Genomic DNA, 72,089 nt, shown 5'->3' on the forward strand with positions numbered 1-72,089 from the left:
TGACATTGTGTAGCATGAATGAATCATGTAAAGGGATGATACTGATAGAATTGTCCTCTGATAGTAGACAGAATGGAGAGAGGATAGTTGCTTAAGAGGCAGAAATAGCTGGTTATGATGAATGATTGTGGAGGAGAAAGTAAAGGTCTTATATGTTGTCCAGGTGAAGATTTTGTACGTGTGAATCTGGACCTGTTAGCCGCATTTACTTTACATGACATGGTACCAGCATCATTGTTCTGTTTGGAAGATGATGGGTTCTGTGGGGAAAAACATAGAAGCTATCATGAAATTACATTGACCTTTTTGCACAAATGAATAGGCTCAAAATTAGATTCTTATGCCAACTGACTAAAAGGAAAGCTATTAAACTGTCAAGCCGGAACTCTGCATGGCTTTTATGAATTACCATGATTCATCTGTCCAGGGTAAAGATCTGAGCAAGAATCATTTCCGCTGCTTCGCAGGAGCTCCTGAAGGCTCACACAGGAGAGCATTAGAGCAAGGAGAATAACTCGCAACAATGACAGCAAAGATCAGACTGAGCATCAAAGTACAAAGTGTACTTTCCTTATTACCAAGGATAGTATATGGTTGTGCTAAATCAACTGGAGTATTCTGGTACGATAAATGTCCATCAGTGAGATTTTTGACACAAGAAACAAAAGCTAATTAGACGTGGGCAATTGATGCCAATTACTACAGCCTTACCCATAAACATTCTTTGTGTTATTAAGAAAGAGGACTTTGGATATGGTATACAACACTAGAGAACTACCAAGGAAAAGAGTATCTTACATAGAGCTTTGATAAAGCATTTTCTAGTCCACAGACATAGATATTCTTCATTCTCTCTGGCTTCTGTGCTGGAAATTCTGGGGGATGGGGAGAGACACGTATCCTAGAGAGTAGTGAGTGCAGATCCCTGAGCCAATTTGAAGGTGGGCAGATTAAGCCTATGGCTGAAGAGTACTACTCATCAGGCAATTGTCCTCAGCTGGCTGGCCCAAAGTTATGCCTACCTCCTCTCAAGGCAGAGGACTTGTCTCTGTGTTCAGGGATACAGAGAGGCCTCAGCTGGAGGTGGTTTATAAAGGGTCCCGCAGCTCCAGTCTCCCTCATCAGCTCACAGGTGCCATTCTTGAAGCAACATCAATAAACATGTGGCAAAACCAGATAAAGGTCTGGATCTGTTTGGAGGGAAACCACCTAACAAGGTCAAAACCTCTTCACAGCCTCCCTAAAGCCTTTGTCTCTGCTCTTGCCTCTGTTGATAACATTCTTCAGCAATCTTCTCCTTCTTCCCATAAATGTCACTCTTAACACTTTATTTCCTCAAGAATGTCAGGTGCCACTGTTCCATTCTTTCATGGAAGTGACTTCCCATCATCCAGAGGTCTTCCACTTGCAACCACACAGGCATTTATTTGTGAGTCTGACTCACGTCCAGATCACTTGCTCCATAGCAAATTGTGAGAGCAAGGGCTCAGTGCTCGGCTCACATCAGCATTTCAGCATCTCATACCAAATCTGGCTCCCATTTGGAGTTGATTGATTAGTTGTTTAGTGAATGAATGGCCTCTCCCCTCAGCGTCCTCTCTTTCCCATAACAGGAGGTACCCAGTGTTTGCTGATCCCCTTCACTGTGAGATCAATGTGAGCCGTGTAATAAGCTGTGATCACTGTTTTGATTAAGGTCACCTTGGGGGTTGTAACTTTAATCCCTCAAATGCTAATCTTATATGAACGCTGAGGCTGAAACAAGAACAAGGGAGAAATGTATACCTCCACAGTGGTGCACATCCGCAAAGGGTTAATGGACAACAATACAAAAACAGTTTAGGATTTAAGTCAACACCTGTATTTCATTACGCTCTCTTCAAGATGTTGTAGTGAAATGGTGGGAGATTGGTTTCTAAAATGAGTAGAAAAAGTTCTCTGTTTGCTTCTATTTTCAGATGCTTTTGTTCTAAAGTTTATTTTTAGTGTTGATAAAATATGCTAATTGAGAAAACTAAACTGAAAAGTAATATATTTGGAACTGAGGAAACATATTTGGATAATGTATAATGGCTCTCCAAGTAGATTTAAAATTAGATTTATGGTTTTTAAGCTTCCCCTTTTTACAATTAAAAAATGACAATTTTAAAAAATACCCTAAAGATCAAAGATGGTCAGAGAGGAAAAAAAAAATCCACAACAGCCAATTTGTGCTTGCTGAGTACAGGAGTAAAGGGTCAAGGCCCTGGCTGGAGCTGTCACTCATGCTCTGACCTGAATGATTCTTAAATCCAGTTATTGGTTCTGACAAAAAAAGAAAAGAGAAATCAATTCTGAGAGTGTTGAGGAAGAACACAAGTTAGCCACTTAAGGGACAAACAGTTGTTGAAAAACCAGTTTTTGGAAAAGTTCTCAGAAAACTCACAATCAAAACTGCAATTATACCCCTAGCAACTGCCAGTTAGACAAAGGGTTGATAAACACAACTCTAGTTACTGGGAAATGGACAGGTTGGTCAAGTTCGTGGAAAAAGCAGCTATAGGGTTATAAACAGTTAAAAAATATATTGTTGCCTACAATCCTGTGGTTAGTATTATGTATGCCGAACAACGATCTGCTTGCTGTGTATGATTTAACCAATCCTGTAATCACTAAGTTGGAAAGTCCCTACCCTTACTGGAAATGATTATGCCCCTAAACAATGAGCCTACCCTGAAACTTGCCCGTGAAATGCTGACCAATTATGTAGCAGCCTGCGAACCTTAAGCCAATCATGTAACTGCTAGGATAGAAACCCCCTCCTCTTGCTGGAAACCCTATAAAAACCCTGCTGAACACGTGGCGGGGGCTCACAACTCTGACCCGCTGCATCCGTGACCATTGAGTCCAGGCTCGAGCTAGCAATAAATGGCTCTCGTGTTCTTGCAACGGATTCGGCTCCTTGGTGGTCTTTGGGGGGTCTGCGGCCTGGCACAAGAGCCAGGAATGGGCCTGGCACTATCATGAGCACCTCAGCGTTGCTGCTCACTGGCCCGACACTCAGAGCTTGGAGCTTCACTGTGGGACCACAGCAGTCCAAAGTCCTATCTGTCACTTTGAAGGATCTAGATGAAATCAAGACTCCCAAATAATAGCTGAACACAGACAAAAAACAAGAACAGTGTCCAAACCACTAAAATAACTAACCCTCCCTTATTCTGGCTCATCTAAGAGCTGTTTCCTTACCACTTACAAATTTAGTCTTTCTTCTTTCCTCTGCTAGCCACATGAGATTATTAAACATATCGAATCACAGAACTGTCGCTGAGTCCTGATAGCATCCAGTCCAAAACTCCACTTTCATGAACCTTGCCCCCAAATCATCGAACTCAGGCCCACACCCCATGCTAATGGCCTTTCACGGAATCACCCACAGTTCTCCATGGTGTGAGTTCTGCCTTATTGCAATGAGTCATTATACCCCATTTTGTTAAACGATAACTGTATTCCCGGTAGTCTTTTACTGAAGTCCATTAACAACTCTCTGTAGATTTTTTTAAAGTAAGAGCTATATAGGAATAGCAGCCTTTTTCAAATATTTGGCCTTGAATTCAAAAACATAGTCTCTAGTTGCAATTGATATTAGCCCCATTTCCTATCATAAAGTTTGATTTATTAACTCATCTGTGAAAATGTGTGTGATGTTAAACCCGAAGCAGAATGTCACTGTTATGGTTAACTATGTGAGTTTATTTTAACCTATCTAAAAGTCTCTTAGGCAAATAGCAAAGCAAGATATGCAGTTTCCATAGAAACAGAAGCTAATATTTAGAAAATTTTAAAAAAGGAATATACCAGGAGAGAACACCTCCCCTTGGGGACCCTCATCTGTAGCCACTTCCTTGAACAAGCGGAATTATATGGGTTCTACCACCTAATGCTAGTTAATATTAGATATGTCTGATAAAGACTTTTCTAGGTGCCTGATGAACATGATGGAAATTACATGGCCTAAGTAATTCTGTGTTTTATTTTAAATTGAAATTTAAAAGTAAATCTATGTCATCTTGCCCTCCTAGGGAGCAATATCCGTGCTAAAATGAAACAAGAATGATAATATCAGTGTGCAGTTGCCTTTTCAACTTTGAAATTTGGGATTATAAAGAAAACTTTTTCTATAGAATCGTGCATGTGAACACAGCTTAATGTACCCCCAGAAAACACTGAAAAGGGAGGGAGGAAGGAGAGCAATGACCATATAATGGAAGGGTTGAGTTCATGTGTGGAAATGTCACAATGAAAGCCCATCATTTAACCAATTAATGCCACTAAAAAAAAGGAAAGAAAAAAAGAAAACAATACTTCCTGAAACTGGCTGTTGAAAGGACAGTAACATTATGAGTATCACAATGGAATGCTGGGAATGCTGGTTGCCCACACTGAAGTCCTTTGCGCCTAGTTTACACAGAAAGTAACTTTATGAAGGTATCTATGGGCTTCCAGCCGGGGGCCACCTCTCCATCTGCCTCTATGGATATCGTCTGATTTTAGTACAGCCAAAAGCGTGTCCCAAGCTGTTGGAAAATTTAAGATTAGAATTATTTGCAACTTAAAAAAAAAAAAAAAAACCTTTTAGTAGGTAAGGCAAATTCCCCAGAGATAAACGCTGGAGCATTTAACATAGCCAATGTCCATTGCTGGGGGAGTTAAGAACCCAGCAGTGTGTGTCTACCACTCCTCAGGGAAGAGGTGTGCTGAGTGTCAAGAATTACTTCTACTTGGCCGGTTCCATATGTTGTTATAGAAAGAGAAGGGTGACTCACCAAATTTAATACAATTGTCTACGAAGACTACGTAGCTCCCTGGGCCTAATTCATATCTCTCCCAGAAGGTGTTTTTGTTTTTGTTGTTGTTGTTGTTTTTCTTTTTCTTTTTGGTAGTCTTTACATTTCCCAAACAAATTTGTTTTCTGGAAAAAGCATGAGCTTACCAACTACCAAGAAGAATATTCTGTTCTGTCTTATAATAACTTAGTAAGTACATTTGTTGACCATGTATCAGGCATTATCTCTAAATACTAGACAATCCAGTCCTGTCTTTGCCCCTGAGGGTCTCAAAGCATGATGAAATAAAGTCACAGGTATGTGATAAATGCACATCTGAAATAAATGCACATCTGAAATGAACAATTGAAGATGGCCCTAGAGCCCTGTCCCCACCAGGGAGTGTAAATGATGCTAAGTAAAAGTCTCATGATTAAGAGTCAACCAATGGAGAGGAAAAGAAGAGAGACATGTTAGGATGAGGAAAGGAACAAAGATAAACAATATTAATTAATTCCCTTCACTTAACAAATACTTGCTGACTGTGATCTATGTGTACCAAAGATCTGGGAGGAACTGAACATGGGAGAGGGGATAAGGAGAGGCATGAAAACAGGGGAATGCCAAAGTAGTGAGGCAGAGGGACAGATGGAGTTAACCACATAGACATGTATGCCTAGTTAAGAAATTTAAGGAATTCTCAGTTCTTTCTCCTTAAGTGAATCTCTCTGGAAACGGTGTTGAGGACGGATTTGGCTTCTCAGCTTCTAAAATTGTCTCCTTTTGGGGGTCCAAATTTGAGACTCACCATCCTACCTGTAAACTTGCTTTGTGAGTTAAGAGACAGCTTACTTTATGGGTTCAGGTACCTGCATTTTCTTTCTTTTGGCATTCAAATTTGGTCTTTGTAAGAATAAGCATGAAAAAAGGCAGATTCTCCTGATGATACTTGTAACAACAGAAGACATCATAGAAGGTGGGCATTTGAACAAGGGTTTTTTGGGAGAGAAACAAAATCTTCCTGTACCTCCCTCTGAGACACCTGGGGAGCTGCTGTGTGACTTCAGAAAACAGTTGCCTGAACAGTAATTATGCTTTGGCATTTGCATAAAGATAATAGGAGAATAATAGGACAGAAGCAAATTAGATGCCCTTGTAGCCTTCATAAAGAGAGAAGAGCATAAAGACAGCAGCAAAAGAAATAAGTACCTCACATATTGCATATTTAAACACTGTATTTAGGTGCAACCTATCATCATGAAACGTATCACTTGCCAGCTGCACCCAACAGAGCCTGCCTGATCTGCTCTTGTCTATTGCTCAGAGCTTAACAGAGGTGCTGCTTGCTAACTGTGTGTTTCCAAGTAAACTTTGTGAGTTTGGAAAGAGTAAAGAGAAGAAAGGGAAGGGAAGGTGACAGGGACATTAACTGATGAACAGACTTGTTGTACAACCATGATAAGTGATTCCTGTAGTCTATGATGTCAAGACAACTGGGACTCATCTGTGGAATGACATAATTGACTTTAGCTTAGGGACAAATCTCACATATAAAAGACTGTTCTATCTATTGGGAGTGACTAGGAAAGAGGGAGGGAGAATCCGGAGGTAAACAGACAAGCATGCAGCAAGCTGCCCGTAATCACACAGGGTCTGGCCCATGGCAGGATCCAACCAACTTCCCCAATGGAAGAATCCACTGAGGCTGGTTTGTAAACCAGGATGTCAGCATGTTACTCCACAGTAAGGAAATAGTTGGATTAAATGCTGATATTCTTCTCTATGCTGTACCCTTTCCTAGATAGGTCATGGGCTTAAATTAAGGGATAGGAGAAAAGCTATTGATGGTTTCATGGTATCGGTTTTCAACATTTTAAATCAGTGACATTGTCGTAAGGAGAATTATCCCAGAAGCCACATTTTTAAATATCGAATATTGGAGTCTTTGTTAACAGGCTGCAGGCTACCAATTGTTACAAAAGCCTGCAGCACACAAATACACATAACGCAGCTAGAAAACATGCTAAAAAGGAAAGAAATAACAAAAACAATACCAACAAGCCAATTCAGCTCTAATGGAGAGCTAAACTGATGACTGGAAATGAGCCAGGAGACAGGATATAGGACACGGCCACCGAGACACTCATGGCATGGTGTCCTGGTGGCTGCGCTGGTCAGGGCCTAAACAGAGTTGACACAGGGGGTCAGATCCACAGGAAATGCCCAGTCCCAGGCACTGGACTGACAGACTCAGTAACCTATCAGCCAAGTGCCCACCCCTGTCTCCAGGGATCCGGGCCCACCCATCACCGCTGAGGCAGGCGATGGGCAGGGGTATTTCCTTCCCCCAGCATGAAGACAAGATGCCCAACCCTACCACCACCATGTGGCCAATATGTCACCAGCCAAACCTGGCCTCCTTACTTCACTATCACATTGAACAATTATTCTCCAAAATTCCCAGGAATATGGCAAGATATTGACATGAAATAGAACTTTAATATATAAGCAAATAATGTGTTTATCTAAAAAGAAAACTACAGATATCCACCAAAATATTCTCCTTCAGTCTTCCAACAGCAAAAGAATTACAACCAGACACATGGCTAAAATACTTTTCTACATTCTCTTGCAATTATGAGCAGGTAACTGAGTTCTCATGGATAAAATATGAGCAGAAGTGATATGGCTGCTACACCAGAGAGTAGGAATATGTAGCCAGGTTCTTGCCTGCCTTGCTGCTGGCAGTAACACAAATATTATTGTGGCCCACTCTGAACAGGTAATCAATGAAGAAGTCTGGGAAGAGGGGAGAGGCTTAACATGAAGTAACTCGAGTTCCTCTATCTATGGGGGATACAGCTGTCTAAACCTGGAATGTTCATTTTAGAGAGATACCTGAGGAAGAAGTCAAACTGTCTTTAAGCCCTGAACTTTGGGTGGGCAGAAAAACTCCTGTTTAATAAGAATCTCCTATTTACCAATCATAATTAATAAAAATGATATAAAATATTTAAACTATCATTTTTAGAATACTCATAAAGGTGACATAAATAATATTCTTAGTGAACAAGCTTGTAGGCAACTATTAACAAAGTCAATACAGATTCCCCTTACATTGTTGCGCTGTCCATCTCCATCCCCCACTTTTTTGTGTCCTCAGTCCCAAGCCATTGGACTTAGATTTGATGTTACTTTCTACCAACAGCACCTATGCCACAAACCTTCTGTCCTTCCACAAGCCACCACACCCCCTCGCAAGAATCTCTACTTTGTCTCTCTGTTGCACCACTGTCTTTCTGCTCTGATTTTCACATGACCACCAGACAACTTCTTTTAAGATGCAAATGGGAAGATACCATACCTATACTGAGAGAAGTTTTAGAAAATTCTTAGAAAATCATCAGGGAATAAATCAGTTACAGGATATTAGCTATAGTACATACACCTAAAATGTAAGAGCAACTTTTGATGACAAGTATTTTCTCAAATAATCTGAGAAATGACATGCAATTATAATGCATTTCTGCTCCCCAGAGTTCTTATTTTTTGATCATATGAATGCCAGAAATTTTCCCACAATGCTCCCCATACCCTATTTTAGATAAAAGTTCAAGGTCTTCCTGATCTGACCTTCATCTACTTTTTTCCTTTGGATCTTCCTACATCTTTACCTAACCCTTTTGCTGTAGCCAGATCACATTATTCAGTCTACCTGTACTTGTCCAGCACCTTTGCTTCTGTTCAGGACATTCCACTGGAAACCGTTCTCATTCTATGCTATCTCTTTGGACCTGTGTTCTTTGGGGATTCCTGCCACTCAAGTCCACCCAGAAAATCTTTCTCCACTTGTATGCTTGAAATAGTGTTCAATTATCTGTCTATAACATAATATTTCAATGACGGGGGTGTGTGCTAATGGAGGGAGGAAGAGGAAGATGGAATCGATGCAATCATTACAGTTAATGTACATTATGTAAAACTTGAGCTATGCAACTTGAAGGTAGGGATGGGGGGATGAAGGAGAAAAATGGAAGGAGTGACTTCTGGAATTGAAATCACTTTGTATAACTACTTAAATCAATCAATTTTCATTTTTTCTTTGCCTTGCTTAACTCGCACTTACTTTCCAGAAACAGCCCTCATGTCATTTCTTCCATGAATGTTTTCCTAATTCTCCAGGCTCACCAGGTAATACCAATTGTGGGCCTGTAAAGGTACCCTATGAATACTGTCATATCTTTTGTATAATTTTTATTTTATTGTAAAGATGCTGTACAGTTACATGAGTAAGGCAATGAGTACATTTCTTGTCAAGCATCCTTACCCCCTCTTTGTCTTCTCCCACTACCTCTTCCCTCCCCCACTTCAAAGTTGTAAAGTTCATTTCCAATATAGTGTCTTGTGGGTATCATAATTGCAATGGGTCATCCTGTGTTCCATATCTTTCTATATAGGAATAAATCTCCTATCATGTGAACATGTTTTTTTTTTTCCTTCGTATGCTCTTTGACAATTATTTGGCTCATTTTCAAAAATATAGTGAAAGATCTCCAACTATTGATTATCCTGTAGCAATCTGTGCACAAGATATGCAAGAAGAATGTTCATTTCAGCTCTCTGAATTTAAAGCAACTAGATAAATGCCTGTTTCAGTCCATGTGAGCAGATATAACAAAGCACCAATAACTGAGCAATTTATAAATCATCTAAATGTATCGATTATAGTTTCTGGACATTGGGAAGTCCGAGATAGAGGGGGGCACAGCTGTGTTGGGAGTGTCATCAGAGTTGCTTTCTGCTTCCTAGTAGCTTCGTAGCTGCACTCTCTGGAGGGAAAGAATGCTTCAGCTTCACCCTATGGCTGGCAGAAAGCTGTCACCCGTTCCAAAGAGCCTTTTCAGAGGCCCAAATCTATTCATGAACCTTCATGGCTTTAATGGCTTTCCCCAAAGCCTCACAACAGTCAGGATTAAATTTCAACTGTCAAACTTTCAATAAGTGTCAAACTTTCAATAATTTCAATGGTGTCAAAACATAATATTTGATAAATTTCAGCTGTCAAAACTGTAATAACTGTCAAATTTTGTCAAAGCACAGCAATGTCCATTAATTGAGAAGTGGCCAAATCAACTGTAATTAATCTTCATTTGTTCATATTGTAACAAGTAAAATAATAAGAAAATGGATGCATTTAATCTCAAAGGAAAGTGGATTTAAGACATTCTCAAATTTAAAAATCTCTACAAAAATATTCATTCAGTGTAACTCAGATATATAAGACCATATCTTATTTTATGTGTACTTGTGCAAATGTTGAGCAGGAAATTGTGTGAATAGACTAATTAATTTTAAAGTATTTATAGTAGTCACTTTTGGAGAGAAGAATGGATTGATGGAAGCTGGAATTAGAGGGGATTTTTTTAATTCAACAAATATTAAGGCTATTTTTGTATCAGAAACTGGACTAAAATCAATATTACAGCAGCGTTTCAAATTTTTATGAGAAAGCAGTTACTAAAAGCTATTCATTCTGGTTGCTGGTGGCTCATGCCATTATTTTAGCTATTGAGGAGACTGACAACTGGAGGATTGGAGTTCAAAGCCCATCTGGGAAGAAAAGTTTAAAGACTCCATTTCCAATTAACCAGCAAAAAGCCAGATTAAACATGTGGCTTAATGGTAGAGCATCAACCAGAGCAAGCAAGTCAAGTAAGCATTTATTAAACTGGAAACACTTTCCTCAAAAAAGTAGAAAAAGTATTTTTAAATGATCATTTTTTATAAAATTTGAAGTTTCATATGATATATACTAAGATTAACTTACTAATCTTTAAACAAGTTTTTTAATCCTACAAAACATTTTTTTGCATATTAGCTTATAGTTATCACGTTAGAATTCACGTTGTCTTTTCCCTAAGAACATACATACATCTTTTAAAGTCTGGATTCTGTTGATGAACAGATAGGTCTTTGGTGAATAATCTGGAAAATGAGGTAAATGCCTTTAAAGGGATATGGAGATGATCAAAGGAGGTAATCATAAAGACCTGGAGAGCTGGGACACAGTAAAGAGTCAGCAGGTTGGATGCTACTGAGGTACACTAATCTATCTGAACAAGTTTCATTTTCATGGTCCCCAACACCCAGATAGAATCATTCAGCTCTTTCCAAAGAACATTTTCAAATACAAGGAGGAAGATACTACTGGCAGAGGATTGAGAAAAATGCAAAAAAAAGGAATATTGTATAAAAAAACACTAAATAATTCAAGAAACCTATAACATCATTTGATTTGCACTTTGTTTCCCAACCAAGATTCACCTTGTCAGCTCAGAACAACCTTTCAAGAGAAAGATTAATCAAACTTCCCTTTCCCATTTGAAACAGGCTAAAGGAAAATCCTTACACTCATAAGATTTGTTTAAGCATTAGCAGTACTTCTGTTCTGTAACCTAGCACTGTACAAAAAACAAAAAAAGGAAAAACAACTTTGATCACTGGTGAAAATTGAGGTTTTCCTATTATTATTTTAAGATGAAACATTCTAGAAAAGAAATCTACATCAGTAACCAAGGATCAAAATGAATTCAAATTATGACTACAATGCTTTTCAAAAAGGTCATAAGAAAAAAAGCTTTATAAGTTATCCACGATATTATCAAATTCACCTTTAAAGTAACACCAAACAGCCAGGACTCTTTGATATTTATGACAAGGTTAAAAACAACAACAACAAATGATGTGAAATTGAGATCTTGTTTCATTAGAGACATGTTTGTTAAAATAAAATTAAAAAAAAAAAAACTGTTGAATCCAGTTTACCAAAATGGCCAGATTAGGTTTCATTTTTCAAGTGTTAAATGTGAGCCATTATGCTTAGGAATAATGGAAACATGTGGTACAATTCCTGCCTTTTGAAGATGGCAATCAAATCAAGAAAATGATTTTCACCGCTGTGAGAAAGAGCAGGCACAACTTGAAATTAAGTGTCAAACTATGAGAGTGGTACCATGAATCCTGTGACAGAGTTGAAGGAGATACCAAGATATAGATATTTGCATTATAATTTTATTAGTCATATTGACATAGAACTTACTACTTGGGTAGGAGAAAAACAAAGGAGGAGGCAACAATGTTTGACAAGAAATGTATTCATTACTTTGCTCATAACTGCGTCAGAGCTACATTATTTCATTGTCTATGCTCTTGAGATATTCGTGTTCACTATAAAGCTTATCCCTAATAGTTTATCACATGATTAACAAAGTAGGAAAATATCTAACCTGGTAGCCAAAATCTGAAGACCTACTTTCAGGTCCTATTTTTTTCAACTGATTCAGGACCATGCCTTCTCTTATTCACATGATTTTTTGCTATTAAAAAAAAAAAGACACAGGCTTTTAGAAATCTGAAAGAAAAAAAAAAAATCTTGTCTTTGAATCTCTGACCTCTGTAGCCCTGAGAAAAATCAGTTAATTCCTCTGATCCTCAGTTTTCTTATCTACAAAATGAGATTACTTACTTCAACTGTTCAGGACAGCTCTGCAGTTTTGGTAGATTGTGTGAGAAAGACCTAATAGAAAGTTGGAAACACACAAGAAGACAGAGCTGACAGAAATTTCACTTGCTGGCATGCAATTTTTGTCATTGCCGATACTGTTAGTACACTTGTCATCAGACAAGCTCTGCCTATTTTTTGTCTTGTACAGTTTTGAATACTATGTCAAGATTTTCAAACATCTGAAAGCTCTGAGATATTCCTGTCCTTTCATTTCCCATCTTTGGCTTTCTTATTTAGAACCTTTATGTGTTGCAGTTAGCAGGAATGCTCCTATGGTGCTATGCTGCAGTGCGGCCAAGTATTTGAGATGGGATAGTGCTAAAGAAGTTCCCAGCTGGGCCTTTTGAAAAATACCTAATATCTGAAATCTATCTGCTCCAAGAGTCATGCGTATAGGACCATGGAAATCTGGTTGCTGAGATGATTATGATGACGTTTCCATTGACTGTCTTATAGTAACACCATTTAGCTAATTTTCTTTGCTACCAAATTTCTCAACCATGAGAAGTATGATTTCGTGTGTGTGTGTGTGTGTGTGTGTGTGTGTGTGTGTGTGTGTGTGCCAGTCCTGAGGCTTGAACTCAGGACCTGGGTGCTGTCCCTGAGCTTTTTTGCACAAGGCTAGCACTCTACCACTTGAGCCACAGCTCCACTTCCAGCTTTTTGGTAATTAACTGAAGATAAGAAATTCAAAGACTTTCCTGTCCAGGCTGGCTTCAAACTTGATCCTCAGATCTCAGCCACCTGGGCATGAGCCATTGCTACCCAGCTGAAATATGGTTGACATCAGAACAGCTATTGTCACTAGATACAGCTTGATAAATTGATAAACATGCCTTTGCAACTTCGCCAACATCTAGTCCATGAAAATATCTATTAACTCCAATAGTTCCCTCTTGCCATTGTTATATACATATGCATGTATTCATTTTTAAGGACATTTAACATAGAATCTAGTTTCTTTGTAAATTTCAGGTATGCTTTAAAGTATTTTTAAACTGTGCATTATTCTGTACACTAGATCTCTAAAGTTTATTCATCTTGTAGAACTGAAACTTTGTGTCCTTGGACTAACTCTCCTCATTTTTTTCATACCAGCTTCTATCTCTGCTTTTATGAGTTTGACTTTTTTGATTCTTTATAGAAGTAATATTACACAGTATTGGCCATTTTGTGTCTCTTTTCTTTCATTTTGTACAATGTCCTCTAGGTTCATATATGTTACTACAAATGGCAACCTGTAGCCTTATTTTTTTTAACTGGATAATACTCCGTTGTGTGTATATTCATGCATGTTCCTTTGTATTTTTGTTATCCATTCACCTATTGATAGACATAAGAATTGATTCTATTTCTTGGCTATTGTGAAAAATGCAGAAATGAACAATGGAATGTAAATACCCTTTTGAGATCCTGATTTCAATTTCCTTGAACATATAACCAGAAGAGATATTGCTGGATGATACGGTGGTTTTCTTTTCTATTTTTTAAAAAAATGTCCATATTGCTTTCTTTAATAGCTGCACCAAAATGCAATTCCTTCCAAGAGCGTACAAGGGTTCAATTTTCACCATGTCTTGTCAATGCTTGTTGTCCTCCAGGATTTTTATAACAGCTATCTAACAAGCCTGAGATGATATGTCATTGTTGTTTTGACTTGCATATCCTAGATGATCAGTGACATTGAACATCTTTTTCCTATTGCTTTTGGCTATTTGTATATTGTCTCTAGAGAAATACTATTCATGCCCTTTTCTTATTTCTGAATTGAAGAGTTTTCTGACTCTTCATTTTATTTTGCTTTGTGTTTTGTTTGCTATTGAGTTGTTCGACTTCCTTATATTTTTTTCATATCAATTCTCTATCAAATATATTATTATAACATTTTCTTCCATTTTTTAGTTACCTTTTCATTTGGTTTATTTATTTTAGAGTATGACCTCACTTGTGTAGTAGCTCTTGTGGCCTACATTTTTGTTATAATATACCCGAAATCATTGCCAAGACCAGAGGCATGGAGCTTTCTCATAATGTTTTCTCCTAGTAGTTTTAGTTTCAGGTCTTACATTTTAGTCTTTTATCTCGTTTGAGTTTTGTATACATTGTAACATAAGAATATAACTCTAGTCTTCTGCAGATGGACATTCAGACTTTAGGACCTCAGTTGGTAATGAGACTTTTCTTTTCCCACTAAATGTTCTTGGTATGCTCATTTAAAACACTTAACTTAATAGCCTGGGTTCCTTTCTGGACCCTCTATTTTGTTGCATTAGTCTGTGTCTGTTTTACATTAGAGTCCCACACTGTTTTGTTACTGTTACTTTGTAATATTTTTTTTAACCAAGAAGTATAATGCTCTAGCTTTGTTGTTCTGGTTCACGATTTACTTGGCTATTGGTAGTCATTAATATTTGCAAGTGAATTTTAAGATTATTTTTCCTATATCTATGAAAAATGCCATTGTGATTTTGACAGAGATCATGCTGATACTGTAAATTACTTTGGGTAACATGGATGTTTTAGCAATATTAATTCTTTCAGTCCAGGAATATGGACTATCTCTCCATTTGTCTGCTATAACTTTTTTCATTAGTGCTTTACAGTTTTTAGTATCCTACTAGGTTGACTAGGGTCATTTCATATTTTATTCATTTCATAACTTTTGCAAATGAAATTATTTATTTGTAGATTCCTTCCTTACCCAGAAGTGCTTGGGTGATAGACATTACCATTAATATTGACTCCCAAAGTCATCATTCAATTATCTTTAAAAGAGACAACATATTTGTACAAATCTGAAAAGAATTACTTTATTTTTTACTTTCCAAGTCAATTAAAGTCCTAAGTGTAGAAAAATTAATCTACTTCAACTCTTATATTTCTCTCAACTGAAAATTAACCCCTCTCCTCCCCCGCAAAAAAATCAGCCTGTAATCTTGGCTACTCAGGAGGCTAATATATGAGTATTGTGGGTCAAAGCTAGCTCAGGCAGGAAAACCTATAAGGCTCTTGTCTCCAATTAACTATTAAAATAAATCCAGAAGTGGAGCTATGGCTCAAATGGTAGAGCATTAGCCCTAAGAAACTCAAAGGCAGTACCTAGGCTCTGAGTTCAAGCCCCAGGACAGGCTTTTAAAAAAAGAATTAGATTCTTACTTTCAGCTTTATCCTGGTAGGACACCAAATTGAATTCTCTAGTTTTTGTTGCTATTGCTATTGTTATTGTTGCTGCTGCTGCTTTTAAGGTAATAAATATACCAGAAGCAACAGACTACTTACACTCAATCAATTTTTCATGCTCAACAAGTTGCTGTAGAAAGATTGATGAGTCACTTGATAAAATAATAAGAAGGAAAAACTTCTTCCTGATGGTGAAATAAGCTAGTACTCAGCTGGGAGCCTTTCCTAATGGCCAAAAGAATAATGGAAGCTTCTCTGGAAGGCCCTTAAAAGCTTTAGTGACTCTAAATGACACTCCAGGAAATGAGGGACATCTAGATCCTGATGCTTTATTGGTTTGCAGCTGCTGGTATTCATGCCCATTGCTAAGACTAATTCACACGTTTTATTAGTAATTAATAAAGAAAATTATAAAGTAATTGAAAGGAAATAGCAAAGTTGCTCATTATTTTGGAGCCTTAAGGAGGAGTGGTGGCAATTCTGAGACCTAAATTCAGGTCCTGGGCACTGTCCCTTAGCTTTTGCACTTTTTTTTTTGGGGGGGGGGGTTCGGTCATGGGGCCTGAACTCTGGGCCTGGGCACTGTCCCTCAGCTCTTCAGCTCAAGGCTAGCGCTCTACCACTTGAGCCACAGCACCACTTCTGGCTTTTTTCTTTTTGCTTATGGGGTGCTGAGGAATCGAACCCAGGGCCTCATGCACCACTGAGCCACCTTCCCAGCCCCTTAGCTTTTGCACTTAAGGCTGGTGCTCTACCATTTGAACCATAGTTCTATTTATGGTTTTTGCATAGTTAATTGGAGATAGGAGTTTCACTGATTTTCCTATCTAGATTGGCTTCAAATCACAACCCTCAGATCTCAGCCTTCTGACACCTATGATTACAGCCATGAGTTACTCATACTTGGCTATTTTGAAACTTTAGTAACATTTTTTTCTATAATCTGGATCTTAGGAATGTTTTTACCATATATTTAAATCATATAAAATAGACAACTGACAGGGAAATACTAAGGTTATATAGAGAATTCATTATTTGTGGTCCTCAGCAGTCTTTTGAATGAGCCAATTCTTGTTAAATGAATTTGAATTTTTAGGAACAAAAATGATTCAAAATACAAATAATTTTATGTCCTGTCTACAAATTAAAACTAATTTAGAAAATTTCACCAGCGTTACATTCAATTGTATTAAAAAAAAAAAAAAAAAAGGCAAATAAAGCCAGGCACCAGTGGCTCACACTTGTAATCCTAGCTACTCAGAATGCTGAGATTTTGGCATCACGGTTCAAAGCCAGCCCGGGCAGGAAAGGCTGTGAGACTCTTAATCTCCAATAAACCGCTCAGAAAACCAGAAGTGGCACTGTGGCTCAAGTGGTAGAGCACTAGCCTTGAGCTGACGAGCTGAGGGACAGCGTCCAGGCCCAGAGTTCAAGCCCCATGACAGATAAAAAAAAAAAAGACAAATAGTCTCAAATTCTTAGGGTAATAGGACACTAATTATTCAAAAGCCAAGTCCTCTTTAGACCATAATGCATCAATTGGTTCTTGAAATAGTTGTTGGGTACCCTGGGTGACTCATTCCTCTCAATTCCTGTTGTAGAACTGCCCGGTGGCCCTCAGATTACATTTCAGAACTCAAAACCAGCACTGACTTAGGAGAAAATGTCAGTAGGATGCCATCTTGCATGTCTCACAGTGGCTTCTTCAGAAAAGTGAGCTTCAGCAAGCACAAGGACCACTGACTCACCTCTAACTCAGTTCAGCTTGCTCAACGCAAGTCAGATAGCTTTACTCTATAACCAAGGGCAATGACTATAACATGAGCCAAGAAACAGGCTCAGATCCCCCGAAAAAATGGGATTCAACGCTCCTTTAAACACCCAGCAGTGGTGAAACTTCTAAAAATCTGGAGAATTTGGATGTAATTATGTCCAAATTCTGGTGCTCTGCATCTCGTATACACACTTTGATACAGTCCCAGATAGACCATATCAATTCAGCTACTCTAAACTGGACATTTGTTTGGATTATCAAGCACTATCAAAAATTTAACCTTGCATATCAATTTTCACTTCAGATCAAAGACCTTATTCTGGTTTCCAAATCTGATTTAGTAACACATCCCAAATTAAATCACAGAGAATTCCAATAATTATCTATAAAATTATAATTTAGTATTAAGAAATTTATATTGATAGGACCCTAAACTTGAAAGCACCAGAAAAGTTCACCAAGAAAAATGTCAGTAAATATATTTTATTGAGATTTTTATATAGATATACAAATATATACATATATAAAGAATCATATAAAGTTAAGAAAGAAAAACTGGGTAAATATTTACAACTTTTGCAAAAAGTTGCATTCTGAATCAATAATCACCCAACTATTATTTTTTAAGATAGAGATGAACAATTCAGAGATGAGGAAATTGAAACAACCACTTAAAGAAAAAGTGTCATTCAAATCACATTAAAAATCTTTAACTGAACAAATTTTAAAAATTTAAATAAGTTTTTTTATTATAAAAATACAAATTTACAAGTTGTAAAGTTCATTTTTCAACATAGTTTCTTGTACATCTTGTTTGTTACAATGAGTCAACCTGTATCCTTATTTCAGCATTTTGTTTTTTCCCCTCCCCAAATTAGAAAAGCGCATATACAAGATGCAGGGCACCAGAATCAAGTACAGTGAAAACAGGGATTATACCATGGGGGAAGAACATACAAAAGAAACCAAAAAATCACACAGTACATTATAAGTACGTGAAAAGCAATAGCAAGAAAGAAAAAACCACTTGTGTACCTGTCTTGGGGTTCATTTCACTTAACATCATCTTATATGGTCATATGTACATAGCTTTTGACCTTTATGCTTGTCCTAGACATACACTAGATATTGCAAATAAGGGAAACCATGGGACCTATGTTTCTTTGGACCTGGCTTACTTCCCCTAATATAATTTTTTCCAACTCTTTCCAATATTTTGATAAATATTTCCTCCTCAACATTAATATTGTTATTAGTATCATGTTTTCAATATTTGAATTACTAAGATGTTTTTCTCTATGTGTGGAAGCTAGATTTAGCTTATAAACTTATTAGTAAATACATTAAGTGATATGCAAGTGTATACCAATGTAGAAACTGAAGTAAAGTAGATTGAAGGGAGAACTCAAATGGTTTAATTCCTTAGGCAAAAATCAAAGTTCAGCAAATAAGACATCAGAATACAGGTATTCGAAAGAGGTAGAGTGGAGTCAAGGATAAAAGGGTAGCCAAATGAAGAGAAGAGAGTGAGAACATAGTCAAGAATCCAATGTATATCCTACAAAATGAAGACGATGAGGGAAGAGGGAGGAATGAGTAAAAATGTTCAAAAGAAAGACTTTGATCAAGATATATTGTATTCAGAACTGTTTAGCATAACTACTTAAAATAATAAAAAAAAACTAGCAAATAAATAAAATGAACTTGATTATAAAATTCCTTGGTATTTTTCACTAAAATCTTTAAAAAAATGTGCACACACTTTAGACCAGAACATCTTTAAAAAGATGTTCATTGCTTGTTACTTGTAAGTAAAATAACTACCTAGAAGTTTGATAAAAGAGGAATATTTGAATCTATTATTAAACAAAATAATGCACAAGTATGAATTATGTATGAATTTGACAGTTGTTTACAAAGGACCTTTTCGTACATAAAATATTTATGGTATATTATGAAGTACATAATTTTTTATAACAAATATGATTTCAAATGTGGGAAGAGTATGCATAGAAAAATATTGAAAATATACCTAGACACGTGGTGATTTACTCAGCAGTTCATTTGGGTTGAGTTTCTCCTTTGTACATTTTGTTATTTTTAACTCCTTATGAAAGATATGTGGGGAAAATTGAACTTTCTGTTAAATGTACATCGAGCCAGGGAACCCAGTTTGAAGCCAGTTTGGGCCGACAAATTTGTAGAACTTTTATTTCCAATAAATTCACCAAAACATAGAGTTGGATGTGTGGCTCAATTGGTAGAGCAACAGCCATGATCAAAAATGCCAAGCAAGAGCTCAAGGCCCTGAGTTCAAACCTTAGTACTAGAAAACAAAATACATAATCATACTTGTGTGATATTTGCAAAAGTAATGGCAGAAAATAATTATATACTTTGGAAAACTGTAGCTTAGTTTAAAGACTGAACAATGCATATTCACCTTATGTGGCAAACAGAGGACAGCAATAATGCCTGAATGTAAGTGCCTTACTCATCAGGTATGTAATGTGTGAATTCATGTGCATTTCCAGACCTGGTGAAGACTGAGAGCCACCGCTGAAAAGTGTGCATGTGGCAGGTTAACAAATGCAAAGAACAGAACCCATTTTTCTTTTAGCTTCATGACAACGTGTAATTTAAAGATTCCAAGATATCATCCTAGACAAGAGAGGAAAGAGTTAATCATTATAAACTTTTTTTTTTCTCAGAACCTCTCTTTCTTCAGGAATCAATCAAAAACCATATTGACATCCTACTGTTGGTCAATAAAGTATACAATGTCTGCTGTGATCTTGCTTTAAACACAACAGATTCATTCTCATATGAGAGCAGCTGCCTCACACTTCTTAACAAGGCTGAATGTGCCTATGTCTTAGTCTTACTGGACTAATGACCAAAAGTATTAATGAGGCAATATTTACACAAGGAACTATAGAGTGCACTACTCTAAATCAACAGTACTCCTGAGAAGGGGCATAAATAGAAGTCAAGTGGGTCCTGAAAATGGTCTCCAATTTGAAACTTCTTGGGTTTCTTAACTTAGGGCCCAGTGGGTTGACCTTTCACCTGGAATTGGCAGCCAGCATGAGAGGGGTCTCACCTCCTCCAGCAACCCTGGCCAATTATGCTCCTGCCCACAATTCTGCCGCTCATGCCCATTCAGATGGCAGGGGGGGGGGGCGGGGGAGAGGAGAGAAGTGCTTCAGAAATGAATGAAATAATCTGTTGGCTTAAGGCAGAAAGCTACAATGCTGAAAGGGAATGCATTCATTTGGAGAACTTGAGAGTAGAAAGGATAGATAGATTCTGATGGGTCAGATACGATTCTGGAGAGAATATTAATTTGTAATTCAGCACACAATGAATCAGGTTTAACTTCAAAGCCTTACTTGATTGTGGTCTCTGATTAGGTTGTCTTAAAAGAATGGTTTAAGAACACTCCTCTTTCCTTTCTTTTCCCTTCTTTCTCTCTCTCTCTCTCTTTCTTTCATTTTTTTTTGAGACGGTCTTGCTTTGTAGTCCAGGCTGGCTACAAACACATAAGCTTACTTCCTTCCACTGAGGGCTGGGATTATAGGTATATAGCACCACACCCAGAAGCTGTCATATTTTTAAGATACCTGATACATAGAAACACTTCCTATCATATGGACTTTTCTCCATGTGGTTACTTGAGACTTCATCACATAATTATTTAGGCTTAAGGTTAAAAGAAAAGATGTATGTCTAGGGTAATCATACCAAACAAGCAGAAAAGGTCAAAGCTATGTACATATGACCATATAAGATGATGTTAAGTGAAATGAACCCCAAGATAGAGACACAAGAGGTTTTTTGCTGTTGTTTTTAATGTACTATGTGAATTTTTTGTTTCTTTTGTATGTTCTTTCCCCCATGGTATAACCCCTGTTGTCACTGTACTTGATTTCGGTGTCCTGCATCTTGTATATACATTTTTCTAATTTGGGGAGGGGAAGGGAAATAACAAATTGCTGAAACAAGGATACAGGTTGACCCATTGTAACAATGAGATGTACAAGACACTAAGTTGAAAATGAACTTTACAACTTCTGGGAGGGGGAGGGAGGAATTGGGGAGGTGGGGAGGGCAGGAAGGGTAGGGGAAAACCAAAGGAGGGGCTAACAATATTCAATAGGAAATGTACTCATTACCTTACTCATGTAACTGTAACCCCTCTATAAAGTATTTTTACAATAAAAATATTTTAAAAAGAAAGAAAGATTGATAGGAATCAAATAAGGCTGGTTTACTGGGAAATTTTGTATTTTTTTAAAGATCATGATAGCTAAAAATTCCTCAGCATATGTATTGCAAACTAGGACTTGGTATCCTTAGTTTTAAAGTCTCTTTTTAAAAATAATTTTATTATAATTTTCTCGTTTATGTAGTACCAAGGAATTGAACCCAGGGACTCATGCGTACTAGGCAAACACTCCACCACTAAGCCACCTTCCCAGCCCCGAAGACTCTTTTAATCTAATAAGGCCCTTAGTAGAATAGTCTTGTTCAAATAAGTATTTATTTCTACATGAACACAAAATCACATATCTTTTGGTCCATAAGACTGAGATGCTAAAAAAATAGATGATGATCTTTCCTGGAACCACAGGATGCTGAAAATGGTGAACAGATTTTTTTAAAATGAAGAATGAAAGAGGGAAAGGGGAAAAGAGAGAGAGAAGACTGGAGAGAATAGAAGGAAGAGGAAGGAAGCGAGAGGGAGAGAGGAAAGGATGGAGGATAGCGGAGCAAAGGAGGACATGAGTATGTAACCATGATCAAGTTTAACATAGCTTAACTCACATCGAGCTTTAAGCTAAACCAGTTTTTTTTATTTGTGTTTATTGTGAAAATACTGTACAGAGAGGTTACAATTACATGGGCAAGATAATGAGTACATTTCTTATCAAGCATTGTAGCCTCCTCCTTTGTTTCCCCTTCCCATCCCTTTCCATCCTCTCTCCTTCCCCCACCCAATCTTTCTCCCCTTCCCCCCCCCAAAGTTGTAAAGTTCAATTTCGACATAAGGACTTGTACATCTCATTGTTGCAATGGGTCTACCTGTATCCCTATTTAAACGATTTGTTTTTTCCCTTCCCCTCCACAAATTATAACAACATCAAATACAGTGAAAGCAGGGGTTATACTGTGGGAGAGGGACATACAAAGCAACAAAGAAATCATCTTATAAATATGTTAGAAACAATCAGAAGAAAGAAAAAACATTTGAATACATATCTTAGGGTTCATTTCCCTAACATCAACTTATCTGACCTTTTCTGCTTGACTCAGACATATATTAGTTATTGCAAATAAGGGAAACCATGGGACCTATGTTTCTTTGAGCCTGGCTTACTTCACTTAATATAATTTTTACTATACCATTTTTTTTTGTCAGACCTATTTTAGGCATTTGTTCTCCCTGATAACTCTATTAGCCATTCAAATTGATAAAGATTTGAACTTTCTTCTACAATTTGAAAAAGTATTTTGTAAATTGTACTTGATTTACAAATAAAGACTATTAATATTGCAGTCTACATTTACTCTTTGATCCAATCAATTTACTACAAGATTCCTACTTATTCAGGGGTATCTTATTTACAGAAATGTCTTAAATTGTTGTTTTAACTAACATCATGAATTAGAATTCTGAAGAACATTGAGTACTAGATTTCTTAATACTTTAATTATAGTTTAAATATATAATTTTATTATGTCTTCTTGGTATTGATAATTATGGTTTTGACATCAACCTATAGTAAATAGTCTACTTCTAAAGCATAATTATGCTCAAATTATAGTACTAAGTTCTTAATATAACCAAACACTGAGAACCATACCAAATATTGCTTTGAATAGCTAATAATATTTTAACCACAGAGTAGCACCCTTCACTTCACATTGCCTTAGTTAAAATAATAATAAATGTATTTCTTGCTTTATAAAAGAATTATATATACAATGACCACATTGCCTTTTAGGCACCAAGTGTTTGCTTGATCTGCACCTTTCTGATGCAGAGGTTTTATTCTATCAGCATAATTTTTAAACCTGATGTTTATTTTTTCATACTGACTAAACAAATTAGATCTAGTATAATAGCGATGCCATGAAACTTTATTATGCTACAAACCATGTGCCCAAACAAGAAAAGATTATTTGCATACTAGATGCAGTTCATTTTATTCATTCACATTTTCCTTCACTATTCTGATTTTTTTTCAGTACTGAAGTTTGAACTCAATGCTTGCTAGCCAAATACTCCAGATGTGACTCTTTCTTGCTTGTTTATTGAGTAGGGCCTTATGTGTCTACCCAGGCCAGTTTCAGACTGTGATCCTTTTACCTATGACTTGTGCATTGCTGGGATTACAGGTATGAACCACTATCCTCTAGCCTACTTGAATTTTCTTTATATCAGGTCAAATATCACTTCCAAATTCTGGTAAAAATAGTTTTTAACTACTGACCTTCAAAAGTAACACAGAAGTCATCTTTTGGAAAAAAAAAAATCCACCAAAAAAAAACCAAAAAGAAACAAACAAAACCGCAAATAATGGCAAAGAAACAAAAAAAAAAAAACTTGTGTAGAATAAAACATGACCAGTGTCCATAAATACAAGCATAACCTCATTGTGACGTATAGACAAACTATGCCTAAGAGGAAGGTAGCGGGTGCTTCTGCTTTGTTCTGCTTTATGAACTCGCAGTCTCTCCCTTCTGGGCCCCTTGAGTCTCTTCTGTTTCCCTTCTGTGGTTTTATCCTTGTGTGCCACCTTGCTCCACCTCTGCAATCCAGGGACTTACTTGAGTTCCCACTAAGTCTTGAGTTGTCAATGATTGGCACATTGGGACATGTTTTCAGTGTGCTTCAAAATACTGAAAGATGGTTTTAATCCCAGTCCCTCATTGGAGGCTGGCTGAGCAGCGCCCACTGTAAAGGCTCCTAGTGATCTGGTGCAGTTCTGTAACTTTCCCATTCTTCATTCCAGATCTTCATTCCCACTCTCCATTCCCAATCTCCATTCCCATTCTCTATTCCCAATCTCCATTTCCAACCTCCATTCCTATTTGCCATTCCCAATCTCCATTCCCACTCTCCATTCCCAATCTCCATTCCCATTCTCTATTCCCAATCTCCATTTCCAACCTCCATTCCTATTTGCCATTCCCAATCTCCATTCTCATTCTCCATTCCCAATCTCCATTCCTATTCTCCATTCCCAATCTCCATTCCCATTCTCCATTCCCTCCGAAGAATATAGTAAGGCCTCTTCTCTGACAGATCCAACCGCTCATTTCACCCCTCTTGCTTCCTGTGCCTCACTGTATCTGCCTACTTCCAAATCTGTCATGTGCTTGAAAGTGTCCTCTTCCAGGGGCATTTTTGATTTTGGGATCGAGGCTCCAGTTATAAAGATGCATTCAGTTTATGAAATTTGCTAAGTTGCATACTTGTGATTGTTGAACTTTTAAAGCTTATTTTCAGTAAAGAACTTTAAAAGAAAAAAAAACACTTGTGCTTTGCCAAGATTTTTCTGTATGCCATCATACAAGATATAGTGATACATAGTTTCTAGGACATTGGCAGGATATATAGTGTTGGAAAACATTTCCCCAGACTTTTGCAGATGTAATTGAGATACACATTTGGAGTTAATAGTAGATAAGTTATTTTCCTTTATCTTTCATAGCTTATTTCACTAGGAGTAAATGTGTCTCATTACTAATACACCTGGGTAAGTCACTGGGGAATGCAAAGTGTTTTCACATGCAAGTGCTGCTGTCACTCAATTCTGTGCTTCTTCTAACACTGCTGTTTATAGCTGGTCTCAGTAGTGGAGAGCAGGCCTCAGCATGTTATATAATGACTTAACTAGTGGCCAACCAGGCCCAATGCAGCCAACATGTTGTTGCCTAGTGACTATTTTCCAAGGCAATCAGAGTAAATAGCAAATAGCATAGATATTTTTGAACAGCCACTTTCTTGACCCAGATGAAATATTTATGTGGCTGACTAGTGTCTCAAACATAATTGGGCTGTATCATATTCTACCAAACAGAAATTTGTTATTTCTTACTTATTCGTCACTCTTCCTTGAAATACTTTTTTGAAAATTTTAACAAGGAAAACCTTTGAAAAGAAGAGACAATAGATTCCTTATAGGAAACTCAAAAGTCCTTCATGTTTTATTTTTAATTCACATGTACTAGAAATGTTTCCCACAGAATCACAGGTGAACACCTACAAATGATTGGATTTAGTAATGTTTCTTCCTTTTTCCTGAATTGCATAGGTGTGACACTTCCTTGATATTGAGAATTAAATCAGAGTGAAAGCAAGTTGACTTTAATCTCTGCAAGACATTACAATGGAGATGCAGTATCCCAGAAAAGCCACCGGGGCCCAGTATTTGGGGTGGGGGGTGGGGAGGCACAGTGGAGTGCTTTCCTGACACCACAGAACCAACGCCCCTTTGTCAAGTTGATGGTTGATGATGGTACAGCTCTGTTATAGTTGTTAGCACAATATGCTACAGAACTGCCCTGCAACCTGCTGCCACGATAAGGAGCTACTTGTCATTCACCTTCAGTGCATCCTGATGAAAACAGAGTCTGTGCTAGACATATGAAGCCTTTTATTCTGCTTGGTTATAACCTGATAGTTGTATTCAATGTTTCTTGAAAACTGTGATGGATGGACTGTTTCCCCCAAATTCATATGTAGAAATTCCCGCTGCCAATGTAAGGATGTTTAGAGAGGCTGTCTTTGGAGGAAATTAGCCTTAGATAAGGTTATGGAGACAAAGGTTGTGTCATGAGGTTATACCAGCTGTCTCTCTCCACCCGCTGATGACACAGAGAAGGTCATCTATCTACTCGCCAAGAAGAGGTCTCAACTGAAGTCACCCTCACTGTTTGCTGCCTCCCTGCCTCAGGCTGTCAGCTTCTGAAAGTACAGGACATAATTTCCTAATTGATGGTGGTATTTTGTTATGGTAGATAGGGATAAGGCAGAAATCCATTTTAAATATTTATCTTAATATTTGATATGTCATTGAACATGAAAAGGGAAAACTTGATAACTCAGTAACTTGCACAAAACAACTGGTTAGTCATTTAAGGAATATCATGAAGCCTTTATTCCTTAAGCCAAAATACAATCTTGCAGTGACAAATGTTTAAGTGTTAAAAGAAAGTAAAAGGAGGAAGAAGGGAAGGAGGAAAGAAGGAAGGCAAAGAAGTAGGCTACTAGGTACTCAGTTTGGTAGTTGTAAACATGGTCCTACTTTTGAAATGAGAGGAAGCCTTTTAAGTACTGTATATACAAGACTCAGGAACTATTAGGAAGACTTCCCATATAATTTTTTCTACAAAAATCACTTATCATTAGCTTTTCTGTATACTTATAATGAACAGAGTGAAAAGGAAATTAGCAAAACAATTCACAAGTACTACAGAAAATAATAAAAATACCTGGGAAAGGAAACCATACATCAGTATGTTTCAGGCTTTTTTATGCACTTTGAACTCCAATACACACTTAAAAATTGTATGTCATTTTATTTACATGCACAAAGCATGTCTATGAATAGAAGATAGGTACAAAATCATGGTTTTAAAACAATGATACGAGCCTATTTAATGCTCATACAAATAGAAACTTCTAGCCATCTCTGATTAAGAGGATTTGAGGTAAAGTTGTTAAAATTTACATTTTGCTTCATAAACTTTTTAGCTTTTCTAGAAAGTAATAAAATATTATTTAAAGAATGAAATTGTTAATTAAGTTAAACCATAAACTAAATTAAAATCTAGGGAAAAGTGCCTTCCCCTGACCAATTTATAGACCCAAATATAGCCAAAATAAATCACACTGTCAATTAAAGTAATCCAGAAGCAGACAGCAAGTTTCCAGCAGGTGAGCAGGTCCTTCTATGAGACAGTCACAGAAGCAAGTCCTGGACGCTCACCCTGCTCTCAACCACAGACATGTGAGGCTGCAAGTCAGTAGTGGAGGAAGAGAAGCCTTTTCTAGAGGAATGAAGGAATGGGGCAGGGGGGAGGGGCCACATTACAGAAAAGAACAAATCACTATTTATAACTGGGTTACAGGAGATCAAAATCAGGTATGACCTCCAGTAAAGACAGACTTGGGAAAATAGGTTCTTCGCTGAGAAAAATCACCAACACAAAAACGCAATGTTTCTTTATTTTAAATTTGACTCTGCACCTACGCAACAGATGTACTTACACTTGCCTTGTCTGCAGGGACGTGGGGAGGACACGGAGAGGCAAGCAGCGGCTTGGGAGCCATACCAGGTCCTAACACCACGCATGCTCCGTATTCACCTTGGACCATTCTCCCACTACTAAAGGTCACTTGTCTAAGGAGGAAGTAATATTCATTTGAAGCCATAACGTGTCCCATGAGAGTAAGGGCTGTACATAGCATGTTTAGCGTCGGTTGATCTCTACTTCATTAACGTCAAAGTAACTTCCAAATACCTATGCTTAAAAAAAATCAACACAAACTTTTCCACACAACATGTTTCCCCCTGTGGAGAGAAGAAATATGAAAAAAAAAATCACAGGTCTTTTTGTCCTTAATTGCTGGTACTGATCGAAAACAACCAAACTCAGGGTGAAGCTAATGAAATACAGCTTTTTTATTTGAGGTAAACACAATGAAAAACCTCCTGACTCATAAGTTTGCATTTAGGGTTTTTTTCTCTTTTTAGTTCTTTCCTCTTCTCCCTTCTCCTCAAAATCCTTTGCTCAGTAAATTATTTCATTACATAACACACACATGCCTGTCTATGAGATCTGGTGAAAATATCCATTGGGGCTTTGTTTTGGTTTCTCATAGTACAGCAATAAGTTTTCTGGCCAGGAGTATCCTATAAATCAATAGTGGCTGTTGGTATCTGCAGAGTGACTCCTGAACCTACAGCAGCAATAATCATGTAATGGGAATGCTAGGCTTATAGATGCCTTTCGCTCAGAAAGCAGCAGCAATACTTCAAAGCAGAAAAAGAAGGACCTGCCATATCTTGCATGCATGTAAAAGAAAACCATTGCTCCCACTAAATAGTTCCATTGCTACATGTGCACCATGCGGCATAACATCCAAGTTTTTTCAAGGATGACTATCAGACATTATATAGCCCTGGTGGTAACATATACCAGCCCTGAGGAGGCTGAAGCAGGAGGATCAGGAGTTTGAGGCTAATGTGAGCTACATAACGAGTTCCAGTGGACAGTCTGGACTACATAGTGAGACCCTGACTCCAAGCCTAAATAATAACAAAAAAGTGTTATGCAAATGAAAGGCATCATAACCCAATACGGGGTGTTGTGCCTACGTTTTCACAGCGGCTTTAAAATCATCTTCTCAGCCAGTGGCATCCTTGTAGTCCCAGCTACAAGGTAGGCTGGGGTAGGACTGTCTGAGCCCCAGAGTGTGGAAGTGTGAGACGTCGTCTCAAAAAAGTAAACACACATAAAATGATCTTCACTGACTAATCAAAGAAAATGGCTCCACACTTGTATTTCCCACAACTTCTTCTCTTTCATGCTTAGAATCATTTTCTCCCTACTTTTCATTTATTCTGTGCCAGTAACGGTTTCAATGGTGGCTTTCTTATTTTAGCCACAAAATAAGAATAAGTGCTGTAGTGCTCTAAAACCCATAAAATAGGACTAAGTTCTTTGAAGGAGATGATTAACTCAGAGATGCAGCTGTCCCTCTGTGATGGCTGCTCTAGGATAGAGAGCTGTCAGCCAATAAAAACTACCCTTTCTGCTTTCACTTACTATTTATCATTCGATGCCTTGAATGCCTGAAATAATTTTATGTTCAGACAGTATTTAAATAATTAATAACTGTCATTTGTTAGGAAATAGACTAGTATCCCTTCAATCAATACAGTAATATAAGTGAATATAGGCATACTAGTAGGCATAGATGCATTACATCACATATGTATATATGTAAGACTATAAGTACATGCATTACATCAAAGAGTTTGTAAGAACCTACATGAAAACAGTGATACCTGTGTAATATATGTTGCATGCATAAACACATATATAAATATATGTAAGCATATAAATATGTATATCATAGCAAAGAGTTTTCAAGGCTATACTCTAAAACAGTGATGTCTCTGGAACATACATTACATGTATAAATATATTTAATGATGTAACTACATGTATTATAACAAAAATTTACAGTGAAATACATTATACATAAGTGTATAACAAGGATATACAAGTCTGTAGACTTATTTTACTTGCATGGTCATAACAAACAATTTAACTAGTAAACACCTTTTAAGCATTCTTTAGTTGGTTGTAGACACTTTTCAATTTTTATGTATAAGAGTTTCAATCAGGGCTGGGAAGTTGCCTCAGTGGTAGAGTGCTTGCCTTGCATGCATGAGCCCTGGGTTCAATTCCTCAGCACCACATAAGCAAAAAGAAAAAAAAAAGCCGGAAGTGGCGCTGTGGCTCAAGTGGTAGAGCGCTAGCCTTGAGCTGAAGAGCTGAGGGACAGCGCCCAGGTCCAGAGTTCAGGCCCACGACCAGACCCCCCCCCCCAAAAAAAAGAGTTTCAATCATTAAGTGATGACATTTGTTACATTTCCAAGAATGCAATTCTGAGGTTTGTGAAAAGGAAATTTTAATTTTTTCCAATTATCTCCTTACAAAGAATTTGATAGTGTGCTCTTCACATCAGGAGATAGCAAAATTGGAAGCAATCAATGAACTACTTCAAAATGCCAGCGAGGGAAGGAAATACATACAGCATGAAGAAAAAAACAAAGGAGACTCTAGGGCTTCACAAATATTGCTATTATAATAGTAATAGAGGCTGAGTAATTCCTCATGTGCAGATGGCCAAACTGAACCAGAACTTATCCCTTTTAAAAGGAAAAAAGAATTAGCTTTGGAAATGAAGTTGAAAAAAATCAAAACAAATTATAAACACTCTACACTACTTTTTCTTGGAGTGCATTAGCTGGCTTATTTGATCTTTAGTTGAGCTATAGAAGCAATAAGTGCAACTGACTTATGAATTACTTTCCACTGGGATGAATGTCACTTTGGTAGTGAGATCCACACAGCTCAGTGAGGGAAGCGCCATGCATTGAGCTAGTAACATTGCCACTCCATGAACTGGGGTAGGGGGAGAGGGGTCTTAGGGAGAGGGTGGAGCAGCAAAGGAGGAAGAGAAGCCCATCCATGCCCTCAAAGTGAGTCCTCCAAGTACAGCATAGAGGAGATAAAGAGCATAAACTCAAACTGTGCAAAATTGCTTCTGCAAAACTAGTGGTAAGGTTGTTTTTTTTTTTTTCAGCTGTGATATTCTTTGGATGCCTGCCCTGAGCTGGGACTGCCTTGTACCACAGCACCACATGCGTTTTGCTTGGTATGGAGCTTGACATTTTATTCTGTCGGGAAATACATTGGTGACATCGACTAGCAACCCTCAGCATTGTCTCTTTCTATAGCCATGGTGAGAATTAATCAGTGAAATGCCAAAGCAAAATAATAATAATAATAATAATGAGGCTGAGCATAGTGGCCTATGCCTGTAAGTCCTCTCATTTTAAAAACTGAGGCAGGAAGATCATAAGCTCAAAGCCACCCTGAGAGACATAGTAAGATTTTTTTTACAACACAGAATGATATCCTTCTGATTCTGGATGCAGGGCCAGGCTCTCTCGGAGGGTTCTAGGGGAAAAGCCTTCTTTTCTGTAGCTTCTGGTGGTGTCTGGCAGCCTGGTGTTTCCTGGCTTCCATTTATGCACTCCAATTTCTGCCTCTGTCATAACAGGATATTCTACCTGTGTGTCTGAGTCTCTGAAACCAAATTTCCTTCTTGTTGTATAGACACCAGTCATACTGGATTTAGGGCCCAACCAAATCTCATATGACGCCATATAACTAACCACATCTGCAAAACCCCATTGCAAACTCTGCCAAAATATACATACTTACACACTTATATGTATAGATATGTATATATGTGTGTTTACACATCCAATAAACATTCCACGGATATCACAGATATTAAATCAGATGTAAAAGTGGCAAATGAAGTCATTGAGGGAAGAAGCACACAAGGAGGCTGCGTACTACAGACATGGAGCAGGCTTGCTGTGCAGAAGCTATGCGAATACAGCTGTATAGAGATCATGATCAAGATGAGCACTTACCATAGTAGTTAGCATAGCCTTAAAATTTATATGTCATCTATAGACATCTTCAATCTTTAGGAATAAATATATGTGTGAAATACTTTTTAGAGTTTTTCAATTTTTTTCTTTCAATTTTCCTATCATTATGGAAACGAGGGTTTTTGTGGTTTTGTTTTTTTAATGAAATGTGTGAAATGATTTCTTTTTCCTTTCATTTTGGCTTATCCCTTATTGCCACTGTTTTCATTTTGGTATATATATATATACATTTATCTGATTTGGGGAACGGAAGGGGAAAATAGTGAGACAAAGGACAAAGGTGAACCAGGGCAGCAGCGATACTTGCAAGACACTATGCTGGAAATGAACTTTACAACTTGGTGGCAAGGGCGTCAAGGAGGGGGAAAAGTGGGGGAAAAAACGAGGGAGACCATACCAACGTTCTATAAGAAATGCACTCATTACCTTACTTATGTAGCTGTAACCCCTCTGTACATCACCTTCACAATAAAATAAAATAAAAATTTAAAAATTCCTATCATTTTTAATAAATGCTCATTTTATTTTTCATATAAAAGATAAAACAATTGACTTGCTGTGCATAGAATCAATACCCTTCCACAATAATGTTTTAAGTGAATATAGTCACTGAAAACCCTAGAAAAGGACATTGGAAATTAAAGGGCCACCTCTTTCATTTGAGCACTGGGAAAAGATGTACAAAGGTGAGGTGATTTGCCCATAGCCACACAATGAGGAGCAGAGCTCAAACTGGACCAAAGGACTCCACTGCTAATAGTCAAGTGGGAGTCTGCGCATTATACAATCTTCAATGGATGACTTTCCTAGCTTCGCAAACACAAGAACTATAAAACGCTACCAGTGAATACTTTCTATGTTTATTTTAATGACTATTTTATCGTGTGTGTGTGTGTGTGTGTGTGTGTGGTGTGTATCTACACTGGGGAATGAAGCCAGGGCCTCATGCATCATGCAGGCTAAGCAATTGCTAAGCTACATCTCAATCCTTCTGTTACACATTCTATTCCTAAAATATGGTCTTGCTAATTTCTCCCTGATTTTCCTTAAACTCTTGATCTACATGCCTCCATCTACAGAGTAATGAGGATGACAAGTATGTACCACCATGCCCAAGTTACAAAAGTGCTCATTTGATAATTCCTAGTTTACCTTCCTTTCTCAATCAAGGAAAATGCTAAGGCAGAATTGTGTCTTCAGCTGTTAGTAGTCTCATCCATGCTACAATTTCTTGTTGTGAGAATGAGTGGGAAAGCTTCGGCTTAAAGAGGGAGTGAAATAGAGTGAGTGTCCATCCCCACATTTCTCTATGCCTGCTTCTAGAGCATCTGTTGAGAGATTTGTCATCCTGGTATTTTGGGTAATAGGCTCCACTCCTACTCAGTGATGGCAGTGTTCACTGCTGGGCAGTGAATGAAGTGTCATGTTGTCAGACTCCAAGCACAGCTGGGTTTGACTTGCCTAGCAACAGGGCCTCTACTGTGACTTCTTTATTTCGTAAAATTCAGGCCTCTGAAACACTTCATGGCATTTGGAAACCTTGTGTCTGACTTACTGTGTGCCATATGATCATCACCATATGCCCACAGATGAGAATAGAAGCAGTTATGAATTAGAAGACATTGAATCCAGGGTAAAACTAGCACGGAATATAAAGTGTTCACTTTGTACTCACTCAGGTAGATAATAATTGGAGTAAGATTAGCCCACAAAAGAATAGAAGACTACAAGTGATTTGCCATGTTTTCTGTCAAGATGCAGAGCTAGGAATACACAGAGTTAATATCAAAAGGAAATGTGCAGGTTGGAAATAATCCTGCTTTGTTTGAATTTCTCCTGCTTGACCTTATAAAAACATAGGCTCCATTTATTTAGTTCATCCCGTATTGTTTATCTTTCATTCAGCTTTCATCTTGACAACAAATCCAGGGGAGGACTTTGGGTATGTTCGATTTCCTGTCATACAACTAGCTCTGGGTTCTGATGTGATTGATTGGGAGATTTTTAATAGCCATTAGGTATACACTTTTGCAAATTGCAATTCTTTTTACATTTTATTATCTTCACATTTCTAGGCTCTTTTTATTTCTAGAAGTCAAAATATAATTTTCAATCAGTTTATCTGATTCATTCAAAAACTATATTTTTTAAATAGTATGATGCACCTATAGGAATCCACTTCGTTTTCAGCTAAGGCAAAGATCAGCTGAAAAAAGATTGCGTTGTCCTAGGAATACCCTCCTTTGGTCTCACTGTGGATGTTTAGAGACCTGTATAATTTATCATGTCTCAGTCTATATTTTTGTCTTTTACCATCCAGCTGTTTGTTTACTTATAGCACATTCTAGTTATAACAGATGAAGGAGACAATGCAGCCTATATTTCTCTGATTCACTTAATATAATTTTTTCTAAGTCTTTCCATTTCCTTATGAATGGTACAATGTCATTCTTTCTGATGGAGGAATAGAATTCCATTGTGTATATATACCTCATTTTCTTGATCCATTCATCCACAGAAGGGCATCTGGGTTGATTCCATATCTTGGCTATGGTAAGCATCACCTTTACAATAACAATAAAATATACATATCTATATTTGAAAAAGATAAGACTGAAATTCTGAACTGACAAACTCAGAAAAAGCATTTGCCATCAATTAGGTCTAGGAATTGAAACTATACAGCCAAGATATATTGTAAATTTAAGCTCTACTATAAATATATGGAAGAGTCTGCTAATATTGTGTGTTTCTTATAGATACAAAATATACATGTGCAACTATTTAAATATTATTGATTATATAGCAAATAGTACTAAATTTCTTGCATGTAATTTTGTGCTAAACATTCTATCAGCACTTATAATAGGTATTTTATATTCTATGTTAGAAAGGATTGACCTCTTACCTTTAACATCAATTTTAATTGTTAATTAAACAATTGTTAATTGTTTAATCTTATCTGATGGATAAGTCAATGCACAATTAGATCTATAGAATGTTACCTTTCTTTGAACACTGTCTTTCAGTGAAAATCTTTCTATTAATCTGCTACTCAACACCAGAATCAAAAAATAAGTGTAAATTTTAAGAGTAATTGAGTACAATCGCATTTTACTTCACAACTGTCTCAATCACCCTTAAATTTCACAGGCCTAGCACCATACCTGGGATAAATATTTTCATTGGATGAAAGAGAAGATAAGGGAAATGAACAATTGAATAAATACTCACGCAACAAATAAGTATCATGGCCCCTTTTATAACTTCATCCTTCTTTAGACCACATGCTGTTTTTATGATCTATACCATACACCCATTATATAATATTTAAATATATATTTGATATAGATGTATATAATTTTTGCATTGCTTGGGATTGAATCCAATGCCTCATGCATGCTAAGCAAGCCCTCTACCATTGAGCTTTACCCCTAATTCTCTTCAGACTTACATTTGTAAGATGGTATGTTAGTCTACTTTATCATTGTAATATGGAACCTGGCACTGGATGCTTTGTTTTCAAAAAGAAGTCTATTGAGCTCACATATTTGGAGGCTGAGTTCAAGATCAGTTGATCCATTTTCTTGGCTCTACCACATGGTAAATGGAATCACAATGGCAGGACCACATGCAGAATAAACCACAGGGTGAAACAGAAGCTGGAGAGAGTAAGGATCTAGACTTGGTCTTTACATAATCCACTGGAAACTGCCTAGGATCCTGAGAGAACCTCATTGGTACCTTTGAGGAAAGTACCCCCAATTTTCTAGGCCCCATAGTAATGCACCAAAACTCAGATATTCTACCACCTGTTACTATTGCCGCACTGCAAACCAAGCCTCTGGCACATGAACATTTGGGAGATACACTCAAACTAAAGCTAAGCCAAGAGCATGAAATAGATATCTTTGTTTTATTTATTGTAAATAAATTTTTAACAGCTCATCTGTGCTTTCAATGTACTAATCACAATCAGAAGTGATAACAAGATACTTGTTATATGATCAATCTAGGTCAGTAGTATTTCCTGAAAATTTAGAGACTACAGTCTCACCCTTCTCCCAACAAAGCATCACCTCGCTGGCTTCAATGTAGCTCTCTGAAATGAACGAGCTAGGACCAAAGTACCACTCACCTGCCTTAACAATAAGTATATCAATCTGAGATAGAAGGTACATGATTGCTAATATGAAATCCTATGTATTTGGGTATTGATAAAGTATGTGGCACTGTTTACATTGTTGTTTAGATTTGTTTAAAAGTTACCACAACCCTATGAGGTAGACTGAAACTGGAGTTAGAAGGTGTTCAGGAACATGCTGAAGGGTCGACTTCAAACCAGCAAGCCTAACACAGGGCCTCTGACGCAGAGAGCTGTCCGCAGAGTCACAGGGAGAAAAGGAACTCTGTCCTTTCAAATATGGACACTTAACTGCCATCCAAAGATCTTAAGTAGGGGCAAAAATTAAGACCCCCTGAAAGAAGAGTGGGGAAATATGCTCACAGGTCAGGCTTTGACAAACACAACAACCTCCAAAAGCAATAAAAGATCTTCTTTCTAAGGAAAATCCACAGTGGCTTGTGGGCCTCATTGTGCAGTATCTCTAGTAAGCCATGTGAGGCTGTTGTGTGGCCTTTAAGGACTAAGGGAAAGAAAACCCAGTCCCTGGGCAGTTGAACGCACTCAGTGATGCTCAAAAGAGATGTCTGCTGAGCACACACAGGGGCAGTCCGTGGACAGGGGCCATGCTGAGATGACATTTCAGTGAATGGACTTCCTAGAAACTCTGAAAAAACAAGCTATGAACAAAGTCAGAGCATGGTCTCTGATCTTTGGACTCTTTGTGTTTCTTCTCTACCCATGAAGCCACTAGTTACTGAACTTCTGATACATTGGAATCCAGGACAGCCTTATACTACTAATTTTTTCTGCAAAGATATTGTTACTAAATAAGGTTACATTCTGAGATGCTAGGTAGACATACATCTCCAGAGTTTCAAGGGATAATCACTTGCAAGCATAAATAGTAGCTACCACAGTAACTTGCCACAGACAATAAAAAGGAGTTCTGATCTAAATTTTATATTGGGAAACAGAATATAAAAGTATGCTTCAATTTCAAAAGAGGAAAATATAAAATAGGCTATGCCATAGTACCTTTTAAGAGATGGAAAATAGTTTTGTATGTAAATATACATGTCATAATGGTTCACTCTTGCCTTCTAGCAAAATCATGTGTTAAATAGGAAGCTCTAATGGTTGTCTGATGGTCTCCAAATGAAGTCACTGGCTGTACAGAGAATAAAAACTGCACCAGCTAAAATGTGTAATGGAATACATTCAGAGCACCCAGTTTCAGCTCCGTTATAATTATGATCTTTCCTGGTACTGATTGCATGCTACTTGATCTGGTTTTCCAAAGAGCACCTTTAGGTTCTTTGTGCACCTATAATGACAGGTGACTTGGTTGATTTCTGCAGGTAGTTCATTTACTCAATTAAACTAGAATATCAGAGTCAACGGCTCAACTAATTAGCAGTCATAATAAATCAAACACAACTAATTCGGTTGTTCTTAATGCCACAGCATTTTTTTAAGGTCACTGACAGGGTGTATGCAATTAGCAGCCTATCTCCCTGAAGGAATAGTCTGGCCAGACCAAATTATTCTGTGGTGGGAGAAGTAATTGGGCAACAACCTGCTGGGTTGTTATAATAAACACCCTCACTGTTATCCTTCAGTCTCACTGTCTAAATTATCTCTTTTTTAACTTTTTTTCTTTTCTCTTATGTTTATTTTTAGCTTTGCAAATTCTGTCCTTTTGTTATAGATTTGAAACATCAATGTTGTATCTTCAAAAGTATATTAAGTAAGAATTTTACATATATATGCAATCTAAAAATATAGATGCAGATATAGATATAGAGAGAGCCACATATGCAATGTAAAAATGTGGATATAGACATATACAGATATAGTCCTATATCTGACTAAATATATAGCTATAGGTATAGACATACATAGTTGTAGTCATAGACATAGACATATACATGTATTCTTATATGCTAGCTGATTTCTGAGGAATCAAATTTAAATCTAAATCTGATCTAGGGGATCAACAATAGTTCCTTCTTTAGAATCTTACTTCTTCCATTCTATGCACCATTTTTGTTGACCCTCCCACCTCTGATCACTCCTTTATCATTTCTCCCAGGTGTCTGTTCCTCTATCCTTCCTTTGCCTGATTCCACTCTGTCTGCTCATAGTCTCTCTACCCACACTGTCATTTAGGGATACCATCTCATCTTACGGTGCCATTCACTGATGACTCACAAATCAGTGCCCAAACCTGATGTAACTCTTGGGAAACAGATTTTGGAAAGAAGTAATTCTTTACAAGTTGTAGTTATTAGAAAGAGGTGGAAGACAGTTACGGTGGATGTCATGAGCTAACATGTTCGTTGGTTTCAGGTAGAATAGGAGAAAGGATAGTTCAGATTATAAGAACACAGGCAAATATGGGAGTGCTAAAATGAGAAAGAACATGAAATTACTAAGGAGACCTCCTCCATTGGCATGTGGCAGGTATTGGGTGGGGGACATCAAGAATTACAAGTGGAGACATAAAGAGAATCAGACAGCACAGGGGGCTGAAAACTTTGAAAGGCTTCCACGAAAGATGGTAGAAAGAAGTCCTATCATGGAATGATCCATGTGCTATGTTGGGTAAATCAGCCTGATAATGATAGAGTATAAGATGAATTGTATCAAAGGAAATTAGTTACAGGGAAATTGTGGTAATTAAAGCACCCAATGAGAAGATGTGAAACAGAATGGAAAATAAAACAATCAAGAAATAATTCCCAGCTGGGCACCGGTGGCTCACGCCTGTAATCCTAGCTACTCAGGAGGCTGAGATCTGAGGATTGAGGTTCAAAGCCAGCCTGGGCAGGAAAGACTGTGAGACTCCTATCTCCAATAAACCACCAGAAAACTGGAAGTGGTGCTGTAGCTCAAGTGGTAGAGCATTCACCTTGAGCTGAAGAGCTGAGGGACAATGTCCAAGCCCAGAGTTCAAGTCCCACAACTGATCCAAAAAAATGCAGATGATAAGGTAAGAGGAGAGCAGGAGAGCAATAGAATGTTCAGGGTGATGAAGAAGAGAAGGAATGAACTCAGTACTCACCCTGTCGCTGAAGACCCATTTGAATTTGAATGGATACCTTCTTGAACATCCATAAAATAAAGGAATCAGACTGGACAGCAGTCATAGTGCCCAATCGTCCCTTAGGAGCAAGAGAAAATATACCCCATAAAATCCTTAAGTTACAAAACACTTAAAAGGAAGGGCCCCAAGTAGTTTGTTTTCTTAAGATCAGATTTGCCATCCTCAACATAAGTCATGGGTCACAGAAGTCATTTAAAGCCACTGATGCTTTTGTACTTAGAAAATTCAAGGTTCTCAAATGTTTACATGTTCAACATCCAAAACACAGGGCTTATTTAGAGGAGCTTATTGTGACAGAAACTCTTGATGAAATAGAAGGTATCTTTCTCCTCTCTAGAAATTCCAAAACACTTCTGTGTTGCTATTTCAGACTGCATTTTGAAACTCGTGAAAATTTTTAAGGAAATTTCAATTTCTTGCTTCAAACAAATTCTCAAAATAATAAGCCTGATGTTTGAAAACAAGTTTGGTTTGTGTTTGTCAGTCATGGGGCTTGAACTCAGAGCCTGGACGCTGTCCCTGAGCTATTTTGCTCAAGGCTAGCACTCTACCACTTTGAGCTACAGCACCATTTCCAGCTTTCTGGTGATTAATCAGAGATCTGAGCCTCATGGACTTTCCTGCCTAAACTGGCTTCAAACCTCCATCCTCAGATCTCAGTCTCCTCAGTAGCTAGGATTACAGGCCCCCAGTTTGAAGTAAGTTTTCTAAAAAACCATTCTTAAGAATTATTGCAAGGTATTAGCAGGTACAGTATCTGATCATCTCTGAAACATTATTGTGAAATAAATATTTAACTCTGCTACATCCAGCACTTGGGGGTTTGGGAATAGCCTAAGTAGGAGACATTGAGACACATTCTTACAAAGAAAAGAAACTGACAACCAACTCTTTCTTATGACTTCTACAATCTGACAGTGTAACAGCTTCTGTCATTACATTCCAATCATTTTCTCCTTATGTTTTCAATTTATAAAATAATATGAGATTCTATGCACTTTCATTTCTACCTATCTATAATTTGAGTGCATATATTCTCTCTGTATTCTAGGAGAAAAAAATAACCATTTGGTAATTCAATTGCATTCCATAACGTATTGGCTTCTGCTAAATATCTAATAATGGTGGGTGCAGAACTTTTGAAAATAAGTTCTGTTCAAAGCAATCATCAAAATTGATCTCATGTTAAGATTGCTGGTAGAAAGCATGCGGTAACAGTTTTTCAGCTCCTGCCTGTGATATTTGCCAAGGCTTTTTCTTTATTTTCAGGAACTATTTGGGGAAGTTGGATAAATGTTCACTGGGTAGAGTTAAGGGACTGCTCAGGAGAAGTTGTTTCAAGTTCAACATGAAGTCGTTGACACTGTAGTGTTGCAAATACTCTTTTTATGTTCTTGTAATCATTAGACAAATCTGTTACTCACTAAAAGCTCTTGGGAATAGCAAAGGATATATTTTGTTTTCTTGTAGCAATTGTGAAAAGTCTGAGCACTTGAGCTGTTCTGAGTTGTGTGACAGGACAGCAAATAAACCATGCTATTTCAGCAGAAGCTTAAGCTCAGAGAGTCAAGTAACTGTGAAGGGGTGAGCAGACCACTGGGAACAGAATGGATGAGAGACTGAACTGACCTCAGTTAGTTCTTGACAAACAGAGGATCTGAGTTGAACTCTGGATTAGAAAACAAATTAAAATACTCATTCTCTTCTAAAACCAATTTGTGGGGATCTGACTGAGACACAAAACAGATTTTTGGCGTGTAGAGCTTGATGAGTGTGGAAATAGTACATACTCATGAACATATCACTACCAGGTGATAAATCATTGGCCATAAATATATCCATTACATCACAAAACTTCCTCTCAATATTTATGAGTTTGTCTCCCCACCTTAGAAAGTCCTTTGTAAGTCCACTTATGCTTGCAATATAAAACCTAAGCATATGATTATTTGTTTGCTTTTCCCCTAAAAAATACTACAGTTAATAGATGTGTGTGCATGTACGTGTACATGTGTGGTTAGGAAAATACATAGGAAAATTCCAGTACAAGACTGACAACTGCTTACCAATTTTTAATCTCAACCACAAAAGTTGAGGAATTGGAAATGATCTAGAATTTCAATTTTTTTCTCCTATACTTTTATACACTACATGTAGCTGATTTGAGATTCTACTTCATCCCTCATTTCCACCTCAAGTCCTATACCTGCAGCAAGCTATTTGCAGTATGCTTTCCTCAGCTGCATTCCCATTTTCCATGCAACCTGACACCATGATGGTCATCTCCCTCTCTTGCTCCCTCTACTCAATAGCATCTTCTGTATCAAATCCATTGTCTTACCTCCCATTACCTTTTTTGACTTTGCTCACCTCCTTACCGGCCCCTTGACCATGATGTTTTTCTTGCTCTTCTGACGGGCATCACCTTCGTGATCACGCTACAATTCTACTATTTACCAGGGTTCAGCCTGGCTTCTGGGAAAGGCCTTTGTTTTGGTTGTCTAGTTCTGTTGGTTTTATTTTATGTGTTTTTTTTTTTCCTCAAAAATTGTAACTGGCTGAACCTAGACTCTGATTGCTTTTCTTCCATCAAACCTTTTTTATATGCTAGTACCTACATATACATAGCCTCAACTATCTTACTCAATCTCCACTTCAATGCTTTTTGTAAAATGCATCACTGATATTTGAGTCTCTTCAAAAAGAATTATTTCTTCAACAACTTATTATGCTTTGCAATCTTCTGTGTATGGATAATTTCGAAGCCTATGTCAGAGTCTGGTTTTCCAAATCTAACTTTTATAATAAAAATCTGAGTCCTTCCCCAGCACCCTGAGATAGAGAAGCAGAAGAACTGAGCTATTGCACAGGAGCTGCTGAGGTAACAACCAAAATGTGACCAGAACTGACAAGTACAGAGTAGATAGAGTCAGAATGGATTTTATACCATTATGTGCATATAAAACACACATATAGCCAGGTCCTGTAATCCTAGCTACTCAAAAGGCTGAGATCTGAGGTTCGCAGTTCACAGCCTGCCTGGGCAGGCTTATTTCCAAGTAACCACTAGAAAACTGGACATAGTGCTGTAGCTCAAGTTGTAGAGTTCTTACCTTGAGCTGAAGAGCTCAGCAACACTGCCCAGGCCCAGAGTTCAAGCCCTATGACCAAAAAAGAAAGAAATAAAATAAAACACACATACAAGTGAATATTTTTTTTAAAAAGTTATTTGAAGCCAAGACTAGTGAACCTCTTCTTCACCCCAACAACATAGGAGGCATAGATCAGGAGGCCCATAATTTGAGACCAACTCAGGCAAACATTAGATGGATCCCATTTCAACAAATAACCAGTGCATGATGGTTCACACATAATTTGCCCTACATGGGAAGCAGAGGTAGAAGGATCATGGTCCCAGCCTAACCCCAGAAAAGTAGTAATAGACCTTATCTGAAAGATAAAGAACAAAGTGGGTAGGACGATGGGTTCAAGTGGTAACACACTTGCCTAGCAAGTAAAAAGCTCTGAGATATGGCACTAGTGCTACCAAAAGAAAAATGGAAGAGAGCTTCCTGATATGAACAAGAAGGAAGATATAAGAACACTTAAGAATCAGTGTTCAAGGAAAATAATGTTGGCAAAACTCAAATTCATTCTAATTAAGATCATGACAGATGGTCTTTAACAGACCATTTTGTGTAGGATAATATACCCAGTAGTACAAAAAATTAAAAACAGATACAAAGTACTTCTGCTTGTAATAGCTTAGGGCCAAGATCACTAACTTGAAAATGAGGCATAATATAACATAAAATGTATAAAGTTCACAAAAGGAGAACTTGGTTAGATTGGACTGAGGTAGGTTTTCAGAAAGAGAATCACAATTGACAGGGACAGCCCTTTATCTTTAAAAGAATCTAGTATTCAAAATAAGATCAAAGTACAGGCAATGTAGCTCATATCTGTAATCCCATTTTCTCTGGAGGCAGAGATTTGAGAGGACCATGGTTCTAGATAAAGTAGGCAAAAAGTTAACAAGACCCTCACTGCAACTAGTAAGCTGGACCTGGTGGTATACACCTTGATCCTAGCTATGAGGCCTAGAAAGGAGGATCACAGTCTGAATGAAGATGTCCTGGACACAATAACAGGATCCCATTCAAGACATAACTAAAGCAAAACAGGTTGGGCATGTGGCTCAAGTAGTCAAGGACCTGACTAGCAAACCTGAAGCTCTGAATCCAAATATCACCACTGCCAAACAAGAAGATAAGAGACTGGAAGGGTGGGTGAGTAGGTTGGTTGGTGAATGAGAATAAAATAACATTTAATTCAGACTGCAATGGAAGGGAAAAAAAATTCATCCTATGAAGACTGTGGAAGACAGACATTTTAAGTGGAGAGAAAGCCATGAACAGAGGCCACAGGTAGAAAACAGCCTGAGTGAGGTATTCAAAGATAGAATAAAGTGCTGGGTTTGGGTTATATTTTAATAAATGGTCCAGAAAGTAAACTGAACAAGGTAATTCAGGTCTTGAAAGCAGAAATGCCAATGCAGATGTCAGCTGGTACAAATCCATACAGCAGCAGCATTATCAAAACACTAAAATCTCTACTAGTTAATAGGCCATAGTAGTAACTGTAATAAGCATTGCTTACTTCCGTATTTAAATATATGTAATTTACATATATATGTGTTTATAACCATTGACACAAGTCAGGTAGATAAGCAGATAGATAAATCCCTGTCTACAGTGGGATCTAAATATTTGGCTATCCTGAGCCTCATCCAATAATCCAGTCCATTAAACAGCCTGACAGTTGAAAGTACACGGATAGATGTGAATTGGATATAGAAATGGGTTCAATCCTAATTCTGCCATTTACCAATAATGTGGTGTTGGCAAGTTAGAGCCTAAATAATAACACACTTATTTCGTAGAGCCACTGTAAAATTCCACGAGCAGTGCACACAGAAGATGCTCAATAAATCACCATCTATATTTATTGAATACAGTGTTCTTTGCTATTGCTCCTCCCCAGAAAATCACACTGCATTCACTAACCAAGGTAATAGTGACTTCTGACTTGGTTGCAGAATTTTACCTACCCCAAATCATGCCCTTTGCAATTCTGCAGGAACAATTAAAATCATAATCTTGCAAAACTATATTTGAAATACTAGAAGATTTATTTCTTTCCTGAGACTATCACAACTGGAGCCAACATTAGCTTCATAGAGAGAATGAGCTACACGACAGGCTGCTCTTTGTTTCTTTTTTAAATTTTATTTTATTGTAAAGATGCTGTACAGAGGGGTTACAGATACATGAGTAAAGCAATGAGTACATTTCTTGTTGAGCATTGTTTCACTACTATATTCTCAAGGTCCAGAGCAGTACCTAATATGTAATAGTAGCTCAAATTTTTCTATGATGAATGAGTAAATGAGTGAATGAATGAATGAATGAGTCCTAGTGGGGGAGAAGAAGCATGGATCTATTAACAATATGGGATTATAAAAGTAGCCTTAACACTTGAGTGAGTTATAAATATCTATTCTTTTTCATTGTTCTTTTCTCCTATGCTGGTTTAGGAATTGCCTCTCCGCTCCCATGTGGTACTTAGCAGGAAAATGTATTTAAAGGTCAAATGTGAATTATAGCTTTGAGCAAGCCAAAATTTAAATTAGTATTTTCAAACTCAGGAACAAGACCTCTGAGTTGGTTATGACCCTTGATTTAGTGGATTATCACCATGATTTGCTTAGAAGAGTGGAGAATATAATAAAGTAGAAAATTTCAGATTGAGCTACACATAAAGTCAGCATTACTTGGTGAAATATATTTCAGTTGTATGTATGCATCTGTGTCTGTGTATGCTTGTACTTACTACCAAATATGCTATTTACCATAAAGTTATGGTTCCATTTGTTAATTATTTGTCCTATTTGTTGTGCCTCTGGAATTCTATTCAGGAAATTCTGCCCATGTCAATAAATAGATAAGCTAAAAAGAACCTACAAAATGGGAGAAAGTCTTTTACTAGTTACCTGGCAAAGGCCTAGTAACCATAATATACAAGGAGCTCAAAAACTAAAACAACAATGATTAACTTGATTAATAAATGGGCAAAGGAGCTAAACAGACACTTCTCAAAGGAAACATGAAGAACTTCCCAATAAAAACATGAAGAAACAACCGACAACCCTGGCCACAAAGGAAATACAAATTAAAACAACACTGACATTTCATCTCCCTTCAGTAAGGCCATCATTCAGATTACAAACAGCAACAAATGCTAGTGAGCTTTCAGGGGAAAAGACACCTTAATACACTGTTGATGGGAATGTAAACTAGTGCAACCCCTACAGAAATCAGTATGGAGATTCATCAAAAAACTAAACATAGAGCTGCTCTATGATCCAGAGATACCATTCTTAGATTTATCTGAAAGATCAAGTGTCATGACACAACAATGGCTCCTGCACATCCATGTTCATTGCAGCACGATTTACAATAGCCAAGTTACAGAAACAGCTCAGATGCCCCTCAACGGATGGAAGGACCAAAAGAAATTGAAATGTATATCTCTCACATTTACATATAGAGAGAAATACAGATCTAAATATATTTAAATCTATATCTACAGATTATATGTAGATATATACTATTATATGTATAGCTATGTCTATTATATGTATAGATATACAAATGTATAGTTATTGTTGTATATCTTTGTATATCTATATTGTATATTTGTATAGCTATACATATAATAGATATACAATATATAGTTATATATACAATATATATTGTATATCTATTTTTATATACAATTATATGCATATAATATTATACACATATATAATTATTATATACACATATATATCTATTATATGGATAGCTATGTGTATATAATATATATGTGTATATATGTGTGTGAATAATATATATGTGTATATAATAATATATACACATATATTGTATATCTATTATATGGATAGCTATACAAATATAATAGATATACAATATATAAGATATACAATATATAGTTATATATACAATACATAGTTATAGATATACAATATATAGTTATAGACATACAATATGTAGTTATATATACAATATATATAACTATATATTGTATATCTTTACAAATATATAGCTATATACTGTGTAGCTATACATATAATGGAATTTTATGCAATGACCAGAATGAATGAAATTATGTATATTATATAGAGAGTATCTATTATCTATAGATAATATAGAATGATCCATATGGCTATATATATATACACATAGATATATAGATATATGTGTATATATTTATACATATAATGGAATTTTATGAAGCCATCAAGATGAGTGAAATTATATCTTTGCAGGGAAATTAGATATAGAGAATATACTGAGCAACATGTCAGGCCCAGAAAAACAAATGATACATGTTCACTCTCATATGTGGATCTTAGACCCCAAATATTCCCCCCATATAATCATACAAAGTATATGCTTCTATACACAATTCAGCTGATGAAAGTTTAGTACATGCAGGAGTACATCTCTATAGAGTAAACCTTTCAAACAATTAATGGATAGTTAAGCAAAATGAATACCAGAAGCTGAAATAAAATTATAAGGAGGAGAACGGTACTGGAATGAGGATGGATAAATAAAATAGGGAACAGGGGACAAACAAAGCAAGAGTTCTCAAGGTGTACATGTAATGAAGGAAGTAGGAACGGGCGATGGGTCAGGGGAGGAAACAGACAAGCTAGGAGAAACTAATGGCAGGGGTAACACTGCGCAGCAAGCATTGGCACTAGATATCTTAATTTGTAACCCTTTTGTACAACCTTTTAAAGTTCAGACAAAAATAAAATGGAATTGATAAAACAGTGAACAGTCTACATGTTTGATTTTTTTTGGGGGGGGGGGGGGTCTGGTCATGGGCCTAAACTCTGGACCTGGGCACTGTCCCTCAGCTCTTCAGCTCAAAACTAGCACTCTACCACCTGAGCCATAGCACCACTTCCAGCTTTTTCTGTTTATGTGGTGCTGAGGAATCAGCAGGGCAAGCATGCATGTGAGGCAAGCATTCTACCACTGAGCCACCTTCCCAGCCCTACATGTTTGATTTTTTAAAAATCTCTCTTGGATAAAAAAATACTCCTCATCTCTGTCCCTGAATCTCTGCCATTCTTCCTGAGAGTCAGAGTTGGAGATGAAATTCAATGTCATTCTGTTTTTCTTTTTTGAGCTCCAATTCTAAAACAATGAATCTTTCTTTCTTCTATCCCTCTGAGACACTTCAAAACTTTTCCAAATGTTATCCCACTGACACTTAGGAAAACAAGGAGGTCAACATTTGTCCCAAAGAACCTGAGGACCAGGGTGCCTGGACCCAGACAGAGCTCCTGTCCTGACAGGCTCAGCATGGGGGTAGGGAGGGACGAGACCACAAGCCCAGATCACATTCACGAATCATCTGTGATGCCTTTCTTTAAACCACACAGAACACTCTTTAGCTGAGGAATAGAGAGAACAAACTCAAATGATCTGACACTCATCCCTCCTCCACTACCTCAGGCACCATTTCAAAGTAAGATAGTTTTCTTGGTTTGATTTGGATTCCCTAGACTGGTATGTCTACTGTTGAAGAGATGACTGTGTGGTAAATTAATGAGTGTAATCAGATTTCATTTAACTGTGCAAGCCATTTTTTAATCTCATAAATCTCTGCAAAATTAGAGATCAGATCCTAAAAGTTGGGAAAGCCAGCAGTAAACTTGAATGCTTTTTTGTTCTCTGGTAGACTGAATATACTAATAGACAATGGTCAGACCATATATTAAAATAACCCACAGCCTGAAGGAAACCAGGTCCTTACGAATTATAACAGCCCAGGCAGCCCGCCTGCAACAGATCAGACTTGCAGCAAGCCGGTGCTATAGTTGGGTATGGTTTGTGAATTCCCTTCTCCTGGATTCATGTGTTGGAAGCTGGGTCCTTCATGTAGCACTACTGAGATCTAGTAGAATCTTCAGGAGATGGAATCTAGTGTAAGGCAATTAGGACATATGGAAGAAGGCTGAACTAATCAAGTGACTCAGTTATTTGCTGTAAGAGAGCAATCCTGCCCCCTGGATTGCTCTCCAGCCTCTGGTCTCCTCATTTTACATGTGTTCCCACCACTGCGACATCTTTCCATCACACTGTGATACAGCCAGGGAGATCCTAACAAGAATTGATTGGACCGTCTTGCTTGGATTTTTAGCCTCTAGAACGATGTGTGAAATAAGTTTTGTAAAGTACTCAGCCTCTGTTATTTTCTTATATCAATGGAAAACAGGTTAATGCAGCTAAATTGCTATCTCTTATAACAATCCCAAAAGGTAAGTAACTTCCATAACAACTTAGAATGGTCAGGACGTTAAAATAACCAACAGCCTCCCTAGTTTTTGCTTTTGTTTCCACATTGGGTCCAACCAGAGAGGGCAAAATATGCCTACCAACCTGAGCCTTCAGACTACATCCATTGTCCATGCTAACGCCTGCTTCTCCATCTGCCTTGGAGGCTTTGCCAAAACACACGTGACAATGGCTGACTCTTTTGATATAGTGAACTCTGAACAGCTTTGCTCTTCTCACTTAGCTGTTCTTCATTCATTTCAACTTCACAGTCCTCGGTCTTCACTATAACGTTTATAAACTAAACAGAGAATATATTTTTACAATAGAAACATAACTGTTATCCTTGGCTTTTATCATTTAATTTCGGGTTGGTTTGGCTTTTAAACTATTTCATCAGCTAGGTTAGAGTTGATCTTAAATTAAGGATTATCTATTTGGAAGAGCCTTATCTGGAAAGCTGAGACCATCACAAAAGAGAGTACTTCCTTCCCCTCCACCGACAGCCAAGGAGAAGCAGATTTGTTGTGTCTCATTTTGTCATACTATAAGTAGTTCATCCGTTGGTGCCTTGGTCAGCTGAGATTAGAGCTTAGGAATTGCTGCCCAGCAAACCCTGAGACAGAACTTCTTGTTTTGATGCATTGCATTTCTAAAATACTCCATTTCTCTGTCTCCCTATCTTTCCTCTCTCTCTCTCCTGAATAGTATGACATATAGATGAACTTAGAGCCGACACATTCCAAACTTGCAAAAAATGCAACAGATGTATACAAGGTGGAAGTAAACCAGGATGTAAATCTAGTATGGGATGTTCAAGTTGCAGAATTTAATCTGAAATTTAATACTGAAATTAATAGTCCTTTTATTTTTACAATTAGTCTTTTAGATTTACACTTGACTAAATATGCCACATTTGAAAATGGCCAAGGCTATTGTTATTTTCTCCTTGACAAATCCCAAATGTTAGTTATTTTTGTTTTTAGGTGCAGTTGAGTGTTGAATGCAGAGATATGATAGAAGTTGCAAGTGTTCCTAATCAGATGAAAAGTATATTAGGCAGTGTTCCCAGGGGCAACAAGATCAGAGAAGATGAAAGGAATTAAAAAAATACTTTGTTAACAGGAGACAAGAGGAAGATCTAAAAGACCAGTTCTATCATCCAAAAGTAATCCATGGAGCACACCTGCCGGTTGCCCCTTGCAGTGGACCCCAGAACAACACAGCATGTGGATTCCAGCCTTCCTCCATGGATGCCAGTATCTAATGGAGGAAATGGGGCAAATAATCATAAAGCAACCTGGAAGAAATTGACAAGATCATTATAAGCGTTCACTGTCAGAACCCAGTGAAAAGATTGCAACAGCAACTAGCACTGGTTATCACTGCAATATCTTTTAGCCTAGAAAAACTTTACATACAATTCAGTCTCTATCTTGTCATTAAAAAGAAGGAGGTGGTGAGGGGGAGGCACAGTAAAAAAAAAAAAGACCTGACAGAAAGTTTAGCCCTGAGAAATGAATATAGAACTCCTATTGCTCCCTTGTACCTTAGCCTGCCTCAAAAGCATTCTAAGGAATTTGACTTATGGCCCTCAGTCCTATATTGCTACAGAAGCAACATGCTCCTGTGGGTACCCACAGAAGAGGAGATTTTCCCTCATTCTCAACACCAGGCAGTGCCACACTGTTCACAAACAACTGGCATTTGATCCTGGAGATGTTGCCAAAAGGCTTAAATCCTTATTTATTATAGAATTGAGCAGCCCCCCCCCCGTTTTGTACACTCAATTCGGTATTGCATTCATCTTATTTTTCCTATCCCTAATTTTTCAGTGTCCTGATTTTCTCACCTACTTATTTTCCTCATTTTGGTTCAGCTTATTATGGTGTTATGTGTTTTGGAAAGGACCATAAATCCTTTCCAGAATTTAGTGGTGCATCCCTGACTGTCCAGGTAACTGGGAACAGCCAATTTAAAGTTGAATGGATAATTATCTGTCACTATTTCAGCTTCAAGGTATTTACATATTCTACCCTTGCCAGGAAAACCTTTTTACTACTTGTCCAGAAAATATTCTTCTTAGCCTCAGCAGTTCAATCTTCCACTTTGCTCACCACAGCACCCTAAGAAAGAAGTGGCCACTAGGTTCTTTTATCACACTAAATTGTTACATTTTTTGTACATGTTTCGCCTCCTGGTAATGATCCTTCTGTTATATTCAACCCTGTAGCTCCAGCAACAATCAATATTGGTACTTATAGGGAGAAAGAAAGACTGGAAAGAGAGGGAAAGGGAAGGAGGCAGAGAGAGGGAGCGGGGAAAGAAGAAAGGAAGGAGGGAGGGAGGGAAGGAGAGGAGAAGAGAGGAGAGGAGGGAAGGAGATAAGAAAAGGAAGAGGAAAGGGAAGAAGGAAGGGGAAGGAGGGAGGGAGAACGCAGAGAGGGAGGGGCAAGGAAAGGGAAGGGAAGAGTAGAGGCAGGAGGGACAGAAGGCAATGTTAAGGAGTTGGGGAGAAACTAATTCAACTCAAAAAGAAGGAATCTGGCCCCTTTCTATTTATAACCAAAGGTAAGAAGGCATTCTTCCTTAAACAAGTATTTTTGTTACCCTGCCTTGCCTAGAGCCTGTTCTCTACATTCCTTCTATTTCTTCTTCTGCATTCCCTCCAGTGTCCCCCCCATAACTGTACTGAATTGAACGTCCTGGCAAAAGCATCTGAAAGATGACAGAAGTGTTCAGAAGGCTGTTACTGCACACACAGAGGAGGAAAACGTTCACACTTTTTTTCACACCAGTTTCACGTGGTGTTTTGTGATAAAGAAGACAGGGCCTAGGAAGGGAAGGAAGGAGGACTGGTGCCTCTGATCAAAAGCCTCACATCCTTGATTAGAAATTCTCCTTTCATTTGAGGGCCTTTCAGGAGTCCTCTCAGACTTCTGAGAAGAGCGTGACATAATTAAGAACAGTCTGGGTGAGGATACTTTTGGTGGTGCTGTGGGAAGTTGGGGAGAAGGGAAAACAGGGAAGGGCAGGAGGCAGCACCCCACAATTGTCCATCCTGCTGCAGGCAGTGGGGGCCTTGCGATTAAATCTGGAGGCATCCCCTGGTAAGTTCACCACTGCCTGTTGCCTGAGTTCAGGAAGATCTTTCTCTTTGCCAAATTAGGGCATCAGAGACAGCTTAGACCTCCTTCTGAAACAGTTACAGAAAGTCCCTGCGTGAAACTTGAAAAATCATTACCCCACACCTCTTCCTTCAGAGCCATTCCTAAAGCCAAGCAAAGCCAGGCAGACACAGAGGAGATGGGGAAGACTTGAAGAGAGAGGACTGAGGAGACAGCTCAGGAAACAGCCAACAAGACAGTTTTGAAATGGACCATTTTCCTCATCCCTTTCTGACCCATGCCCATCCCCCACATAGCCACTCTTAGCTCCAAATGAAAGTATAAGTTCAAAAAGGTTTGGATTTCTTCTCTTTTTAAATGCCCAAGCTATTCCTGTATCCTTCTATAGCAGAATTTTGAGAGGCTTGTTCAAGTTTCACACCCTTGGTTCAGTGCCAGTGGCTCACATCTATAATCCTAGCTAGTCGTGAAGCTGAAATCCAGAGGACTGCAGTTCAAAGCCAGCCTGGGCAAGAAAACTTGTGACTCTACCCCCAAAGACAAGACTGAAGGCCTGGTAAGAGTGCCAGCTAAGTAAGCAAGATGAGGAAGGGGAAGGAGGGCCCTCAGTTCAAACCCCAGTGTATGGGGGAGGGGGTCATTCATGCCCCTGCTATGCACACTCTGTGTGTATAATGCCATCCCCTACAGTGTAAATATGATGAAATTCACTCCAGGATTAGGATTCGGTTTCATTGCCCTAAAAAGATATCAACCCAAAACAAGCTGATTGAACCATTCAAATGAGGCATCATTCTGGGTAGGCCTGACATAATTAGATGATTCCTGAAAAAAAAAAAAAAAAACTGGGCCAGTCCTGAAAGGGTAAGTTGGAAGGGAGTTTACCTACTAGGTTTTGTTTGTTTGTTTTTAATTTTTTGAAGCAGGTTCTCATTATTTGGCACTGTCTGGCTTTGAATTCCAGATCTTCAACCTCCCTGAATACACAAACTCTGAGGTTGCAGATATAGCTACACAGCAGGAAATCACAGTATACCCTGACTTTTATTAAAGTGCTAGGTGTATTATAAAGATAGAATCTTTAGAAACCTGTGAAGAGAAAATATCTTTACTTTTATTAATCACTGTAAAAATAAATATTAAAAACCAATTAAAAAAACCAATTAAAATATTCTAGAAACCCATACACATTGCTCAATAAAGAGATACAAAAAATTTCCAAACTGTTATAAGAAGACAGATACTCTTCTTCATTTTTTAACACTCTTAATACAAAAATTATGTGATTTCAGATCATGAGCACTAACACTCTACCCCCTTGGAGAAGCATGCAGCAATACTAGAAAGCTCCAATTATAACCAAATTAAAGATACATTTCTTTTGTGAGCAATGCATTGATACAAAGGAAGAAATAGGATCATTTAAAGTTACCTGCAAATGCTGAATTTGAAAAGGAAATGCCAGAGTATTGCTAGGACATTGTTGAAAATAATGATTTTTTTTAATTCAAGGTTTAAAAAAATCCCCCTTAGTATATGTTCTTTAATTTTTAAATTGCTGTAGGGGACATGAGTTCTTATTAGCAGCTTAGCTTGGAATCTAGGCCTGGATGGGGTTGTGTTTTGTGGAGGAAAAGTGAATGTGGTTTAAGATGCCAGCTAAAGCAGTCTTCACTGCCCTGGATAAGTTATTTTTGTGGATGAAAACTTAAACCACAGCTTAAACAAGTCCTTAGGCCTCCCAAGCCACAACAGGTGTTTCCCAGGCCTCCAGCCAAGAACCCTAATGGGGTCACAGCAGAAATGAGAGAACAGCAGCTTGTGACTGGGCCCCACCAGCCGGCTCCTGCTACACCGTCCCTCAAATCCCTTCCTCCAGCTCAAGGGATTTTTAATTTTTTGCTGCTTGCATCAGTGTTGTTATTTTGTTTACTCATAGTCTTGCTCTCCCAGGATTCTCTTCTTATTCAGGCCTACCTGGGTTCTGAGAGTCCACATCTGTAATTCTAGCTCATGAAGAGGCTGAGATCTGCCAGCCTAGGCAGAAAAGTCTGAGAGAATTATTTCTATTCAACCAGTGCAAGTAGAGGTATGACTCAAGGGGTAGTGCAGCAGCCTTAACCTGGCTTTAAAGTGAACATTTAATTTTAAATAGCAGGGGAAACAAAAAAAAATTTCTCTTCTTTCTCCTTGAGGATCTAAACCAAGGGTGACAGTTTCTGATATTTTATGAAAAACATTCGTATGTACACTGTATCTTTTGTCAGCACAAGACTAACATGTGTCAGTCAGCCTCCTGTTACTGTAACATATATCCAAGACTATCAACTTAGAAAGAGCAAAGGTTCATTTTGCAAGGTGCATTTTGGACTTTTTAGCCCATGATTAATTGATGTGATTGCTTTTAGGCCTACAGTAAGAGAGTACATCATAGCAGAAATGCATGGAGGAGCAAAGATGCTCATCCCATGGCTAGCATGGAAAAAGATAAAGGAAGAGGCTGGAATTCCAGTGGGCACACCCCCACCCACCTAAAGACCACTGGGCTTATATATTGGTTCACTTGTTATTTTGTTGCTGTTGTTTTGCAAACAGAATCTTGCTATGGGCTTAAACCTGAAATCCTACTGCCTCAACCTCCCAAGTACTTTGATGAGAAGCGTGTATTACCATGCCCAGTTCTAAATTGTACTTCCAGAGTCTTGCGTGCTGCCCATCCATAAGCCACTTGTGATTATGAAAATAATACATTGGTTCCAAACAAATAATATTATCTTTAGTACTTTCATTGGACAGAAAATTCAGCATTTTTCTGTCAATTTTCATTCAATACATTTGATAAAATGGTAGGAATGGGTTGTATAGTAGGAAGTAGAAATAAGGCAACCTAATAAAGCAATTTTTGAATCCTTATAAACTCTCAAAGTATGTGAAATTAAATAAATATAGACTATAAAATATTGAATTCTTATAAAATATTAAAAATATATAGATAAAATAAATACCATAGCTATGTTATAATGTATAGATAATGTATGTAATAACATCTATAATAATATATATTATATATAATATATATTATTTGTGTATATTCTAATATTATCTATATACTCTATATATTATAGATAGATATAAAATCGATGTATTATAAAATATCTAAATCAAATGTTAGATACTTATATCTAGCATTTATATCATGATTGATAGATGAGCACCCGCTGTTGTTCAGTTCTGATTCATCAGCTAAGCAGAATGCAGTAGCATCACAGAATTCTCATGTCTCTGCAGTTTCCTTCCCCCCAGCCCTTTCTTGATTTTGATTGACTTACCATAAGAACATTGAGCAAGTGCTGAAGTGTGCACCACTAGAAGGCCCCTCTGGGAAAGAAACATAATAGCATCATTTGAATAGAGAGGTACAGTCAATCCTAGCTTCTTTGCTTCTGGGGAGACAACGGAGATACATGAAGTCTGGAAAAGCACTATAATTTCAAATCCTCATGCTAACAAGTCAATTCGTCATCACTACTATCTTATTTAGAGGGGAAAATGAGGCAAGCAGGCTCACTTTTCTATTCTCTGTACAGAGCAATAATCAGAAACCATCTTGGTCTTTAGAATTTCCCACATCTCCCCAAGAATTAGTTCTGATGCATTGTTCACCACCCTGTTCCTTTGAGAAAGTGTTAGAGACGTTACTCTGGAAGAAACAGAACCAATCGACCAGATGAAAGGTGCTTGAATCAAGGAAGGCCCCTCAAAGGTGCCGAAAAATCAAATACCCTTGTTCTCCCATAACATCTCAAATCAAAGTCCTACAGGAATGATTGGCCCTGACTTTGAGCCTAAATAGATGCTGAGGGGAGATAGATATGTGGGCTCTGGAAAGATGATGAGGGTAGGAAGTGCTAAGAGTATGAATTAAGAGATACAGGTGTGTCTATGCCCTTTCTATTGTGCTCTTGATTTTTTTCCTCCTCTCCTCTCCCTCGCCTTCTCCCTCTCTCCTCTTTGCCTTCTCTCCCTCTGCTCCCCCGCCCCTCCCTCTTTCTCCCTTCCCTTGTCCCATCCCCAGGACTGACTGCTGCTGAAGGAATAAACATAGGTCTTATCTCCCAAATGAAATTTCTTTCCCTAGGACACAGAGCATCTTGTGCCACTAAATCCTTCCTTCTCCCATTCTGGAATCACCAAGACTGGCATTTTCAAATGCAGCCCAAGCCCATAAACTAGCCACTCATAGAGCTGGAAGAAATGATCAACAAGTAATGTACTCATTGCCTTACTCGTGTAACTGTAACCCCTCTGCACAGCATGTTTACAATAAAATAAAATTAAAAAAAAAAAAGAACTGGGAGAGCAGAACTGCCACCACACAAGCATGTTCACGCCCTGAGCCATCAAGTGAGCAGGCGCTACAGAGTTTCTAACACATCCTGAGGACTGTGGAATGATACTCTTGGTAGAACAACAGTAACAACAACAATAAAGAATTCCTACTTTACAAGTGTGTATTACAAGAATGGGTAAGGCTCTAGGGAGGTCTCCAAAAGGGAGGAGACCTCTACTTGGGCCTTGGTATCAGGTTCATGATGTTGTCAAAAAAGAAAAAGAAAAAAGAAAGAATTTTAGAGGCAAGAAAATGTCATTAGGAAAGCAAAGCAAAGGGTAATATAAATCCAGAAATGGGAAAGGGCTCATCTGATAAGACATTCCACTGGGTGCTCTAACATCAGGGGTATTTATAGTGAGAACAAGGACTGGAATTTGACTTATATTCTTCCTATTCCTCATTCTGTACATCTGGTACAGTAACTCATTCTTGTTTTATGCTGTGTTGACATTATCATATAGGCACAGAGATATCAAGTCTGTTGGTTGATGGGATTTGGGTGACTGTGATATGAAAGTCTGTTTTCTTTCAGTATCCCTTTATGAAGAATGGGTTTTACCAGATGCTCCTGTCAAGACAGGTGTCTTTCCTTCCAATGAATAGTTCCTTTTGTGAACAGGTCTGTGATCCAAAGGGCCATTTTACCAAATATTTGAGCCCAGGATAAACATCTTTCTGTAAAATGTCCTACACGGACAAGGTTAATGAAGAAAGTGTGAAGCTTAAAACCTAGAATAGTGCCTATGTGCTTTGAATCAAGCTATTTACTAAGGCAATATGTACCTTGAATTCTTGACTCCTCTTTTCAGTGCCTTCTTTGCCATTCTTTGCCATGCTCCGTCCTTTTTCAGGTGAAGAACAGACCCACTCACTGCCAAAGGTGGAAGGGTTGAGGAGCGGGGCCTATGATTACACATCCCTTCTGGTAGAGCTGCTTCACTTCCTGTTTCCTCATTCTCAGCAGCTGATGAGGTGGGCATTATAGCAAACTTCTCTCTCAGACCCAATATCCACATGGGGTCTTCATGGGAAGACATAAAGACAAATTCATACTCCACTTTTCCCTGTTGGGAACTTCTAAGTGTCAGACATGCCTAGGGAAGGGGAAGAAGGGAAAGTGTGTATTGGGTTCTTCATCTGGGCTTCTGTCAAAAGCAGCATCCAACATAACTTTCAAAGATGAGAGGCAGAAGTAGGACGCCAAACATGGGCTGAGCACAAGAGTGAGCTGCTGGCTGAAGTCTTCTACATGATCAAGGGTGTAACTTTGTAAGGATTGAATGGAAAGAAGATAGGATAAAACAAACCCAGATCTTACCAGAGTGAAGAAGAAAACATAGCTCACATTGTCCTTTTGCCACCTAGCATGCAATTATAACTATCTCCTACGGTTGGGAAACCCCAGTGTAAAGGTTTTATTTGGGTATGTGTGCATTTGTGTTCAGGTGTGTGTGCATTTGTATGCATGTATGTGCATACATGTGCATATACATGCATTTGTATTCATGTGTGTGTGCGTGTGTGTGTGTGTGTGTGTGTGTGTGTGTGTGTGTGTGTTATCTGCACTTATCAGAGTCCACAGGACAGCCAAGCCTGAAATAAATCAATGTGTTGGCTTTCTCCAGCAACTAAAGGTACAAATGTGTTCTGAAAAAAATATGATTAAAACCTGTAGCCTCAGGACACTGGTAGACTTGGGTTGGTGTAAGCAATTACAGACCTAATTCCATTTGTTACTGAACATGCCTTCAGCTTGGTATTGATACAGCAAGAACTGCTTTCAGGGGGAAACAAAAGCAGGCTTCCTGCTTGCTTTAATTTACTCGGGTCATAGTTCCTCCTCCCTTTGTTAAATCATGAAATTTTGAATAGAATGGTCACTATAATAGAGAAAACATCTACATGTGTGTCTGTGTGTGACAGGCACACAGTATAATGGGGAAAATTAAGTTGCTGCAAGAGAGAAGTCACTTTCATCAGTAGATCCTAAGCTACCTGTATATTAGAGTCATCTAGAAATCATTTCAGAATTCCAGGTTCCCCTTTTGCACCCACATATCCTGGTTCAGTTCACTGACCTAAGATCAAGGCATTCATAGTTATCTAGTCTAAAGTTCATCCATTTATCAGCCATTCAGTAAGTACTTATTGAGGATTTATTATGACTCAAGGATCTTGGCATAAACCACTAATAAAAGGAAAAGAGGAGCCTCAACCTTTATGGAGTTTACATATAATAAGGGAACACACAAACAAATTAAGTAAACACACAATGGTGGGAATAGTAAATGGTAAGGGGCAAAAAGCAAATGGTAAGGAGAAGAGAAGAGGGATTTTAAACCAGTTTTCTGGAAAAGTGACATCTTTGAAAAGAACTAAAGAAGCCAGACACTGGTGGATCACACCTGTAATCCTAGCTACTCAAGAAGCTGAGATCTGAGGATTGTAGTTCAAAGCCAGCCCAAACAGGAAAGTTCCCATCAGACTCTTATCTCCAATTAATCACTCAAAAACTAGAAGTGAAGCAATGGCTCAAAGTGGTAGAGCACTAGCCATAAGCAAAAAGAGCTCAAGGATAGCATCCAAGCCCTGAGTTCAAGCCCCATGACCAACAAAAAAGATAAAGAACTAAGGGAGTCAGAAAGTAAGCCAAGTAGCAACCAGTGGGAAACATATTATAGTAGCTGGAAAGGCTGTTACATAACCAAGAGCAATGTATCCATATCAGTTAGGATTCTCATATAAACATACAACCCTGGGAAGAGAGATGAAGGAAAACAATGAGACCTCTTGGAAATCTGTTAACATTATCAAAGCCAAACACTTAGAATGATTGTCATGGAGATAGTAGAAAACAATCAGATGCTGAATATTGGGTTTCCATGCTGGGACTTGAACTGAGGGCCTGGGTGCTATCCCTGAGATTCTTTTTCTCAAGGCTAATGCTCTACCACTTGAGCCATAGCACTACTTCCAGTTCTTTCTAAGTAGTTTTATTGGAGATAAGAGTCTCATAGACTTTCCTATCATGTCTGACTTCAATCCTCAGATGTCAGCCTCCTCTGTAGTTAGGATTACAGTCATGAACCACCAGCATTGGGTGACTGAGTATATTTCTAAGAAGAACCAACAGGATTCGCTGATGGAGCTAATGGGGACATGTGAAAGAAAGGAGTTAAGAAAGTTCAGTGGCTTTTCCACTGTGAGCCATGAGCACAAATGACTGACCTTGCCTCCAAAAAGATGGGAGAGATTTGAGAAGGGCAAGCTTTGTCTGGGAGAATAGTAAGAGCCCAGTTTTATACACATCATCTTTATTGAAATCTTAAGTTGAAGGGCCAAACAGGGGTTTGGAATTGAGTGCAGACACAAATCAGTGCTGGAAAGAAAAAATATTGGCTTGAACAACATTTGGACAGAAGTTAAAGCCATGGGTCTTCTTGGCCTCTGTACGGAGCTGGGTGAGCTGGAAAAGGAAGAGTGAGTGTTGTAAAGGGCAAATTCCTGGTTCATAGACAGCTCTGTTTTGCTTTGTCTTCATATGACAGAAGGACGAGGAGTTTCTGTTATGAAGATACTAGTCCCCTTCATCTGTCCTTAGGACTTAGTCATGTCCCAAAGGCTGCAGTCCCTAAGATGGTCTCCCTGGGGGTGAGGATGTCCACACAAGACTCTGAGGGGACATAAATATCGAATCCATTGCACAGAGAGTCAGTGATTAGGGAATTTATAGTCAGAATCAGAGCCTGGCAGCTAATTTCCAGGTCTGTCTTCCTCCTCGGCTCCCCCCTACCCGCAGGCTCCTCTCACTGCTCTGTGTCACTTGGCTGGGCCGAGGGCTCTCCTGGGAAGCCCTAATTGGTGATTCCAGCATCTGCTCTGAAGCACAGCCTTCAACAGGCAGCGAGGATGCCTTTGATGGAGTGGTACACACAGTCTTCCTTTATCTATCAGCAAAAAAAACATCAAAGGCTTTGGTGGATGCACACAGAACACAAGCCGCTTATCTGTCCTGCTAAGCACTGAAACCTGTCGTGAGTTTTTGGAGGAATTAGCAACTGGATTCTGCCCTCCATCTGTGTGTGTCATTCTTCATTGACATCATCAAGAACTGTTTGTCCATACCATCAGGAGCCTTATATCCACACAACGCTGGGAAAGAAGCAACCACAGTGCCAAAGCAGGAGACGCTGCTGCTGCTCCTGCTGCAGCCACACCTTATTCCTTCAGCCAGACTGGGACTTAGGTTGAAGTCAGTTTCAAAAAAAGATAGACAGGGACTCACTGAAACAGGGAAGATGGTGCCTACAGAGGAGAAGGTAGAGGGAAGGCTGAATGCGTGCCAACTCCAGGGGTGGGGAGGGAGGGAGCACTTTGTCATACAGGAAGCTTTCATCTCCCATAAGAAGAATAATTAATATTTATGTGGCATCTATCATATGCCAGACCCTGAAATGCATGCTAATTAACTACATCCAGCGTATCTAATCTCCATTTAAGACACATGTGCTGGAGGAGGTAACAATGCTAGACAAGAAGTATACTCATTACCTTACTCATAGAACTGTAACCCCTCTGTACAGAATCTTCACAATAAAATAAAAATTTTAAAAGACACGTATTAAGTCAGCATACATACATATATATATATATATATATATATATATACATATGCATATATGCATGTGCTAACTTCTATTATTCTTTTGAAGAAGACAGAGAAGTTAAGTAATTTCCCCAAGGCCACACAGCTGGTGAGTTGCAGCGCTAACTCTACAGTGTATAGTCCCTACCCATTACTCTCTGGTTATCTTGACATACAATGAAAGCACTCCAGAAATGGTCTTTACCAGTGGTTACCACTCCTGATTCAGTGTCTTCCTTTTCTTCCTTTCTGGCCTTTTAATTGACAAATATTTTTTGTGTGTATATATAGATATATATACAAATTACGATATGGTATTTTAATATATGTAGTAAAATGGCTAGAGCAGCTAATTAGCAAACATAGCCCTCTACCAACTTCTCAATTTGAAATGAGATTATTCCAGATTTACTCTTAATTTTTAAATCCACACTGCTAACTATAGACACGGTGCTGTCAACAGAGCTCAAAAATTTGTCCATCTTGCACAACAAACTCTGTACCATTTGACCAGCATCTCCCTGTCCCCTCTCATCTTCCTGTTTAGAAACCTCTCCCTGCTCTCTGCTTCTCTTTAGACTGCATCTGCAAGTGAGATCATGCATGCAATATTCATTACTGTGGGCCCAGCTCAATTCACTTACAGTAATACCTCCAGTAAAATCTTCCTGGTTGCTCCATTGCTGTAGTTGGGATATTAAATGCCCTCCTCCAGAAAAATTAAAGGGTCTATGTGTCAAAAGCTGGATCCCCCAAAGTGACATTGGGAGTTAGTGGGACCTTTAGATGTGCCTAAAGAGAAAGCCTTACATCACCTTGGGAAGGCCTTCGAGGAGGATTAGGGACTCCAGTCTCAGCTTTCTCTTTTGCTTTCTGGCCATGGGATGAACAGCTTCCTGCACCACCTGCTCCCTGACATTGCCACCACAAGAAATACCCACAAGAGGCTCAAAACAATGGCTACACCTCATCTTGGACCAAACTTCAAAAGTGTGAGATGACTGTGATTGTCTCAGCCATCATATTATAGTGACAGAAGATTAATTCATCTATGCTGTCACAAGTGAAAGAATTTCCTCCTAAAACTAAATTTTATGTGTGTGTGAGATATATAAATGTGATATGTATATACATCTATATCCCATTCTCTTTATCTATTCCATTGATGGACACGTAAGTTGATTCCATATCTGAGCTGCTATGAATAACAGTACAATGAATATATAGAGTTGCTCACTCAGATACTCAGATGGAAATTCTATTTTTAGTTCTTTGAGGCACTCTCTTACTCTTCTTCATAATGGGTATACTAATTTACAGTTCTTCAACAATCTGCAAGTATCTTCTCCATATTCTTGCCAACTCTTGTTATCTTTTCTCTTTTTGATACCAGCTATCCTGACAGGTATTAAGCCATATCTCATTATGCATGTAGTTTGCATTTCCCTAGTGGCCAGGGACTTGGAGCATTTCATCAGACACATTGGTCATTTGTATGTCTTCTTTTGAGAAATGTCTCTCTGCAGGTCCTGCCCATTTTTTCAAGCAGAGTACTTGTTTTCTTGGTATTGCTATATCTAAGGGATATCAAGGTTATATCTAGGATATACAATGCTTTGGCATGTTTGTCAGGGCAAGCGCATTCTGTATTCTGCATCCTAGCAAGTTATTAGACCCTGCATAAGAGGTAAGAAAGTGACTTTGCAGAGTAATAAGGAGAGAGTCACTCAACCTCCCACCTCTCCCTTCTTAGGCAATTAAGACAATGAGAACTCATCAACAGGTAAAACTTGTAAGTTTGCAATAATCTATGCTGATCTGCCTTCTCAATTACTTAGCAAGTTCAATGTCCATCTCCAGAGAAGACTGTTTAAGAAGGTGGCTGCTTGAGAGATGTTAGTAGAAAGGTTAAGATGGACTAGAAGCCCCTCGCTGAGAACTCACCACGCAATGTATTTTGTCCTTCAAGTCTGAGCTCTCATGCCTATAATCCTAGCTACTTAGGAGAGAGGCTGAAGTCCAGAGGACTAGAATTCAAAGCCAGGCCAGGCAAAAAAAGTCCAAGAGACTCCATCTCCAGTTAATCAGCCAAATGCTAATCTAGAAATGTGGCTCAAGGAGTAGAGCACCAATCAAGCAAGAGGGTGAGCACAATACCCTTCGTTCAAATCCCAGTACCAGCAAAAACCAAACCAAAGTCACCCACACCATCTTTTTCTCTAAATTTTCATATTCTTCCCTTATGAACTTTACACATACACCTAACAGAAAGACTTATAGATAAAAATACACTCGAATCAGAAGTAGACACAAATAAACCACTCAAGAACTTCTGAAACAGACCAAAGGCAGCATAGCATCCAAGAGTTGTAAATCATGTGGGATAGTACACATTTTTAGAACTGCTATGAGATGAAATTTCACATTGTGTGCAAGAAGTTTCCAATGGAAACATTATTCTTCGGTGGTGCCATGAAGCAGATGCTTGTGTGAAGAGAAGGCTGTTTAGAAGAGTGATGGCAGCCTTAATTAAAGCCCTTCTGCTGCTCCACGGTGTGTGACTATTAAACACAGTTTGTGTTATTAACGTAATACTTGGAAAACGTAATTGCCCTCAGGTTCTGCCTGCTGGCCTGCAGGCCTGCTGTTCTCTACTTTGCCCTCGTTCATCCTTTTCAATCCATCTCCTCTTAGATTTAACAAAGGGAAATGGCTCATTCCCTCATGTAGATAACATATAATAATATCCGTGCATTTTTTTAATTAAATTTTTTGAGGTGATGGGGATTGAACTCAGGGCCTACACACTAGGTAGACAGACACTGTAACCCTTGAGCTATACTCCTAGCCTTTTTTTACTTTAGTTATTCTTCAGGTAGAGTCTCATGCTCTTTAGCCCAAGGGCTAGCCTGGACCATAGTCTTTTTACCAATGTCTTCCTCATAGTTGGAATATGTAATAACATCGCTCATGTTTGTTCAGATAGGGCCTTATTCACAGTTTCCCAAACTGGCCTTGACCCATACTCCTTCCACTTTCTACTGCCTACCTGTAAAAACTATTGTTTTCTCTTGCTTAAAAAAAAAAGAGTTCAACTTCACAAATCAATGTGGCAACAATGATTACTGAATAAATGATAGTGCAGTGTTCAAAGCTGATTTATAATTTGAAAGAAAAATTCAAACTTACCTTGTCATATACATCTCAGCTGATCAACCATTTTTTCTGACAGTGAGCACTCAGGAATTCTCATCTTAAAGATTTAGGAAAATAGGGGCTGGGAAGGTGGCTCAGTGGTAGAGTGCTTGCCTTGCATGCATGAGGCCCTGGGTTCCATTCCTCAGCACCACATAAGCAAAAAGAAAAAAGCCGGAAGTGGCGCTGTAGCTCAAGTGGTAGAGCGCTAGCCTTGAGCTGAAGAGCTGAGGGACAGTGCCCAGGCCCAGAGTTCAGGCCCCTTGACCGGACCCCCCCCCCAAAAAAAATTCAGGAAAATAAAAACTTTAAATAAAAAAAATTTAAAAACTCTGATTAAGCCAGGTACCCGTGACTCACACCTGTAATCCTAGCAACTCAGGAGGCTGAGATCTGAAGATTGTGGTTCAAAGCCAGCCCAGGAAGGAAAGTCCATGAGACGCTTATCTCCAATTAACCACCAGAAAATCAGAAGTGGTTCTATGGCTCAAGTGGTAGAGCACTAACTTTGATCTGAGGAGCTCAGGGACAGTGCCTAGGCTCAGGGTTCAAGCCCCATGACTGACAAAAATAAAATTAAAACAAATTTTAAAACTCTGATTAAATCACCCCTTATAAAGAAATAATGTACATTATTAGCAAAGTAAAAGCTCTGAAAAGTTCTGAATTATTTATATTAATTTAAGTATAAACTGTGCCTCTGAGCTTTTTCTTTTTTGGAGGGGTCCGGTCGTGGTGCCTGAACTCTGGGCCTGGGTGCTGTCCCTCAGTTCTTCAGCTCAAGGCTAGCATTCTACCACTTGAGCCACAGTACCACTTCTGGCTTTTTTTTTCCTGCTTATGTGGTGCTGAGGAATCAAACCCAGGGCCTCAGGCATGCAAGGCAAGCGCTCTACCACTGAGCCACCTTCCCAGCCCGCCTCTGAACTTTTTGACCCTAGCAAATCTCTTGTACTTCTCACCCATTCTCATCTAGTGTCACTGGAGGCACCTCTGAGAAGGGAGGAGATTAAGCACTCAATGAAAGAAAAAATTAGAAGCAGAAAAATATTGAACAATTATTGGATATTTCATACAGGATGCCCAAAATATTTTAAGCTCACAAAGAAAATGACCTTTTATTTTATCGGCATAAAAACTATTCTCTCCAAACATCCTAAAACATTATAAACAAAAACAAGTGGCCTATCAGATATAAACACTTACAAAATGCTGATTAAGAGTCAGTATCCATAATATACCAAGAACGTTAAAAATTAATAAGGCTTCCCCAGTCTGCTGGCACAAACCTGGGAGGCTGAAGCAGGGAAGACAGAGAGTTCAAGGCCAGTCTCAACTACATAATGAGTTCAAGGCCAACCTCTGATAGGAAATGAGATAGAAATGGCACCATCCTTAATTCTCCCATGGAGAACTTTCCCAAAATGTCTTTGGCAAATATCTTTCAGGAATTAGTTTTATTTCTAAGGTTGCATTTAAATAAGTTCATCATTTATCTATTGTATTGAAAGGGTCTGACAACTGGAAAATTATCAAAGAAAGGGATATGACTGAAACAGGAAAACACTGGTAACTGTCATGGGACAAAAATACCCAACAATTCTGTATCTTTAACTAAAATCTTTTCTCACATTTTAGAAAAATGTGAACTATCCCAGCCTACATCCATGTCACCAGGTATACATTAGCTATTAGTATAATTGCTATTATTCTAATGTTACAGTGTATTCTACTAGTATTACAGTATGTAGTATATACTGTGGCTAGTTATTGAGGAAAAGATCCCAGATAGGAAAAAAAAAAAAGACAACTCCTAATTAATGTGTTTTGCACATGAATTAGAAAGGAGTGTTAAAAAACTTTTCGAGCTCCAACTTTTCTTAGACACATAGAAAAACAATAACGCTTGCCTCTTGGAATAATTTCAGAGAAGAGCCACAAAAAAGTAGCGGTTGGAAGTGTAGATCACAGGAAATTCTAAGAGCAAATGGAGCTGTCTACCTTGGTGGTGCTCCAGGCCCTGCACAGGCTGCGGGCTGACCCTGCCCAATGGCTCTGAGCAAGAGGATCATTGAGACTCAGTAATTACCTTTTCCCCAGCAAAGCTGTGGGAGCAAACAATGTGGCCACTATATGAGAAAGTCAGAAATTTTTCACAAGACCCAAGATAAGAGCTCATCCTCATTTGCAAGGAAATAAAACTTCATGTTTCTATTTCATCGTTTCTATTCTGAAAGAACTTCTCTAAATGATCGCTACAAAACAACTTTTATAGGCTTTAAAGTAGCAGTAATGTCACATTATTGTTTACCTCCTACTCTCCAGAATTGACATTTAACCTTGAAATCAGGTGACAGTATTCTCCTATATAAGATTCTTATTACAACCCAGTCATTTTTAAAGTGATAACTTTTCCAGTCCTATTCTAATATTAGAATACAAGTTCATCCCACTTTGAATTTAGACCTTGTCAACAGATAAAACAAAGGAACGGTATTTACATTACAAAGGAGCCTTCTAGTTATCAAAAGATCCATTGCTGGGAAGATTCTTTTACAGAGCTAGCTCACCTGTTACTATGAAGACACTTCCCTTTAGAGCAATGTGATCCACCTGCAGTCCTTCAGTACTCAGAAGAGAGCGTTGATGTGCAGCACCTACCTCATCACAAGGACAGAGCTTTCTCAGCTGTGACCCCTAGATCCAAAAGGGGTAAGGGTGCCAAGCAGGCAAAGGCAAAGAGAAACATGAATGAGCAGAAAAAAACAGGGCATGCTAAGAAGGATAAAATCAGAAAAATTGGTATTTCTCAAAAGTTAGAACAACAATGAGATCGATGAGATAGAGCAACCCTAGGGCCTGTTTACAATACATGAAGATTTTTGTTTCGTGTGTGTGTGTACGTGTGTGTGTGTGTGTGTGTGTGTGTGTGTGTGTGTGTGTGTGTGTGTGTGTGTGTGTGTGCCCTGAGGCTTGAACTCAGAGGCTGGGCAGAGTTACTGAGCATTTATGCTCAAGGCTAGTGTTCTACCACTTGAACCACAGCCCCACTTCTGGCTTTGTGGTAGTTAATTGGAGATAAGAGTCTCATAGACTCTTCTGCCTTGGCAGGCTTTGAACTGTGATCCTCAAGAGCTCAGCTTCCTGAGTAACTAAGATTACATGAGTAAGTCACAGGCACCTACAATGCATGTTTTAGTATAATTTTATCCCAACAAAGGCTTTGGATCAGAAGCTCTGCCTAGTTGTTAAGGCTTACCTAGCAAGGAGTTTCAAACATAGATCACAATAAATATTTGCTGAATTAAAAAAATAATAAATGAAATGAGGCACTACATCTCACACCTGTAATCCTCAGGTATCTGAGACCATGAGGAAGCCAGTCCAGGACAAAACTGTGTGAGATCTCCTCTCAACCAACAAAAAAAAAAAGCTAGTTAAACAGCTACACTCCTGCCATCACAGCTCTGTGGAAAGTATAAAGAGGAAGATATGGCCATCCATGCCAGACTGGTTGAAAACAGACTCTAAGCAATAACAAAGAGAAGAAAAGCACAGGTGTGGGGGCATGGCTCAAGTAGTAGAGCACCTGCCTAGCAAGCCACAAGGTACTGAGTTTCATACTCACCCCAATACTACTGCCCAAAACTTAATAAATGGGGGCTGGGAAGGTGGCTCCATGGTAGAGCGCTTGCCTTGCATGCATGAGGCCCTGGGTTCCATTCCTCAATACCACATAAATAGAAAAAGCTGGAAGTGGTGCTGTGGCTCAAGTGGTAGAGTGCTAACCTTAAGCTGAAGAGCTGAGGGACAGCACCCAGGCCCTACGACCAACTGACAAAAGAAAAACACACAACAAAAACAACAACAACAACAAAAACACTTAGTAAATGACAGCAGCCACACATTCAACTTCCACTGAGAGCCGCTGTAACAATGACAATGGCTGCCCCTTTGCCAGTTCTCCTCAGCAGAATTGCTTTGACTTCCCCTCCCTTTCCCCAACATTCTAAACTGAAAAACCACACTTAAGTAACATATTAACTGATCAATCATCTTTCCTCCAATTTTCAGAACCCAGAACATCTGGTACACTTCAGAAAAACATGAGAAAATGCAGCTCCTCTTCTTATTCATTGACCTCCTGCACAAACCAACACAAAGCATACAAATTACCATGATAGTTACCTTGCAAGCGTGCAATGTGTTTGTCTAAAGTATTCCAGAAACTCAGCGCAGAAAGTCAAAGTGGATTGTGACAGGTTTGCCAGAGGGAAAAGTAAAAACAGATACATGCTGTATGTGAGAAAGGCTGCAGCACAGAATCTGCCTGCCAACACCTTCTTTCCTTCCCCAGAAAAGCATTTCCATGCACCCGAGTTCCCAAACAGGATGATTGCCCCCTTCCTATCTTCTGAATGCTTACCCTAGAAGCAACCTGCATTCCTTCCCACCAACTCTCATCTCCTGAATCTTGGCCTTTCAGCAATAAGCTGAAAAATCTGAGACTAATAACATGGACCCCTTGTTTGGTATTCCTGAGAAAATGAGCAGAAGAAATACCGCAGGAATTAAATTTCACCTTTCTTTGATCTCTAATAAACCAAAACCACTAAGTCTTTACTACTGACAAAGTGATTATGAATTGTCCTCACTCCCTGTGCACAGATAGTACCCCTGCCAATGTGATTCCCTTCCTGCCCTCCCCTGCCTGCCTCTCAGAGCTGCATAAATCCCATAAAACAGTCATATATTTCCAATTCAAAATGTCCAAACTGGGCAGAAGCCGCAGTTTCATGCAAAAGAACCTTAGGAATGAACACTGGGAGATGTATGTCCTCATTTGCAAAGACCACTGTCTTTCCCTGTAAGCCCAGAAGCTGATTCCAGTTACTTTTGGCAATAGGCTGCAAGAAAAACGTGGCCACAAATTCTGGACCAGAGCAACCCAACAAGAAGCCAAATTACAGAGCTGCATAACTTCAATGTCAACTTATTTTTACTCTTTAACGAGACTGCCAACCAACCATTTTCTCCTGCTATTCATTCCGCTGCTGCATCAAGGTTTCCAATATAGGCACTGATTAGGCAAAGCAGTAAAATTCCCATGCTAAGAGAAAAGGATTGCTATAACTTCTCCAGAAAAGGGATTACCGTCCTTCTCTCTTAGGTGGCTTCAACACTGGACTTCCTGAGCTGATTTAGGTCCCTTCTGAGGCTTCCTATGTGTTCTTCATTGATAATAACCATCTAAAAAAGGTCAGACCCTACCTGCTATTTGCAGCCTTCCAGATCACCCCCTAACCATCCTAATACATCTCCTACAACCCCAAGATAACAAAATGAACATTGAGGTAACATTGAGCAATCTGTATTTTCAACAGCTAAACACCAGTCATTACATTAAGAAGAAGTATTTTTACAAACTAGACAAAAAGTACAGAAAACAAGAAACAGCAACAAAGGAAAAATAAAACCTCCTGTTTCCATTTCTTCAGGTTATTTCATTAAATATCATTTTGTATGATCATATGCACATAGCTATTGAGCCTTTGTGATCTTTTCCTAAGAATATCTTCCTTTAGTCTTACTGTGTGAATGTCTTTTTGTTTTTTATACCACATGTTTGTAAGTTTATCTGCATTGAGGTGGGTAAGGGAGGAACACAGAAATGATGGGATAAAGGGTGAGCAAATGCAGCAGTGATACTCACTAGATACTATGTATAAACTGAACTATAAAATTTGTGGGGATGGGGGTTGAGAGGGAAAAACTGGGAGAAAGGAAGAAGACACTGTTCAAAAAGAAATGTACTCTTTACCTGACTTAGGTAACTGTAACCCCTCTGCACAACACCTTTACAATAACAATATTTTTTTAAAAAAAGAAGAAAGTATTCTTATTTTTTGCTGGTTGAGGGGAGGAGGGAGTTGATTCTATTTTGTTTGCTCTTGGAGAAGACATTCTCCCAAAGATATATTCTTCTTATTATCTGAAAAATTATTTGCTTTAGTCATTTGGCTGGTAACTGAGAAGGAATCACTAAAACACCATCACCAGTCCCTGGAAAAGACATGGTGATCATTTCTCCCCAGCCCTCATCTGGAAGTCATTCATCCACCATCATCCCTCTTTTGTGTTCCTCTCCATCTTCTTCCCAGTCACAGCTGCTGTGCTGGTCTGAGCACAGATCATCCACTTATGGGAACTTACATAGACGATGAGCTATTTCAGGTCTTTCTCTTCCCTCTTCACTTCAAGAAGTTTTTTTCAACTCACGCCATCCCATTGTTTAAAAATGAAATGCTAAAATTATGGAAATAGTTAAATTCTTTCTGACTAAATGTTTCTGATGCAATATTCACTGAAAGGGGCCTAATGTGGAGATGCCAGTCTTCCAAATCTATCTCAAATCTGAGCCTATCTTTTTGCCCCCACACCCCTCAACCCCAGTCCAAATCATAGTGACACATCATGACACTATCATGTCTAGGCCCTGCCTAGACACACATGGCGGCCCTTGGCCCACACCATCAGTTTTAGACTTACACATGCCAGTATGACTGCTAGGAGACAAAAACCAACATCTACCAACATCTACCAACCTCTCTGAGCCACAACTCATTTGTGTTCTCCCACACTCCATCAGATGGTACCTTCATTTTACTTTAAAGATTTATTTTTTCATTTGGCATGTGATAAATAAAGACTCCCTTGATCTGACATTTCAACTTTTCTAAAATCCGAGTTTAACCCACATTTTGTTGTTGTTGCCCAGTATAAATGTTGGATCTCCTCAAAAAATCTCTGCAGAGCTCGCCACCTGAAGAAACAACATAGTTCAGCATCCCAGGAAGAAAACATTCTGAAACATCCTGAGACAACTCTAGATAGAACGACCTCATCCTCAAGACATGCTTTCAAGGTGGGAAACTTGGATAGCCACAACAATAATGACAGCAAGAGATAAGAGCTGAGAGGTCACAGGTTGGCCCTTATACAAAGCTTACAAGAGAAATTGGTCATGGTCAGCACATACCAGAGTCAGCAGCATTCTGCCCAACGCCATTACAGGCAATGCCACAGTACAGAGGTCTGAACAGGTGAACATCTTTTCAGATCTTACAGAAACATCACTATTCACCACTTTGAGGCCCTGCTTAGATACACACAGATACCCCTGGACCAGACAATCAGTTTCATAATCATATGAATCATTATGGCTGTAAATATAGAACACAAAAATCCATTCTGATCCTCTACAGCCTGTCCAACCTCATTCCTGACTCTCAGCTGTCTCAGATACTCCAAGAGTCAAGCTAGGGAATTCTCAGACCATCAGTGGCTTTATCCAGCCCAAAACACAGAGATATAGTCAGAGTGAGTGAAAATTGAGCTTCTAAAACAAAGACGTTAGTAAGAAGTTCAAATGGAGAGACAATGGATTCTAGGCATTGTCAGAGACTGGAAGCAAGAAAAATGATAGCAATAAAAAGAAGAAAATGTATCAGCTTCAAAGTGATGATCTGCAATTAGAAGACTGAGAAAAAGATATGTTAAGCCAGAGCACTCATTGTAAAGGACCAGCTTGCTGAATTAGCTGTTAGTCCCTCATGTTTTTATGAGGAGGGAAGGTCAAATTTAAGGTTTATTTCCTTGTCTAGCAGTAAAGGGAAGAATGCAACCACAACATGAAGCAAAGAATATTGCCTGAGATTGCTGTCTAGAGACCACAGGCTAAAAAAGGAATTATTTGGCACTGTTAGATGCCAAAGAAATTATACTAACACGGTTAGAGTCCCTGGACAGAAGTCTTATGCCTCTGAATCTTTAAAGATGTGTTTCAGTGTGAAAGTGAAAATCAGTACAGTAAGCAAGTGAGCTTCATCATTTCTTCCAATAGTTAACTACATATTGGTAATTATTATTTCTTTCTTTATTGTGAAAATACTGTACAGAGGGGTTACAATTACATGGACAAGATAATGAGTACATTTCTTATCAAGCATTGTAGCCTCCTCCTTTGTTTCCCTTCCCATCCCTTCCCATCCTCCCCCCACCCCCCGACCCAATTCTCCTCCCCCTTCCCACCGCACCCAATCCTCCTCTCCCCCTCCCCCCCCACCAAAGTTGTAAAGTTCATTTTCGACATAATGACTTGTACATCTCATTATTGTGATGGGTCCACCTGTATCCCTATTTAAACAATTTGTTTTTTCCCTTCCCCTCCAAAAATTATACTGACATCAAATACAGTGAAAGCAGGGGTTATACTGTGGGGGAGGGACATACAAAGCAACAAAGAAATCATCTTATAAATGTGTTAGAAACAACTGCATGAAAGAAAAATAATTGAATACATATCTTGGGGTTCATTTTCCTAACATCAACTTATCTGACCTTTTCTGCTTGACTCAGACATATACTAGTTATTGCAAATAAGGGAAACCATGGGACCTACGTTTCTTTGGGCCTGGTTTACTT

This window comes from Dipodomys spectabilis, unplaced genomic scaffold, assembly GCF_019054845.1.
Source record: "Dipodomys spectabilis isolate Male_0828 unplaced genomic scaffold, ASM1905484v1 ptg000001l, whole genome shotgun sequence".
NCBI classification, from domain to species: domain Eukaryota; kingdom Metazoa; phylum Chordata; class Mammalia; order Rodentia; family Heteromyidae; genus Dipodomys; species Dipodomys spectabilis.